At 58.0% G+C, this 65,639-nt stretch overlaps 5 protein-coding genes across 11 annotated transcripts; 2 read left to right on the forward strand and 3 right to left on the reverse strand.

Annotated features, from left to right (window-relative positions):
- On the reverse strand, window positions 10,176-14,179 carry RING1 (ring finger protein 1). Its single transcript, XM_018038587.1, has 7 exons — window positions 13,938-14,179; window positions 13,721-13,843; window positions 12,856-13,016; window positions 12,542-12,757; window positions 11,293-11,682; window positions 10,841-11,117; window positions 10,176-10,591 (listed from the first exon to the last, which is right to left on the reverse strand). Exons 2-7 carry the CDS (start codon window positions 13,796-13,798, stop codon window positions 10,490-10,492), a joined length of 1,224 nt encoding a protein of 407 aa, XP_017894076.1. The 5' UTR covers window positions 13,799-13,843; window positions 13,938-14,179; the 3' UTR covers window positions 10,176-10,489.
- On the reverse strand, window positions 15,813-17,903 carry HSD17B8 (hydroxysteroid 17-beta dehydrogenase 8). Of its 2 annotated transcripts, none has more exons than XM_018038590.1 (9): window positions 17,789-17,903; window positions 17,415-17,632; window positions 17,189-17,305; window positions 16,972-17,085; window positions 16,805-16,890; window positions 16,628-16,712; window positions 16,429-16,471; window positions 16,199-16,273; window positions 15,813-16,005 (listed from the first exon to the last, which is right to left on the reverse strand). In XM_018038590.1, the coding sequence occupies exons 1-9, from the start codon at window positions 17,832-17,834 to the stop codon at window positions 15,989-15,991; spliced, it is 801 nt and encodes a 266-aa protein (XP_017894079.1). In that variant the 5' UTR covers window positions 17,835-17,903; the 3' UTR covers window positions 15,813-15,988. The 2 variants fall into 2 exon arrangements, with proteins under 2 accessions (XP_017894079.1, XP_017894080.1); XM_018038591.1 differs by having other exon boundaries at window positions 16,993-17,085; window positions 17,789-17,902.
- SLC39A7 (solute carrier family 39 member 7) lies at window positions 18,047-22,190 on the reverse strand. Its single transcript, XM_013973920.2, has 8 exons — window positions 21,964-22,190; window positions 21,242-21,656; window positions 20,984-21,152; window positions 20,773-20,826; window positions 20,475-20,639; window positions 20,183-20,323; window positions 19,780-19,976; window positions 18,047-18,908 (listed from the first exon to the last, which is right to left on the reverse strand). Exons 2-8 carry the CDS (start codon window positions 21,650-21,652, stop codon window positions 18,636-18,638), a joined length of 1,410 nt encoding a protein of 469 aa, XP_013829374.2. The 5' UTR covers window positions 21,653-21,656; window positions 21,964-22,190; the 3' UTR covers window positions 18,047-18,635.
- RXRB (retinoid X receptor beta) lies at window positions 22,213-28,991 on the forward strand. Of its 2 annotated transcripts, none has more exons than XM_018038584.1 (10): window positions 22,213-22,662; window positions 23,321-23,568; window positions 24,066-24,222; window positions 24,561-24,740; window positions 25,844-26,016; window positions 26,549-26,678; window positions 26,886-27,018; window positions 27,122-27,225; window positions 27,544-27,649; window positions 27,754-28,991. In XM_018038584.1, exons 1-10 carry the CDS (start codon window positions 22,428-22,430, stop codon window positions 27,899-27,901), a joined length of 1,614 nt encoding a protein of 537 aa, XP_017894073.1. In that variant the 5' UTR covers window positions 22,213-22,427; the 3' UTR covers window positions 27,902-28,991. The 2 variants fall into 2 exon arrangements, with proteins under 2 accessions (XP_017894073.1, XP_017894074.1); XM_018038585.1 differs by having other exon boundaries at window positions 27,134-27,225.
- COL11A2 (collagen type XI alpha 2 chain) lies at window positions 29,736-59,101 on the forward strand. 5 transcript variants are annotated; one of them, XM_018038559.1, is made up of 67 exons: window positions 29,736-30,046; window positions 30,306-30,452; window positions 33,180-33,329; window positions 33,449-33,659; window positions 34,442-34,604; window positions 36,035-36,226; window positions 37,057-37,134; window positions 37,769-37,831; window positions 38,483-38,662; window positions 40,788-40,847; window positions 40,947-40,988; window positions 41,226-41,288; window positions 41,600-41,674; window positions 42,092-42,178; window positions 42,442-42,498; window positions 42,661-42,714; window positions 42,804-42,857; window positions 42,962-43,015; window positions 43,155-43,208; window positions 43,411-43,464; window positions 43,571-43,615; window positions 43,728-43,781; window positions 44,136-44,180; window positions 44,375-44,428; window positions 44,623-44,667; window positions 44,769-44,822; window positions 45,061-45,105; window positions 45,320-45,373; window positions 45,497-45,541; window positions 45,659-45,712; window positions 46,061-46,168; window positions 47,144-47,197; window positions 47,494-47,547; window positions 47,634-47,678; window positions 47,766-47,819; window positions 47,937-47,981; window positions 48,109-48,162; window positions 48,257-48,310; window positions 48,519-48,572; window positions 48,969-49,076; window positions 49,220-49,309; window positions 49,485-49,538; window positions 49,749-49,856; window positions 49,971-50,078; window positions 50,219-50,272; window positions 50,375-50,428; window positions 50,575-50,682; window positions 50,880-50,933; window positions 51,132-51,185; window positions 51,389-51,442; window positions 51,700-51,753; window positions 52,061-52,168; window positions 52,528-52,581; window positions 52,756-52,809; window positions 52,905-52,958; window positions 53,598-53,651; window positions 53,892-53,999; window positions 54,091-54,144; window positions 54,270-54,323; window positions 54,547-54,654; window positions 54,789-54,842; window positions 55,144-55,179; window positions 55,366-55,419; window positions 55,513-55,780; window positions 56,857-56,969; window positions 57,261-57,467; window positions 58,002-59,101. In XM_018038559.1, exons 2-67 carry the CDS (start codon window positions 30,371-30,373, stop codon window positions 58,140-58,142), a joined length of 5,211 nt encoding a protein of 1,736 aa, XP_017894048.1. In that variant the 5' UTR covers window positions 29,736-30,046; window positions 30,306-30,370; the 3' UTR covers window positions 58,143-59,101. The 5 variants fall into 5 exon arrangements, with proteins under 5 accessions (XP_017894048.1, XP_017894047.1, XP_017894051.1 ...); XM_018038558.1 differs by lacking the exon at window positions 29,736-30,046 and having other exon boundaries at window positions 30,167-30,452; XM_018038560.1 differs by lacking the exons at window positions 29,736-30,046; window positions 37,057-37,134 and having other exon boundaries at window positions 30,179-30,452.

Below are 65,639 nucleotides of genomic sequence, written 5' to 3' on the forward strand. Positions count from 1 at the left end.
AGGATGAGATGGCTGGATGGCATCACCAACTCAATGGACATGAGTTTGAGCAAGCTCTGGGAGCTGGTGATGGACAGGGAGGCCTGGTGTGCCACAGTCCATGGGGTCGCAGAGTCAGACACGACTGAGCGATTGAACTGAACATATTTAAACTTTTAAATCAAAAGCTGGGGGGAAATTCTCTTGTGCCTCATGCCCATCCTTTCCTTAACACGCTTGGGCTGGTATCTGCCCTCCCAAGTCAAGCAAGTGCATTTTCAGTGAACCTCATGTCATTAAATCCATTTTTCAGTTGTCTTCTGCTTGACCGCTCACCAGTATTCAACACTTTGGACCATTTCTTTACTGAAACACAGTCTGGTCTTTCCTTGGTGTTCAGGACTGAGAGCTCTCCCGTGCTTCTCCTCTCCCCCTGGCTGCTCCTGGCACCTTTGTGTGCTCATCCTGCCCTATCTGGCCATCCTGGAGATGCTCAAGGGTCGTGTACCCTGGACCCCTCCTCTTCTCACGCTACATTCTCCCTCCAGGGGATCCATCACAACTGATCCTTGGTTTCAGTTGCTATCAGCTGATCACTCTCAAATGTATGTCTTTCCTCTGGTCTCCAGACTTGTGGATCTGATTTCCTACCTGACATCCCTACGTGGATGTCTCAAAGGTCCCAGAAATTTAGCATGTGAAAATGTGAAAATGAATTCAAAGTGAATATGAATATGATCACAAACAGCATCATCCTCAGATCTGGACCTTAGAGGTCCTGCCCTGGTCCACAGACTTCAGAGGACCTCCTCTATCACATACAGCATTTATGAGACAAACGTGGGCACCTCTGTCACTTGGGATCCGGCTCTTAGTTCCGGCACAGCACACCCTGAAACCCCGAACATCTGCTCATAGTTAACACTCTTCTGGCCCCAGGGAAATGCTTCTGCAATCTCTTGCTCTATATCCTGGAAACAAAAGATGACTACAATCGAAGCCTGTGAAAGGCTGAGCTTGAGCCTCTGCTAGATTCCCAAGCACACACTTCTGGAGGGTGGGGAGAATTTAATCAGCAACCCAATTAAGCAAACCCTCATTTTCCCATCGTCTCTGTTCCTATCTTTTTCTTTCAAAATTATTTTTAAAAGCCTTATAGTAACAGCCAAAATACATCCCATTTCTCTCGTTCCTGGGTGGTAATTATCATTCTGAAGTCATTAGAAATTATTCCCACCCATATTCTGTACTTTAACAAATATGTTTGTTGCAAGTTTGGGGGAGAATGGACACATGTATATGCAGTGTCCCTTCACTGTCCACCTGAAACTATCACATTGTTAAACAGCTGTACTCCAATAAAATAAACAGTTAAAATGGTAAAAAAAAAAAATTTTTTTTTTTTTTAGATCTGGAAGGGAGCTTAAAAATCTCCCCTGAGTAAATCAAGTTTAGAACTCACCGATAAGAAAATAAATAAAACATTAAAAATATGCTTTTTAAAACATGTATCATTGTTGGTACATGTTATTTATTTGGCTGTGCTGGGCCTTAGTTGCAGCACTTGGGGTCTTTAGCTGTGCTATGCAAGTGCTTGGTTGCAGCATGTGGGATCTAGTTCCCTAACCAGGGATCGAACCCAGGCCCCTTACAGTCGAAGCATGGAGTCTTAGCCACTGGACCAACAGAGAAATCCCTGTTTGTGTATTTTTAAACTCATAAATGTCATACAACATCCAGTTTGTTATAAAATAAATTGTAACATCCACTTTTGCAACTTTCCTTTACTCAAATATTGGTAAACATAGCTATAATTCATTTAACTGTTGTGTAGCAGGGCATTGTAAGAATAAACTGTACTTTATTTATGCGTTCCTTTATCTTAAGGATAGATTAGATTGTTTCCACATTTTCTGGACCATCAAATGATACTGCCATGCCCATTCTTACCCTTGCTTCCTTGTGCATATGGAGCAATGTTTTCCTAAGGGATACAGCCAGAAGCCAGGTCGCTAGGTTTTAGGGTATGTGTATTTACAGCCTGAAGTGTTGCCAAATCTCCCTTCAAATCTGTTATCGTTGTTCACGCTTCGATCCAAAATGGCTGAGTTCGTATTATCCCACATTTTTGTCAACACTTGTTGTTATCAGAGTTACTTTGATGTTATTGCGGCAGTGAAGCAGTACACAGTTTGGGCTAGGGACGCTGAGCGTCTTTTCATGTTTACTGGCCATCTGGTCTTCCTCTTTGGCGATCTGCCTGGTCACAGCTTTTCTTCATTTCTCCCTGCCTTGTCCTTTTCTTGTTGATCTACAAGGGATTTTTCTTTCTCTTTTTAATTCCCCTTTCATTGACTTTGCTTGGTATGAGGGAATTCTTTCAGCTTTATTTTTTACCATATCGTGTGGCTTGCAAGGATCTTAGTTCCCCAAACCAGGGATCGAACCCAGGCCCATGGCAGACACAGTGGAGGTTCCTTACCGCTGGACTGTTAGGGAATTCCCTGCAAGAGTACTTTATAAATCCTGAATACTCATCCTGCGCTGGTCATGTAGATTGTAAATAGTCTCTATGTTTGTGGCTTGTATTTTTATTTGTTATGTTGTTTCTGGTCTCATCAAAGTTTAAAATTTTTTTAAAGTAGCTTATGTGTCCATCTTTTATTGCCTGTGCAATTTGGTCTTGAGAAATCCTGCCCTGTGCTGATATTGTCCATATATTCTCTTGTATTTTCTTCGAAGAATTTCAGGTTTTATTTTTCACATATTGTTATCTGATATTTATTTTTGGATGTGTTGTAATGCAGGAACCTATTTTGTTTTTTATTGGGACAGGCAATTAACCGCAGACAAGTTAAGAAATAGTCCATCCTTTTCCACATGTCAGTTTTGTCATGTACCAAGTCCTCATAGCTTTGAAGGTCTAATTTGTCCATATGCCAGGACGACACTGCTTTAAATCACACCAGCATTATGGGACTTCCGCCCAGGTTCGATCCCTGGTCAGGGAACTAGATCCCACATCCCACAACTGAAAGTTCCTGCATCCCACAACTAAGACCCAGTGCAGCCGAATAAATAAACAAATATATCAACAAAAGTCACTCTTGTTCTAAAGCTGTGATATATAGTGAGGCAAACACTCAAGTATTCTCCCACTTCAAACTTGGTTTGACTCTTTTTTGGCCATTTACCCTTCTACAAAAATTTTAAGAACAGCTTGTTAAATAAAATATCTATCTAGTACAGATAGAACTGTACTAGATTTACAAACCTGAGGAAAATTATCAGTTTTATATTGAAGTTTCCTCTTCACGAGCATGGCGTACTTTTCTGTTCTTTTTTGGGGGGTCTTATTTTCATGTTCTCCAAAAGAGTTTTATAATTTTATTCATAAAGATCATGCACATATCTTGTTATATTTATTTCTAAGTATAATAAATTTTGTGGCTATTACAAATGCTATTTTCTTAAAACACAATCTTCTGTTTATTACTGTTGTATAGGCATATTGGTGTTTGACTATTCATCTTGCCTCCAGAAAGCGATGTGTTAATTTTGTTTGAGGGTTCTCATAAGTTTTCTTTGTAGATAGGCAATCATCTGTGTACAGTGATGGCTTTCTTTTTTTTTCTTATTGTGTCAGTTCAGATACCCCATCTCGCCAGCATAAGTTGAGTAAAAACAGTAAAACTAATATCTGTGTATTAATGTTGGAAGTTATTTTCTATTCCTAGTTAGCTAGACTTATTTTTTAAATCACTAGTATTAAACATTTTCCCGTGCATTCTCTGTACCTATTGAGATAATCATATTTGTTCCTTTTAATAAGTCAATATTGTAAATATCATTAACAGATTTTTAAGCAGACCATCCTTGTACTCCTGGAATAAACACTGCTTAGTCACATATACACACATGCATACATACATGTACTTGCATAAACTCCACCGGACTCGGTATGCTAATATTTTATTTAGGATTTTCACTCCTATGAGTTCAGTTGGTCCTCTTTTTCCATTATCTAAGACAGTCTATGTAAATAAATACACAGTTCCTTCAAGAGTTAGCAGAATAATACTTATACAAACCATTTGGGTAGCCTGTGTGTGTGTGTGTGTGTGTGTGTATGTAAAATTTCCCATTCAATTTATTAGGATTTATAGGTTTGAGAATCCCAGGGACAGAGGAGCCTAGTGGCTGCCGTCTATGGGTTTGCACAGAGTCGGACACGACTGAAGTGACTTAGCAGCCGCAGAGGTTTGTTAGGCTTTCTATTTCTTCTTGGGTCAACTTTGGCTGCCTTTTATCTAATTTCCCTACCTCCTCAGGATCAAGATCTAATCTGTCCCTGGGGGCCTGATAAACAGCCCTTAGTTAACAGAACCAGTTCCTTCCCTGCCCCCTCCTTGGAACTGTAGCTACAGGCAGCTCATTGTCTGGTTTCGAGTTTCCTCTTTGTTTTTAGACCAAGGATTTTACTTTCCCTTTGAGAACTCAGTCATACATTTAATTTTTTTTTCTTTTTATCTAGTATTTCTAGGTGATGGTGCTTTCAGATTTTCCAGTTTCTCCATCTTGCTTGATTCTGATGTTGTTCCCATTTTACAGATAAGAAAGCTAGGGTTCAAAGTGGTTTAAAAGTCAGCTGAAGGTCACATCACTAATACTTTTACCTAGTTATTGAACCCGGATTTCTGGTTCTGAATCCTCTGCTGTTGCCACATTATACTGAAGTAAACCAGGCAAAACCAGGCAAAACCAGGAAGGGGCAGTAGAAAGTCAAAGCGGTGATGGGGTGGGAGAGAGGCTGAAGAGGGCGTGGATATATGTATACATACAGCCCATGGAATTGCAGAGTGGGCTATGACTAAGTGAGCATACACACACGCGAACACAGCTGATTCACTTTGTTGTACAGCAGAAAGTAACACAACACTAAAGCAATCATACTCCAAAAATAATTTTTTTTGTAAGTCAAAGGAGGAAGGGATCTCATGGGCAAGGTGGAGAAGGCTGGAACGGGGACACCAGGATGGAGATGGATGATGCCAGGAAACACGCAGGAAGGAACGGTGTTGGGGAAATGACCCATGAGACTTCTGGGCTGCAGCTGCTGGAGCATCACTGCCTCAGTCCGTTCTGAGATCCTGAAATATGCAAGCCCCTGCCCCAGACTCAGGCGCGCATGCATCCTTCCAACCAGCATTTCAACTCAGGATTCACGGAGTGTCCAGTTCCGGGTCCCAGGAATGCTGAGAAGGAGTAGGCGCAGTCACGGCTCCTGCCCTAAGGGACCTTACGTTCCAGGGGAGCCAGACTCCAGTCAAACAATCCCCCCAACACGTAGACCTGCGACCTCGCCCAGCTCCTTGGAGGAGGAGCGCGCCTCGGCTTGGGCGGTCGGAAGAGGGGAATTTGACCCGAAAGGAGGGTCTGGGTACCTTCCCTGAGGTTATGGTAAAGGTAAACGAGCGGAGACTTAAGAACGAACAGGAGCTAACTTAAAAGAGAAATGGAAGGAGACTTTCAGGCAGAGAGGGTCCAGGCAGCCGGAGAATGCAGGACGCGGCAGAGTGAAGCACTAAGGAGTGAAGGCGGGTTGAGCGGAGGCCGGCGGGGCGGACCTCCCAGTACCTTAGAGGCCAGGTTAATGACCTGGGTCTTTAACCTAAGGTCAGTGGGAAACCATTGTCTGTGCTTCAGCAAAGTGCCCCAAACCATCAGATTTGCATTTCAGAAAGGTCTGTCTCACACAGCCCTCAGCTTGTTTATTGAAGGCCTTTCCCAGCCTCTCCAGCGATCTCCGTGATTCAAAGAAGAGTCCAGGGGGCGGATGGATCAGGGAGGGGGAGGGATGGAGAAGAGTGAACAGATTTGAGAGATATTATAATGGCTACCCCCGATAGGACTTGATGCTAGATTCAATACCGAGACAGTCACCATGAACCCCTGAGATCAAATCTTTTGAAGGCAGGGACCACATCACACACCTGTCTGTGGTACCCAGGTCCTAGAACACGTGGTACCCAGGTTGTGACATGTGGTGGACTCAACACATAATTCCTGAAATGGCGGAACTGACCAGCAGCCTCTCAAGTGATCCTTTCACCGCTAAGGTTCTTCAATCCCTTCTTATGTGTGGCAACAACCAGCTTCTCTGATACATCACTGGGAGAAATCTGCCAAGGTCTAAAGAGTATTCTTTATAAAGGGGAAGTTAATACAAGAATGAAGGTCTACCTTATCCTAGAACATGAACAGTAACAATACATTTACTGAAGGTGCCGTCCAAGAGTCCAAGGGGTAATTCCCCCAGCAGAAACTTTTACAAGGGTCAGTGATGACGCCGCTTCCCGAGTGGTCTAGTGGTTAAGAACCCGCCTGCTAATACAGGGGACAGAGGTTCAATCCCTGGCCCGAGAAGATCCCACACACCTCGCAGTAACTAAGCCCACGTGCCGCAACTACTGACCCAGCGCTTTAGAGCCTGGGCTACTGATGCCCTCGAGCCTAGAGCCTGTGCTTAGAAATGAGAAGTTACCTCAGTGTGCGCTGCCACTAGAGCAGCCCTTGATCGCTGCAAATAGAGAAAACCCGAGGGCAGCAACGAAGACCCAGCGCAGCCAAAAATAAATAAATGAATATTTAAACAAAAACAAGTCAGTGATGATGGTGCCCTTCTCAGGGCTAGGCTGGGCCCAAGGGTGCCCATCTTGAGGGATGTTCCTGGGACTCCCTGCTGATTCTTGTTCAAAACCAGTTTCCCGGCACATGAACAAGACAGTAAGTGAGCAGTCTTGTGGAAGAAGTACAAATGCCAGGAAGTGCTTGCATTGGCCAGCGGTCTCTTGCCCGGCTTCTACTCAGCCCTGCTCTACTTTTTCCGCATCCAGAACCTCCCACTTTGTCCTCCAGTCTCGCTTGGCTCCTTCCTCCTCTGGTCTCCATCTCCTCCATTTCCCTGCTGCCTCCCTGGATATGTGCCTGTTTTCACCTTTTAATAAGAAGCCCCCGGTGCTGCTGGAAAGAGCAGCCTTCGTCTGGGCTTTATTCTTAGCAAGAAATGTGGTGAAGCTCACAGAAAACCCTGCCATGGCCTGTGGGGCCAGGAGCAGGCACAGGGAGGTGGCCTCATCCGATGGGGTGCTGGGTGGAGCAAGAAGCACCCAGCAGCCTCTGACGGGAGTGATGGGGCTGGGTGGGAGTTTTTTTGGGTGACTAGGATTTTGATGGTGGGGGTTGTCATGGAGATCTCTGGGGATTCAGTTGTTTCTATAAAGTGATGCTTTCAAAAAAACCACAGGGAATCAAATCCATCCGAGATGACAGCAGGTCCCAGGCAGCCTGGTTAAACTTCTCAGGTGGAGGACAAGGGATTGAAAGTACAGATTCCTTCCTAAGGAAAGCTTTTCCCAGGGGATTAGATTGTGAACTAGAAGTGAGGTGGACTGGGCCGCTGCAGTTCCAAGTCAGTCGCCTGATGTGGCGGCTCTGGCCAGAATGGGGTGCGTGCTCCATCATGCCTCCCACGAGGAGGCAGCCGCTCCCACTGTGGGGGGAGTCTGTCCCCAGGGCCCTCCTCTGTCCTTCCCACTGGGCATGGATGCTTGTCAAGGCAGAAGGGTGTTTGGAGGAGGCGGGCAGGGAAAGGGCCGCTCACTCACATGCACCAGGCAGTGCTGGGAGGGCTGGGGGCAAGCGAAGAGGAGGTCCGCAGGCCAGGCTGGACAGGGCCTCGTGGTGGAGCAGGGTCAGCAGGGGGGTGACAGCAGATGGGGGGCCGGGTGTTTGTCCTGCGTCCTCCTCCTCTGCCTGGGCTCCCCACATGTTGGGGAGTGGGGTGAAGGTGAGAGTAGCCGCTTGCGGGTGGTGGTGGGGGAGCCAGAGGGACAGAGGTGGTACAGGCAGGCTGAGCCCTGCCCCCCACCAAATGGGTGGCTGAGGGCCTCAGTGACTCCTGCCTTCTCCCCAGGAGCCCCGGGTTTCTGTGAGGAGTTTGCCAGGGTTTGGGTGGCAGCCAGGCAACAACAGAGGCCTCAGGGTTAGGCCTCAGCTGGGCAGGGGTCTCCTGCAGCCCTGGGCTCGGGGGCTCAGCTTATGCACGTAGACACATAATCTGCTATGGTCTGGGGATCAAGAAGCCTGGAAATGATAAAATGAGAGGAAGAAGAGGGGAGAGAGAGACTCCCCTTGTTCCTTTGTTCCCCCCAGCTCCCCTCCTTGGAGGCACCTTCTCTGTGAAGCTCTCCTTAACCACCCTGCAGTTTCCAGCGCTTCTTAATCACTCCGTACCACGTCTGGGACCCCTCCTGCAGGGACCGCTTGTCATTCATCCTCTAAGGACCAGAGCAATCTACCGCAGCAGTTCTGTACCCCGCCCCACACACCCCGTGCACATCAGACTGGACAAGGAGGGTCTCTCCTTGTACACATGCGGGCCCCACCTCACAAGGCCCTTTCTGAAGCAAGGTTGCATGGTTTGTAAGCAGCTGTCAGAGGTCTGCACCACAATGTTAATTCGCCTCCTTTCCTCTGTATCTTGTCCTTCAACAAAAGTCAAGCTCCCTTTTGTATATACTTGGTGTCTCACTCTGCCTCACCCACAGGTGCGGGCCAAACTGGGAGAGGCTGCACTTGGGGCACTAGCCTAGTGGGTGGGAGGGACGGAACTGGCGTCTCCTGTGCCCGCTTCGGCCTGTACTGGGGAAGAGAGGCGTCGGGTCCGGGCTGGGAGTCACTTTTTCTTTGTTGTGGGCAAGGAAGGTGTCCCTGGGGCGACAGCTCTGCGCGGCACTCACATGGAGTCATCAGAGAAGGGAGGCCTGTGAAGTTGTCTCAAGGGCGGGGGACGGCGAAGGAACGCGGCAGCAGGGCGGGCGAGGGGAGCGGGAGAGGCAGAGGGCGGGGGTGGGGCGGTGCGGCCTGGGGCCCGAGGAGGGAAGGGACCGGGCGGCCCGCTGCGACTCCTGGGAGAAGCAAGAGGGCGGGGAGCAGGCTGCCGGGCTGGCTGGGAGTGGTGGGGGTGGAGGGGGGGGGGCCGTCGCTCCAGGCAGCCCCTGGACCCAAAAAGAAGCCGGCTCCATTCCAGATTCTTCGGCTCCCACCTCAGTACTCCCTCGACTGCTCCCCATCGGTTTCTCTCCTTTGAAACACCGGGAGAGATGCCTACCTTCCCGTCGCCCTCATATCCCGGGGGCGTCTCTCCCCAGGATGCCTGAAGTAGGAGAGAAAGGGAGCCAGGATGGAGGCTCCAGGAGAGGGGAGAAGGGGCTCCTCCCTGGAGGGGGAAGCGGGTGTTGTCCGTTTCTGCAGGGTGAGCGGTTTCAGGGGTGGGCGCCCGGTCACCAGGGCTGCAGAGGACTCCCCGTGTCCGCCGCACAGAGGGTGGTGGGCACGAGAGGGCGTCATCGAGAAATGCTAAGTGTGCAGTGGGGTGCCCTTTGGGTCGGCAGGTCAGACCCCCAGGCTGACCCCTCCGCTAGGAGGGCCGAGGCTGAGCCAGCCGCAGGAGTTGGGGGCGCATAAGGCGACGGAAACAGGAAGTGTGAGGGGCAGAGAGGTCGAAGCGCGGCCGGGGGGCAGCTTTGGTTCCTCCTGGAGAAGGAGCCCTCCGCAGCCCGGCGCCACACTGCCCAGATGCAGCCCCTCTCGAGGTGGGCGGGCAGCGAGGGCTTCACCGAACACCCCCAAGCCCTCTGCTCTCAACCGCCTCCGGGACGGTGCGGAGCTACAATCCTGGGTAGGGAGGCGGGGTCGCAGCACGTCTGCAGGCAGTTTCTCGAAGCCCTCCCCACCTCCGCGCCTTTTCTCCCCAGCTTCTCAGGCATGGTCAAGGAATCATCCCCCTTCCAAACATCAAGGCCCGCCACGTCCACAGACACACCTTCCTCTTAAGCTACTTTTCCTGGGGTACTGACACCCCTGATCCCAGCCTGGGCGTTCAGGTCACAGGGGCAAGCTTGGGAACTGACTTCACACCTCTCCACTCTTCCAGGTTCACAGATGGTTCCTATTTTCCTACGTATTTGCTGATTTGAAGATTCAGGAAAATGGGCCCTACACACCATGAATAGCCTTTGACATCTCCTCCCCATTTCCAAGACTGACTCTACATGATTTCTAGGGTTCTCTCCCCAATCTTTGTTTCCATCTCCTTCTAGTACACCCCTGATAAAGAGACACAGAACCGCAGGTTTCAAAGAGGAAAAAAAGCAAATTTGTTGTTGTTGGTAGGAGGGCACGGAGGGGAGGGCTTTTCACTCTCCCCAGCATCTTGTGGATGGGAGGTTGAGGGCAATAGAAAAGGCAGCAGACAGGGGCCAAGCCCCACTCTGTACAATATAGAAGAATCTGATATAGATACTTTGTATAAAAGCCACTTGTCCTGTTTGTGTCTCTTGCTGGCTGGTCAGGCTGGGGGGCTCTGGGGGACAAAGAAGCCAGGCAGGGGGCGGGCCAGGACTCCAGGACACCCCATGGCCCCATTCTCTGGCTGTCCCTTGTGGGGTCACTTTGGATCCTTGGTGGGGGCATAGCAGAGCTCCAGTGGTCGGGACACCTTCCAGAACTTCTCATTCACCAGCTCCAGGGTCAGGGAGCCATTCAGCGTCTACAGAGGTGGAGGAAGGGGGAGCAGAAAAGTGAGTTGGAAAAGATGGTAAGATGAGAGGAAAAGTGACCAAACGGAGAGGAAAGACAAAGAAACAATAAACGGGGCACAGTGAGGACACGGGCGATGGGGAAGAAGGACGGACACGGAAAGGAGACAGATGCAGAGGAGAGGGCGGGTCGCTGAGGAGGTCGGGTCCGCAGCTGCGCACCCCCCTACCCTCCCGCCCCGACACTCAGGGCCGCTCACCGTGAAAGCCCCGCCCCCGGGAGCGATGTAGATGGTGTACTGCTTTTCGCTGACGCCCTCCAGACTGGGCAAGGCAGGCTCCTCAGGGCCGTCGGCTCCTCCGGCACCCCCACCCTCCCCTCCACCCCCATCAGGTCCCGCGGTGGCATCAGAGGTGCCCCCTCCAGGCCCTCCCGGCTCCCCCGCCTCCTGCTGCTGCCTCCGCTCGAGAGCAATGCGCAGGGCCAAGTACTTGGAGAGATGGTCCACTGTGGCATTCCCAGTGGTCTTCACATACCTGGGTAGGAAAGGGGGCAGACTGAGGGCACAGACGCCTCAAATGGAGCAGCCAAGTGGGAGATGGGCACAGGGCCGCTGGGCTGGGGGCTCTTTCTGGGTCTGGGCGAGGCCCACTTGTGATGCAGACCATGACCCTTGGTTTCTCAGTGGTCTGGGGAGGACGAGGCTCTCACCTAGTCTGGCAGTATTCTCCCTTCTCCACGAGCAGGGGGTGCGGCCGGAACACGAGCTCGATTTCTCCACCTGGCTCTGGGGGGCTGGGAGCCCCGGGAGGGCTTGGGGGGCCCAGGGTCCCCCCTCCCAGGGTTCCTCCCCGGTCACCCGAGTCTTCAGAGCCGGCGCCCCCACCCACCCCACCAGTGCCACCCCCCCCTGTCCCTACACTGCTGCCCCCTGCGCCCCCTCCTCGGGGTCGCTTGGGAGCAGGGCCTGGGGCAGAGTCTGGGGCCGAGTCTGAGCTCACGTCCTCTCCATCCCCCTCTCCCTCCCCGGGCTCTCCTTCGCCCCCACTCATTGTCGTGGTCTGATCTGACCCGGGCATCGGCCGCCTCACACGCTGGGCCCTGTGGGAGCAAGTGGTCGAGATTAGAAAGCACCAAGGATAAGGGCTTTAGACTTTAAACTTCAGAGAATTAAGAAACCAGGGAAATCTCAACGATGATTCCTAATATTTATTCCATACTAATTATGTGCCAAGCACGTTGCTAAGTGTTTGCACTGATTGCCTCAAATTACACAAATCCTACAGATGCAGGTAATTATACCATTTTTTTTTATGGCTGACGAAACTGAGGCTTAGAGAGGTTAAATCATTAGTCTGAGATCATAGTCGCTTTGCCTCTCAAAGTGTGGTCTAAGACCCAGTAGCACAGGCTTGAAGAAACACAGAATCTGGGCCCAACTCCTGACCTACCGAATTAGAATGTACATGTTAAACAAAACTCTCAGGTAATTCAAATACACATTGAAGACTGAGCGATGCTGCCCTAGGAGGTGATTTACTTCCCGGCAGTGTGACCCCAAAGCTTATGCTCAAAAGTCACTCTACTGCTCTAACTTCTAGAAAGTTAGAAGGCGAGGTATTCATTAAGAATAACAGTGCCAGGGACTTCTCTGGTGGTCCAGCGGCTAAGACTCTGCACTCTCACTGCAGGGGACCTGGGCTGATCCCTAGTCAGGGAACTAGATTCCACATGCTGTAACTAAGACCCTCTGCAGCCAAATAAATAAGTATTAAGAAAAAAAACCAATAGTAGTGCTAGTTACTAACTAAAAAGCTATGTTCACATCCACGACCTCCAGGCATGCAGTCAGATGGTGGTGGGCGCTCACGAGGCTGAGACCTAGCAGCAGAGACCCCCAGGTGTCTGACCCATGGCTCCATCCCATCGCCCCGCGTCCACCTCCCTGTGGCCCCCAAACCTGTGCATGGCCTGCATGCGCAGCCCCTCCTCGATGCTAGAGCTCAGCGCCTGCTGGTTGTGCAGGCGGCTGAGGCGGATGAGCACCCGGTCTTGGTGGGCCTCGTACTCCTCCCGGCTGGGGTAGATCTTAGAGATCAGAGCATCGAAGTTGGGGTCTGGCCGCAGAGACCGCTTGGATACCAGCTTCTTTCGGCAGGTAGGGCACTCCTTATTCCTGGGGTGGGAGAAAGGTCGCCCTGAGCCTTCAGTCACTGGGGACGGAGGGCCCGCTCTCTCCCCCTGCCCCCACCTCAAACACGTCCCTCCTGTTACCCGCTGCGCAGGGCCGTGACAATGCAGTCAGAGCAGAACCGGTGGAGGCACTCCTTGGTTGTCATCGTGTTCTTCAGCATGTCCAGGCAGATGGGGCACATGAGCTCTGAGTGCAGCGACCGGGGGGAAACCGCAATCTCGGTACCATCCATGATGGCTTCCTGGAGATGGTGACGAGTGGAAAGGCGGTGGTGGAAAGAGGTAAAAGGGATCTTAGAAACAAGCAGTCCATGAAACTGGAGTCTTGAGAAATGCAGTGAGATGGCAGAATCTGGGTACCCCATTTGGCCACTTGAGGAAGAGAGAAATCCTAAGAGTAGGTGCTTTGAAATAGGATGATCTGAGGTTTGGCGATAGGCCTGGAGATGGGCACGGCACAGATTTTCCTTCTGGGGAAGACTTTAGTCAACAGAATTTCTTCCAGTGCGGTCCTGGGACTGCCTATATCAGAATCCCTTATCGTGCCTGCTAAAAATGCAGAGTCTGGGGTCCCATCCCATTACTGTTAGTGTGTGTGTGGGGACGGTGTGTGTGTGAGATCCGGCCCAGAATTCCATTTTTAATGCACTCCCAAGGGGAGTCTTAAATGCACACACTTGTGATGCGGAACTGAAGACCAGGGAAGTTCATTTCAGCCTGTTTACTATCTTTCAAGCGAAGACAATAATACTTGGCTCTACCTCTCTGGCACGTCAGTTTTGAGGATTAAACGAGCTAAATGTGAAAAGTGATTCCAAAGCAGGGTAGGGAGTGAGAAGCTGGGTAGAAAGGGGCCAAAAGTGGAAAAGCGGCTGTGAGAAGGGGGGTCTGCGGATGGAGCCGTCTAGTGAAAGGCAGTAAGTTGCAGTCGGAGAGCCCCTGTCACCTGCGGGGTCCGGTGCAGCTCATACAGGCTCAGTTCCCACGTTTTGCTGGCGTTCTGGGCGTTCGCCGGCGTCGTCATGGTGACCGCACCACGGCTGCCCCGCCGCCGCGCCGGAGAGGTGGGCTGGCGGATGGGGGAAGGGTGTCAGGGGGCCCGGCCCTCGCGCGGACCCCGCCCTCCGGGGCTCCCCGCGCCGCGCCCCCGCGCGGCCCCTCACCCGGGTCCCGCCGTCGGCGCCCCAGCCGCCGCAGCGCCGCTCCCGGGACCGGGCTCTCCGGCCGAGGCCGTCCGGTCCCCAGCCGCCGCTCAGACAGCAGCTCGCACCGCCGCCGCCGCCGCCGCCATGGCCCGGGCGCTGGGCCCTGCGTCACTTCCGCCCGCCCGCGCCCCCCCCGGCGGCGGGGACGTCACCCGGAGGCGCGCGCGGGTGGCAGCGCCGTGGACGCCGGTCCCCCGCCACCGCCGCCGCCATGGCCCGGGCGCTGGGCCCTGCGTCACTTCCGCCCGCCCGCGGCCCCCTCCCCCGGCGGCGGGGACGTCACCCAGAGGCGCGCGCGGGTGGCAGCGCCGTGGACGCCGGTTCCCCGCCCCCGGGGCCCGCGCCGCGCGGGGGCCGCGCTCCTGTCCCCGGGCTGCCGCCGTCCCCTCCCCGAAGCCCCCGTGGGGTCCTCCGCTCCGCAGGGCGGGGCCCGGTGTCGCCGGACCCCGGGGAGGGGCCGCCTCCCCCCGGCCCGTGCCCCCGGCGGCTCTGGGGGCCTGCGTACCCGCTTCCCCCGCACGGCTTCTCCGCAGTCCCAGCCCGGGATCCCAGGGCGGAGGGGGGGAAAGCCGCAGAGGAGTCTCTGCCGCTGCCGTCCTCCGGCCCCGTGAACACGGCCGAGTCCCGACGTGCCCGGGATCCCCTCCCCACCCGGGGGACCTGCGCCGCCCTCCGCCTTGGCTCTCCCTACACCCTCCGACCCGCTCTCCCCCTCGAGGTTTGGGGGCGACGGCTCGGGACGTCCAGACTCAACTCTCGGCCAGAGCTAAAGACTCGAGAATTGCGTTTGGACAATCAGGAGCCGCGGCCCGGGGCGGGGGAGGGAGGCGCCCGGGAGGTACGGGGGGATGAAGGCACCACGCGGAAGCAGGGACACACACGCACCCGCACGAGGTGGGGCCCCTCTCGGGGACCGCGTGTGCGCGTGTCGTGGCGGGGGCGGGGGGGCCCGCCAGGGGCCGAATGTCCGGAGCGGGAAGCGGGCATAAGCCTCCTCCAGGACTTCCCAGTAAAGGAAGGGTCGGGGGAAGGAAGACAAGAGGAAGGGGCAGACCATCCCCATTGAGGGTAGGGGATGAGAGGGGTACGGGGGGCGGGGTGGAGGGAGAGATCCTGATGGGCGTCCTGTCTCCTCCAGCCTGAACTGGGGTGCCAGGACTTGGGTTGCAACTGCCAGGGGGTGGCCTGTCTCTGGGGCAATGCCGCAGTGGGTCCCCTCACCCCCTCCCCCGGTTCCCTCTACTTCCCTGTCCTCTCCTTCAGTCCGTGGCCAGTCCTTATGTGGGCTCCAGAGTCGATTAGCGCGGACCCCCTCCCCTTCCTCCTCCTCCCAGCCCCCTCCCTTCCTTCTGCTCTCCTCCAGCCCCTTTCATCGGCTGGCCCACTCCCCTAATCCTGGCCCCCTCCCCTAATCCCCCCATCCGACCCCTGGCCGGCTGCAGCTATTGTAAGGTGGAGAGAAAGGGGAGGGGGGACTCAGAGAAAGGAGAGGGGTGGGGGAGGGCCACCTGTTCCAAGACCCCCTCTCAAGGCTAGACTGGACACCAGGATGGGACCATGAACAAATCACCCTTGGGGACTGTAATGACCCAGGGAATTGGGGGGAAGGGACTAGGGCTACAGGATCAGTGGCAGGGGGTGAGGCAGAGACCCCTCCCTCCAAAAGACCCAGAGTGTCACGCACACACACTGACACACACTCTCGCCTCTCACACCCGGCGGCGGGGGTTGCCCTGGGAGACCAGGCAGTGAAAGGGAACAATCCTTCGCAAAAGGGAAAGGAGGGGGAGGTGGGGAAGGGTCTGAGGACTTGGACACAAGAAGAACCGGAGGTGGCAGGGAAGAGGTTTTGGAATTTATTAGGGTCACAAGCACCCCTGCCTCCCATATTCAGCATTCCTGAGCCATACACAGCCACCCCTTTTGTAGCCTGGGAACTCCGAGTCCTCATCAGCAGGAGGCCAGCAGAGCAGTGGGGGAGTGAGCAGAGTCCAGGGTCCTTGAGGCAGTTACATGAAAAGACCTCCTGGGAGGGGCAGAAACATTTGGACAGATGTGTAGGTGGAGACAAACCGGCTGCAGGGGAGGCGCCCACTTCTGTCCCTGGCCTCTGGGAACTCCTGCCCTTCCCTCGGTGGCTCCAGACTCCTCTCATTAGCTTTCTCCTATCGTCTGGGTTCGACTTCTCTGCCCTCTTCCTCCCCACGATGGCCTCATACCAGTGACTTCCACTGATGCCCCTGTGATGTATCCACTGTCTTCAGATGCCAAGAATGCGACGACATCTGCCACATCTATGGGAGTGGAGGGGAGGGAGCAGAATCCTCACTCTCACAGGCCCAAAGTAGCTGTCACCTCCCACCAGAATCCTCCCCACCCCCCACTACCAATCTTAGTGAGACCCCCCTCAGATACCATAGGCTTTAGGGTCTCTTCATTCAGTGCTCACCCTCAGGGTTCCCCATATGTGCCATTGGGATCATTCCAGTCACCTGTAAGGAAACACTCATGTGACTGAAAGTTTCTTTTGTGGGTTCCCTATGCAGTTGTTGACTGCTGTTTGCCTTGCACTGGGCCCAGCAGCCTCTCTCTGAAGCTGGGAGAGGCTGGCCTCTGAATCATTCTGCCCTCCACCCACAGTCTCCTACCTTGTCCAGCACTTTCTGTGGCACTTTCTGGGTCATGGGTGTTCTAATGAACCCTGGGAGGACACTGTTGCAGCGGATCCCGTGTCTGTGGAAAGGCGAGTGTCTGCTGACTCCAGAGAGAACTGAACACTGACCCCTTCCTCCGATTTTTCACATGCCCCCAGGCGTCTGACCAACCGTCCAAGTTCCCGGGCTGCAGACTGGGTCAGCCCAATCACTCCAGCCTTGGATGCAGCATAGTTTGTCTGTCCCATGTTCCCCACCTATGGGTGCGCCGGAGACGTGGGATGAGTCAGGGGTCACAAGGAGGGGCTCTCCTCTCTGTGCCCACTTGACTGGCTCACCTCCTCCCAGCTCAGCCTGACCTTGCCTATGATGCTACTGATGTTGATGATGGAGCCAGGACAGCCGCTGGACACCAGGGCTTGGGCTGCAGCCTGAGTGACTAGAAAGATGCCCTGTGGGTGGAGCGGGAAAGTCACAAGGCAGGAAGGATCAGTTGGGGTGACGGTCCTCCAACTCTCTCCCCAGGCTAGAGGACCCGGGTTCAGAGGTCACCACCTTGAGGTTGACAGCTATGACTTTGTCCCAGTTGTCCTCAGACATGTGGAGTAGAAATTCATCCCTGGTGATGCCCGCACAGGACACAACGACAGACGGCGGGCGAGAAAAGCAGGCCTGTGGTGGGGGGTGGGGCGGGGGTTACACACCGAGAAACCGTGCAGAGCCGAGGGCTGTGGAGGCAACATTATAGGGCTTTAAAGGGGCGAGGGCGTCTGGCTTTCACCTGCACTTGCTCCAGCAGGCGCCTGGCGGCCCCTGCCTCGGACACGTCAGCCTGGAAGGCGGCGTGGACTCCGCGGGGCGCCCCCTCCTCGCTCCCCGGCCCTCCCAGCAGCTGCACCGTCTCCCGCGCCGCTGCCCCGTCCAGGTCGCAAGCGGCTACGGCGGCACCCTCGGCGGCGAGGCGCACGCTGACGGCGCGGCCGATGCCGCCGCCCGCACCTGGGACGGGAGAGGACAAGCGGGCGCGGGGTCAGAGGTCAGCGGAGCGCAGAGGTAGTAAGACCCGGGCCGGAGATCAGGGCGACTGCGCGGCCCGACGGCGCGCCCCGGACGTCACGGTGGCACCCCAATCCGCCCGAGAGAGGAGCCCCCCACCTGTAACCAGGGCCAGCGCGGAGCGCAGTCGGAGCGGAGACGCCATGACAGCCGGCGGCCGGGCGGGGCCCCACGCTGGGCCACTCCGAGCGCAGAGGGGGCGCGGCTAGCGCGGAGCCGAGCCAATCGAAGCCCGGCCGGCGGCCACAGGCGGGGCCGGCCCCCAGCCGCGGGGGCGTGACCAGGCGCCGCTGCTGGGGGGCCTGGGGAGCCGCGGGAAGGGGGCCCCAACTCCCCGAAAAAGACAAAGACTGCGCGTAGAACGCAAGGTCCGAGGGTTTTATTTCCGGTCCCCACCCCTCCTCTATTCAAAGTAATATAAAAGAATAGAAACAAACAAAAAAATCAGGCTATGAGATTAGCAACTAGCCATTCCCGCCCCGCCCCCCAATCACTCCCAAATCAGGTCACACGATTGACGTTTATCCCCGACTTCTGCTACTCCCTTTGTGGAGGGCTCTGGTCTTCCCTGGAGCCTCCACCAACAGGCGGGAGAGAGGGAGGTGGGCCCTGGAGAAGCCTGTGCGTGGCGGCTTGGTCCTCTGTGAACAGGTAGGGTGGGGGACGTGGGGTAGGACTCCTCTCCTTCGGCCTTCCGGCTCTAGTCCTCAAACCCAGCAACATGGTCAGCACGTGCCCAACACTAGGGCCCCCCTGGACTTCATCCTCACCTCTGCAGCCCCTGCATGACTGCCCCATCTTGACAGCCCTCAAGCCAAAGTCACCATTTCCCTAGGATACAACTCTCTCCTTTGGCAGATGTCCTAGGCCAGGACCCCCAGCCTCCGCAGACCCCTGACCTGGAGGGCTTAGAGGCTAGAGGTTTGGGGCTGGTTTACCCCATCTCTCACTCGAGGTGGGCAATCAACACCATCATGACAACTCCCCCCAACAGCCCCAGCACCTCCAGAAGTGACTGCAATGGTGATGCCTCCTTCAGCAGCTCAGGCAACACCGACACCGTCGCTATGTAGATAAAGCCACCAGCAGTGAATGGCAGAATCCAGCCAGGACCTGCGCCGCCTGCCACGTCACTGCCCACTGCCCCTCCTTCAGTTAGAAGGGCACAGGCTGCGCCTGCCAGTGCCCCTACTGCCGTCAGCAGCTGCAGACGCATCGCCTGGTGGGCAGAAGAGAGAGAGGCGCTCATCAGCGTCTGGAGGTCATCGGTGGCCTAGGCATGGCTGGAATGGTCTAGGAGTGCAGAATAGGGTGCATGTCCTTGGAAACTAAAGGGTAAAGCAAAAAGAGGGGGGCTAGAATAGACACTTTCTGAAAGATCTTAGAGTTCCCTTTCCACAGACCTTCTGACTCAACAGGTCACGGTAGGGGGCACGGTGTGAAAGACCATACTATTCAGATGGTTTCTGGATTACAGCTCAAGAACTACTGACCTGCAAGACAAACATAACTTCTTCCTTTTCACTACTAGAGGATCCACTGTCACCAATACAGGCCTACCTCAGAGATACTGTGAGTTCAGTCCCAGAACATCACAATAAAGCAAGTCACATGAATTTTTTAGTTTCCCAGTGCATGTAAGTTATATTTACCCTATCCTGTAAGTGTGCAGTAGCATTATACCTGCAATGTTAAGAGCTTAATTAAAAAATACCGATTAAAAAAGGCTAACCATCACCTAAGCCTTCAGCAAGTTGCAATCTTTTTGCTATAGTAACAGCAAAGATCACAGATCAAGGTAACTATAATAAAAATGCTTGAAATGTTGCAAGAACTACCAAACGGTGACTGAGATGTGAAGTAAACAAACAGTGTTGGAAGAAAGGTATCAAAAGACTTGCTCAACAGAGTGTTGCTACAAATTTGTAAAAAATGCAGTATCTGCTAAGTGCAATACAGAAACACAATAAAACAAAGTATGCCTGTAGTACAATTTGTTTCAAACTCATGAGTGGCAGTCTGGTTTGGGGCTAGGTGAGCAGAGGGTAAAGGGCTTGAGGTAACCATGTTTGGTGTACACCATCACCAACCTGCTTTTTGCTGCAGCCAGACTGGACCAAGATGGCAAAGTCTCCTACTTCATGGGGCACCTCATGTAGCAGAACAGTCATTGTGGTCAGGATCCCCAGCCCCCGGCCCCCTCGAAATGAAGCACCAATGGCTAGACCATCCGTGAAGTTGTGTGCCAGGTCTGCAGCCAAGTTCAGGTACCCTGATACACGTAGGTCTTTTACAGGAGAAAGGGAAGATGAGACAGTTAGAGGCATTCATCACCCCTAGTCCCAACCATGATCAGCCATTATCACATCTCCCCGAGAGACCACTTCATATCCAGCCCCAGTATTTCCCAGACACCTGCCATCACCCACAGCGCTGTTTCCAGCAATTCACAACGATGTCTCTGGCCCAAGCCTATGGAACCCTGGCTCTCACCTGACCCTGCTTTCTCCTCTTCAGCGTTCTGAGGTCTCACTGGCCCATCTTTGGGCCTTGTACTCCCCCCTCTCCTCTTCCTCAAGGCCCCTGCCTCCTTTTCTTCTTCCTCTGAGCTCTGTTTCTCCTTCGAAGAACGCTCTGTACGTGAAAAAAGGAATTGGTGTAAGCGGAGAACAAAGATCTGCCAATATATCCTCACAAGGCTAGTCTCCTCCCACTTCAGAACCTTAAAATGAGGAGATCCAAAGGTAGGCAATGTGGCTTTCAGAAAAATTGTTCCTGGGCTCACCCTGTCTTCCATGTTCATGACTTTCATGTGTGTGACCATGAGCATGTCCATGTCCGTGACTGTGTCCATGTCCTCCTTTTACATGTCTCACAAATTTCTCCACCACAAGAAAGGCGACAATCCCACTGAGGACCCACAGTCCTACAGAGAGAATGGGGCCCTGGCCTGGGAATAGACGCATTGAGACATTAAGGGAGATGTGGATTCTGGACTCTTCCTCCCCAAGCATAGGAGAAGAACAGGAGAGACAGACCTTCTCCAGCACCCCAACCCGTGTCTCCACCCGCCCCTTCCTCACCACTGTGGGAATGTCCATGTCCTGGCTGCTCCAGAGGGTGGTGAGAATGAGGTTCTGGAAGAAGAGGGAGAAAAGGCCAGATGAGGGAACCAAGCAAGGGGTGTGTATTTTCAGGAACACTAGAAGGTCAGGGGTCACAAAGGGGAAAGAACAGTCTTGCCCAAAGACTAAAATTCATTAAGATTTGAGGTAGAAGCTAAAGATCACTTACCCAAAGCATGAGGAATGAGGTGCAGGAAAGCATCTCCCAAGAGCCCACCAGAAGCAAAACTCAGCAAGATCTGGAGCAAAGAGCGGTGGCGAGCGGAGTTTGACTCCACAGGGATAAGAAAGAGGACGAAAAATGGAGCTGCAGAGATCAGCACCGTGGCCCCCAGTGCCTGGTGAGGGAGAGTCAGGGGTTAAGAGGCATGGGGTTTCCCAACAATACAGCATCAGCCTCCCTCTGCCCCATCCCCAGGGGACTCACATAGGCCCAGAGAGTGACACTGTCCAGGTCCTGCTTGACGCCTAGAGCCCCAGACTCCCCATAGCCTCCATGACTGTGCTCATGGTCATGTCCGTGTCCTCGGTGGTGGAGGCTCTCATGGGAGTGGCCGTGACTATGGCCATGGTGCAAATCCTCGTGTGCATGTCCGTGGTCGTGACCGTGGGTATGCCCATGCCAGATGCTCTCGTGAGTGTGGCCGTGGCCATGGGCATGGCTGTGTCCGTGGTGGAAATCCTCATGTGAGTGCCTGTGGCTGTGGCCGTGGAAGTCCTCGTGCAGGTCTTCGTAAAGGTCTCCATGACCCCCGTGTCCGGCCACTAGCAGCCCCAAGGCCGCCCAGGTCAGCAGTCCCACGGCCACCCAGCGGGGGGCCCCCAGGCCTCTGGCCATCACGCTGACCAGAGGGACAGAGACAGTGACTCCACTTGGCCCTCACTTCTACACCCATGCGGGGTCCGCTTTACTCCGTCCGCGCCCACCGTCCACTTCTATGGGCCGCTCCCCCATTCCGTTCTGTCCCCACCCACATTGTTCCCGAGACTCTCTTTATCCCAAACCCCTTCCCTGATACAGGGCCCCCAGGACTCCGCTCTAGGCTTCGATCCTCCACTTTATGGACTCTCTGGGCTCTCGTCTCTATGACCCGCAAGGTGAGGAAAAGGGCCTGGAAAGGACAGTAGAGAAAAGCAGGGAATTCTCACCGGCTCCGGGATCCTCTCCTTTCCCGGTTTGCTCGGACGTGGCAGTCCCGCCCCTAGCTCCCGCGAGAACTTGGGAGTCCCGTTCTACCTCGGTCCCAGCACCTTTACCAATATGGCCACACTCCGGGTGGCGGGGATGCGGACCAGCCTTGGCGCGCATGCGCGGACGTGGAGGTTATTTAAGGGTACGCCGGGCGAGACTGGCTAACAGGCGGGAGAAGACCGCCTCCTCCGTTTCCAACTAGACGAGGGGGCGGGAACTAGCGCGAAGACTTCCCGTCTATACCAAGATGGCTGCCACACTGGTGCTGTCATTTTGGTACAGGGCCGGGCGAAGCGCTTAGTTTGACCCGGTTGAAGCCAGAGTCGTTTTCTCTGGGGCTTCCTCGTGCTCGGCTCGTCCCCCCGAGCGGTCCTCGGGAACCCCTGGTGCCGCTCGGCGTTCCTACACTCAGCTGGGAGTCATGTCTTGGGCTGCGCGCCCGCCCTTCCTCCCCCAGCGGCATGCCGCAGGGCAGTGTGGGCCGGTGGGGGTGCGAAAAGAAATGCATTGTGGGGTCGCGTCCCGGTGGCGGCGGCGGCGGCCCTGGCTGGATCCCGCGGCGGCGGCGGCGGCGGCGGCGGCGGCCGGAGGACAGCAGGCCCCGGAGCCGGAGCCGGGGGAGGCTGGACGGGACGGGATGGGCGACAGCGGGCGGGGTGAGTGAGCCCGCAGACGGGCCCGGGCGCCGAGACCCCGACACCGGCGGCCCCTTCCCCCTCCCGGGCGCTCTCCCGGGCGCCCCCGCCCCCTTGTTTGTAAACACGCGTCCCCTCCTCCCGGGGGCCGCAGTGCCCTGCCCCCGGGGCGGGGCGGCCAGGGGGCGCTTCCGCTCTCCCAGCGGCGGCCGCCGGAGGCCCGGCTGCCCCGCTGTCCCCGGCGCAGGGCCCCGGTCCTCGAGCCTGAGGACCCTGGACATTGGGAGGCGAGTTCCGCGCCCTCGGCGGGGTCTCTCTCCCCTGCACGTTCGGGCGGCGAGCTGGGAGTGCAGAGGCTGGCGGGTTCCCCCCACGTGCTGCCCCACCCACACGAGACGCCTCCGGTCTGGGGTGGCCAAATTCACTATTTGGAGCTTGCCTTCCCTCAGCTCTCCTCCTCTTGTTTATCAACCCCCTCCTCCCACCACGATTAGGGGTTCAGCCCTTGTTTGGCAGTAGGCTGCCTCTGGACTTGGCAAGGGGTGGAATGGGGGCGCGGTGGGGAAATCAGAGAGAAAGAATGGAAGTCTCCCGTTGGGCGATCCAAGACTCATTTTCTCTTTTTGTCTCTCCTGTCTCTGTGTGTCTGTGCCTGTGTGTGCCCTCCCTCACCCCCCAGACTCGCGGAGCCCAGACAGTTCCTCCCCAAATCCCCTTCCCCAGGGGGCCGCTCCCCCTTCTCCTCCCGGACCACCCTTGCCCCCTTCAGCAGCTGCGTCCCTTGGAGGTTCTGGGGCTCCACCCCCACCCTCGATGCCACCCCCACCACTGGGCTCCCCCTTCCCAGTTATCAGCTCTTCCATGGGGTCCCCCGGCCTGCCCCCTCCAGCTCCCCCAGGATTCTCCGGGCCTGTCAGCAGTCCCCAGGTGAGAGGTTGTGACCCACTTAACTGCCGCTCCACTTTCGTTTCCTTGTTTTCCTCCTGACTGCAGATCCTTGTATGAACTTCCCTGGTCCACTGAACTTCTAGTCTTGGCAGGCTTGTGGTCCTTGTGAAACCCCTGGCCCTTCCTGAGGTGCCACTGAACTTTCAGTGCACGCCTCCTTCCCAGTATAAAAGAACCTATTATTCTTGATGTCCCTTTTGTCTATCAGTGATTTTTTTGCCTTTTTGGTCCCATCTGCCCTTCTAAGATAAAAGCCCTTTGGGGCCACTGTGTTGCACAATTTCAGGGGACCGTTATGTCTCATCTCTTCGGGGTTGTGCTCCAGGGCTGGCCCTTCCCAGGCACTGCAGCGTAGCGTTCTTTGTAACGTGAAGTGCAGGGCCCCGCCTAGGTGGTAGAGAATGATGTCCGTCCCCTCTGAGAGATTATCCTTCCCAATGAGTCTCCCTGTGACTTCCGTATTTCCCCCATCCCAGATTAACTCAACAGTGTCGCTCCCTGGGGGTGGGTCTGGCCCCCCTGAAGATGTGAAGCCACCAGTCTTAGGGGTCCGGGGCCTGCACTGTCCACCCCCTCCAGGTGGCCCTGGGGCTGGCAAACGGCTATGTGCAATCTGCGGGGACCGAAGCTCAGGTATGGGGCTCAGAGGACTAGCAGGGAGGAAGAGAGTGTGTGTACCACGTACCGTCATCTGGGGGATTCCCAGGGGCTCGTGAGGTTTTGTTTGAGCTAGTGAACTGGGAGAGGCGTGATGAGAATTGAGGAACCTCCGGCTTAGATTTGGGGTGGGAGTTGGTCAGAGGGGGGAGGGGACTGGTCTAGGGTTTTTGAACCCTGAGAAGAATGGAACTATGTCATCCCTCACGTCCTGGTTCGCTAAGTTTGCTGGGGTCGGGTGGGCAGGAGGAGGTGGACAGGAGCCCTCGGGGCCCAGGGTGTGTGTGCGGTCTCACTGCCCTTTCGTCTCGCAGGCAAACACTACGGGGTTTACAGCTGCGAGGGCTGCAAAGGCTTCTTCAAGCGCACCATCCGTAAGGACCTGACCTACTCGTGCCGGGACAACAAGGACTGCACGGTGGACAAGCGCCAGCGGAACCGCTGTCAGTACTGCCGCTACCAGAAGTGCCTGGCTACTGGCATGAAGAGGGAGGGTAAGGGGCCTCCCCTTGTGCCCTGTGGGAGGAGGGGAGGGAGCAGTTCCGGGACCGCCCTCTCTGGAAGGCGGGGCCCCTCTCTCTCCTCCAGAGGGCGCTGTTTCATTCCTCTCTCCCATGCACATCTGCTCTCCTCCCTGGTACCCTGATCTGGTCCCTTGAGTTTCCTTCTTAATGGTTCTGCCACTCGGGCCTGAACCTCTGACCACCACCCACCCCCTCACCCCGGGCTGGTGCTAGGATCACTTTTCCTTCCCCAGGATGGTTTCTCTAGCTCCCCTTCTCTAACCGGATTAGCTTTTCTTCTCTTTGAGCCTGCCTTCCACTCTGGCCTCTTGTCTCCGTGGTATCTGTGTTGGCTCCTCCAGACTCTGGGACTGTGCTCTCTTAAACTGAAGCCTTTACTAAAAGACCCCCAAAACATCTTTCCCTCTTTTTTCTCTCTGTTTTAAGTCTGATTCTGAAATCCTGGGAGAGATGCTGCAGGGAGCTTATATGGGTCGCCTGCCTCATTTTAGAGAAGATGAGCCTGAAGCCTGGCTTTCCCAAGGGCATGCAACGAAAGAGTGGCAGGCCTGGGGTCAGAACCCATGTCCCTGAAGACCCAGGCCCAGGGCTCCTTCTCCTGCTGCTTGGTTGAGTCAGAAGAACACCAGATTTGCAGTTAGGAACACTTAGGTTTAGATGTCTGATGTGCCATGTATCGTGTGAACTTGGACAAAGTGTTTTAATGAACTGCCTCAAAATTGTTATCTTTAAAAATGGGGTCAAGAGCTCACAGGGTGGCTATAATACTGGAGTGAATGTTAAAGCACGCTTGGCATGTTTCTTCGTATGTAGTAGGCCTTCTGTTTAAATGTTAGCTTTCTAATTTCTCTGTCCACCTCTTTTACTTCTTGGAGTAGTCATCTGTTCTTTCATAACTCCTGTGTCTAGACTGCCACAAATATGCTGTGGTTTCAAGTGACTTCCCCAGTTTCTATAAATATCTTCTGAGTTAGGCCAGGAGACCCCAGTATGGCCCTAAGGACACTTTGGAATCTCCTCATGGCTGGCTGCTGACTCTCCATTTCTCTCTTCTCCTTCCCCCTCCCCCTTAGCTGTACAGGAGGAGCGTCAGCGGGGGAAGGACAAAGACGGGGATGGGGAGGGTGCCGGGGGAGCCCCCGAGGAGATGCCTGTGGACAGGATCCTGGAGGCGGAGCTTGCTGTGGAGCAGAAGAGTGACCAGGGCGTGGAGGGTCCTGGGGGGACTGGGGGCAGCGGCAGCAGCGTGAGTGCTCTCCTTCCTGCTGGGGTGGGGGCGCCACGGGCTAGGGCTGTGCTATGTCCCACCCCCGTCCCTTCCCCTCACCACCCTTCACACTGCCGGGGGCTGGAAGTGCCCCCAGACATGGTCTCACATCTGAGGTGGGCACGGTAGCGTCCTCTGTCCTCACTCCCAAAACAGCCACAGGCAAGTCCCAAATTAACAGTTGTCTTCCTGAATGCCAGAAGAGCAGGAGTGGGTTCAGATGGGGCTTGAAGAGACTGCAGATAAGGTGCTGGTCGACTTTGCGACCCCATGGGCTGTAGCCCACCAGGCTCTTCTGTCCATGGGATTTTCCAAGCAGGGGTACTGGAGTGGGTTGTCATTTCCTTCTCCAGAGGATCTTCCCCACCCAGGGACTGAACCTGGGTCTCCTGCTTTGCAGGTGGATTCTTTACTGAATGAGCCACCAGGGAACTGTCCAAAGTGTTTTATGATTGGGGGTTTCCCAGTGTGCTTCCAAACCTCCTGTAACTCTGAGCCCTCATCCCTGCAGCCAAATGACCCCGTGACCAACATCTGCCAGGCAGCTGACAAACAGCTCTTCACGCTTGTTGAGTGGGCGAAGAGGATCCCCCACTTTTCCTCCTTGCCTCTGGATGACCAGGTCATATTGCTACGGGCAGGTCAGTGACCTTGGACCCCTCGGACCTCTTGTCTTTGGACCCCTCTTGGACCTCCTGACCTTCAGGGACCCCAGTGACCTTACCTTACGTTTTCAGGGAGCCAGTCTCGTTGACCTCACCCCCTCTTCTCCCCTTCCTTCAATGTGCTCTCCACCCTGTGGCCTCGTCCCTGGCCCCTGACCCTTGTGGGCACCCCCCCCCCACCAGGCTGGAACGAGCTGCTGATCGCCTCCTTCTCTCACCGATCCATCGATGTCCGAGATGGCATCCTCCTCGCTACAGGTCTCCACGTGCACCGCAACTCGGCCCATTCCGCAGGCGTGGGAGCCATCTTTGATAGGTCAGTGGCCCTCAGCTGGGCTGGCCTGGTGGTCGAGGGGGCGGGGCTATAGGCTGGTCCGTGTCCAAGGCTGGCTGAGCTGTGACCTTTGAGTGACCTGCAGGTCCCTCTCCAGGGTGCTGACAGAGCTAGTGTCCAAAATGCGGGACATGAGGATGGACAAGACAGAACTTGGCTGCCTGCGGGCAATCATTCTGTTCAATCCAGGTAAGAGGAGGGCTGCCCCTGTTCCTCAAGACCCAGGCAGCCTTGCAGCCGCCTCTTCTTCGGAGACTCCTCAGTTACCCAGCTGCCCCCCTCAACCTAGAAATCTCCCAGCTGACCAAGAGGAACCCACATTCGTTGAAAAACATTCCCTTTCCGATCCCATCCCCCAGACCCTTTGCGCCCCGCTTCCCTGGCCAGGCATTTGGTGAAGGGTGTGTAGGTGGTGCCCAGAAGGAACATCGCGTGGGCCATGTCTCCTCATCTGTCCTGGTTTGATTGGCCCTCCTTCCTCTTCCTCCTCTCTTCCTGCCACCCCAGATGCCAAGGGCCTCTCCAGCCCCAGCGAGGTCGAGGTCCTGCGAGAGAAGGTCTACGCGTCCCTGGAGACCTACTGCAAGCAGAAGTACCCCGAGCAGCCGGGCCGGTGAGACGGCGCTGAGGGCCCGGCCGCACCGGGGCGGGCGCCGCCAGGGCGCGCTCAGGGCCCGCGTGGCCCCAGCCCTGACTCCGCGTCTCCCCCGCCCTCAGGTTTGCCAAGCTGCTGCTTCGTCTTCCCGCTCTCAGGTCCATAGGCCTTAAGTGTCTAGAGCATCTGTTTTTCTTCAAGCTCATCGGTGACACCCCCATCGACACCTTCCTCATGGAGATGCTTGAGGCTCCCCACCAGCTGGCCTGAGCCCGCATACAGACCTGCTGTTCCTCACGCTGGGGGAGGGCACAGCGGCAAGGGACTCTGGGCCTCGGGGCAGGGTGGGGAGGGACTGTGTTCCTAGAATCTTGATGGGATGGAGGAACACAGGGCAGAACTGATGCCTCCAGGGGGTGTCCCTAAACCCTGTAAGGGTTTGCTTGAGGTCCCAAGTCAGAGGGACCCAGACCACTGGTGGGCCTCTCCCTGCGGCGGCCTCGAGTCTCCGAGTTTGTCTGGCTCTGCCATGGTCTGGGGGCGCTTTCAGAACTCCAGCCTGGAGTGGCCTCTCCTCCCCCAGCACAAAGCCCCGTCCTTGCTCCCAGGTCCTTGCTGCTCGTCTTGCCTCACTCGGCATCCCCATCTGAAGAATGGAAAGAGAACTCCCGCAGAGATGGATATTGGGGGGCAGGCCCCCCAAACTGATGGACATGGGAGGAAAGCTCTGCCAGGCCTTCCTCTAACCCAGCCTGGCAGATGGGGGCTTCTCTGGAAGGAGGGGACCCTGTCACTGTCTCCTGGCCAGAGTCCCGTCTCACACTTCCCCACCTCCGGCAGTCAGACTGAGAAGGTCCCAGGCTCTGCGGGGTGAGCCTGAGGCTGCAGAGAAGGGTGGTGGTGGTGGTGGTGAAGGGGTGGTGGGAACCCATCTGCTATTTTTAATTTCCTCGAGGACAGAGACTTGCAGTTAGACTCAAAGAAGTACTGTACTTCCCCAGGTTGACTAAGAGATGCCAGTGGTGGAGGTGGTGTCTGGGAAAGGCAGGGCCTGGGGTGCTCTGGGTTCTCTGCGGCTCTTCTGTCTGTGTTGGGGAAGGGGCCTGGGCTGAGGTCAGGGCCGGGGTGGTGAGTAGTCCTCAGGCCTTTCCCGTCTCAGCTCCCCCTGCAGCCCCGGGCTCACCCCGCAGAGCCTGGGACGCTGAGTGTCCTGGCCTGATTGAGGGGAGATGGCCGGCCTGCGGAGGTGAGGTGCTGGGGCTGCATGACTTCTGCCCTGCGGCTCTTCTCTCCGGGGTTCCCTTCCCCTATCTTTCACTCACATAAAATTGCTTTCAAATTAAAATCGCTGTTTTCTGGACTGAGGTGACTGTCTTGGGGGTGGGAAGGAGCGCCGCCCCGGGCCGCGGGTGGGAGGGTATCCGGTGGGGCGCGCTCCCTGGACGCCGCGGCTGCCGCCGTAGTTCCTTGGGGCTGGGAGGCGGGCGAGGCGGGGCGGCGGGGGGGGTGGACACAAGGCGCGCTTTGTGGTGAGGGAGGGGGCCGAGGGTGCGCCGGGTCGGGGCGGGGCGGCCGTGGAGGAGGGCGGCCGGCTCTCAAAGGCGCCTTGTTCGCCGGCGCCCTCCCAGCGCCAGCGGGCGGCGGCGCCTCGGCTCGCTCCGGGCGGCCCTCCGGCCGCGCCACGGGCTCCGGGCAGACCCGGCGCCGTGCCCGCCCGTGGGGGCGCCCTGGGCGCGGAGCGCCGCGGCCTTCTCCGGCGTTGCCCGCCTGGAGGCGGCCTCGTCCCCGAGTGACCCCGATTCCCGGACTCTGCCAACCCGCGTGGCCGCCCCCCGCCGCCCCCGTCCGCGACTGGACGCCTCTCCGCCTGGGCTCCAGGGCGCCCTTACGTGGTGGCCCCCCCTCCACCCCCTGGGACCCGATCAGCCTGTGTGTGCGTCTGTCGAGTCTCTGGCCTCCCCTCCAGGGCCCCCGCCCCGCCTCAACCGCCCCCCCCCCCACGCTCCCCGTGGCCGTCGGTTGCAGGTCCCCAGTCGCTATCTATAGCGGTGCCTATAAATACCCCGCTCCGGGCCGGGCTCTGTAATTACAGCGGGCGGGCCGGGCCGAGGGGAAATAATTATGGAGATCCGATGGGGTGAGGGGAGGTAGCGACCCCCGGGCCCGCCTGTCCCCTCCCACTACATTCCGCCCTGGACTTTGCTGAAAGGGGGCTCTGGGTCTCCAAGGGGGAGGAGCAGGGGAGGGGTCTTGTGACTGGACCTCTGGGTCCTCCCAAAATAGACTGGGGAAGAGATATTGGGGTTCCCCGAAAAGAGCATCCTAAGGTACAGGCCACTGAGTCCCTGCGAGAAGCAGAGGAGAGCAGCCCGAGAGCCGCGAGGGAGGGTTCCCGTTCGCGCTCCCCCCAACCAGGTGGAGATCGGGGGTGGGGTTTCCCTTGGTGGCTGTGGGCGGGCGGTTGGAGGCGGGGGCTGGGCCGGGGGCGGGAGCGAGCTGGGGGCTCTGGGCTGCTGGGGTGGCCGGGGACACACAGGAGCGGCGGCCACCGAGGAGGGAACAGCGCCGGAGCCCCGACGGCGCCCCATTGCATGGAGCTGGGTCCCTGAGAGCCGTCGCCACCCGGCAGCCTCCGACTTCCCCAGGAGCCCGGCGTCCTCGCTCTCTCTTGCAGCCTCGGGGTGCCCAGCGCCGCCGGCGTCCCCTGGTCCCCGGGACCGGGCGTTCCGGGCGCCAGCCATGGAGCGGTGCAGCCGCTGCCATCACCTCCTGCTGCTGGTGCCGCTGTTGCTGGGGCTGAGCACCGCCCCCGCCTGGGCAGGTAAGCGGAGTTCCAACGCCTGGGTCATCGGAATCAGGCTGGAGGTCCGCATGTCCTCGGTACAGGGGACAGCGGATACCTAGGGACGGGGGGGACGCTTCTGGGTCTGAGAATGGGATTTGGGGCGGTCAAGGGTCCAGGCAGGAGGGCAGGACACCTGGGTTCCTTGGAGCCAGAATGGAGATTTGTTTTCTTCTCTGAAGTGACCAGGGGAGGGCAGGTAAGGCTGAATGGTGGAAGGTCATGTGAGTGGGGATGGATGCTGGGGTACTCCAGCAGGGCCAGTGTGGTCCAGCCAGGTGCTGGAGTCAGGGGCAGATGCCAGTGTTGATGGATGGAGGTGCATGTCTGTCTTCTTTCTGTCCACATCTTTGGGGTGAGAGGGCGAGCATCCTTGGGTCAGAACAGAGCACGGTAGGTAAGTAGAGAAAGAAGGGATGCCTGGACTGTTTGTCTCACTGGCTCCCCTGACAGGATCCCCTTCCCCCTCCGTGCCCTCGATCTTGCCACGCGGCTGGCTCTGGGGAGCCGTGGGGCTGACTGCCAACAGGACGGCCGCTGGACAGGCCAGGATCAGGTGTCTGAGGCGGGAGCCAACTCTCTGCATTCCTGCCCTGCCCCTCCCCCTCTGCCCAGCCGGGCTCCCCTGGGACCCTGGCCTCCACAATCCCAACCTTTTCCTTCTTTTCCCCAGGATACAGAAGTCCTGGCTCTGGGGAAAGGGGGTTTGATGTGGACGAGGAGGAGGCTGAGAGTACCTGGGTAGTAGGCAGGCTGGAATAAGCCCCCCCACCCCAAACCTTGGAGACTGATCTGTATATAACTTGACTATTTATTTCTTCTGGTCAGAAAAGCAGCATCAAGGATTTAGATTAGATTATGGAAGGAAGAACTTTCAAGACAGGGAGGAGCTGACGGACAGAAAATGGAAGTACGGGATGTCTGTAGACGCTAGGAGTCTTTTTTAGGGAGAAAAGGGATCCTTTAACGTGGAGGCAGGGAGGTGGCTGAGATGACTGTCTCTTATTTGGGGGCTGAGTGGGTAGAGGTGGGACTCTGGAGGGAAGTGGGTTAGTGTGGAATTCATCAGAACCAGGCAGAGTGGTGGGGGTAATGGGGTCACCAGTGGGGAGACTGGGGCAGACTGAGGCCAGAGCCAGGGGCCCCCTATGTTTCTTGAAGTAGAAAGCCGGGTGGGCAGACCTGTGGCTAGGCCGTCTATAGGGTTGAGCTGGACTCTCCTGGGGTTTGGTAGAGGGTGGGGGCCCTTGAGGTCTCCTTGGCCTGGGGTCTCTGTGAGTCTCTGTGTCAATGTCTTACTTACCCTTCGTCTCTCAAAGCGGCCCTTGTGTGTTGATGTTTGCGGAGCTGCCACACGCGGGGGCCGGGCTAGGGCAGGGAGGTGGGAGGGGGCAAGGCCGTGGTTTCCCGGCTTCTGGACTCAAAGGGCCTTTTCTCTGCCTGCCCGCCTCACCTCACCCACCCCACCCAGCTCTGCGCTCCTGATCTCTCTGGCCCCTGCCCTGCCCCACACTTCTCTGAAAGTTTTGCTGGAACTTTCTTTGGTTTTCTTCCAATCTGGAACTGATGGTGTGAGCAACGTGTGTTTGGGGGAGTGAGGGAGAAAGAGGCAACCTCTGTCTCCTGGGGAGTTTGAGCCCTCAGAAGCCAAGTTCTAGGCAGACAGGGCTGGTGGCCTGGCTCTAGAATCTGTGGGCCACGGGTGGCGGGGGTGGTGGGGCAGGGTCGAAGTTCCAGGTGCGGGGAGCTTTCCCGGGTTTTGGGCAGAGGACTCTGATGGGATCCGCAGATGTCTGGCTCCGGGCCCTGGATCTGCTCCGGCTCTGCGTGGCAGCTTCAGGCTCCCCGCGTGCCCCCGCCCCCCAGCCCATCTCCCCAGCCAGGGGCACTGGCTCCGGGGCTGGCTCCTTCTTGTATCTCCTTTCTCTGCATGGTCAGAGTGGCCCCTGCCTCCCCCAAACACGGGGCCTTCAGCAGCTTGACGCCCCCTCTCCATAGAGCTGCCTGTCTGCTCCCTCCCTGGTGGCCCCCATCCCCTCCTGTGCCCAAGATGATGGCTTGCCCAGATGTTGTTTATGCTGGAGACACTGGACAGAGGCCAGAGACCCAGAGACCAAGAGGAAGGAAGAGCTGGAGAAAGGAAAAGACGGGTAGAGGGCGAGGGAAGCGGAGGAAGACGGAAGAGCCAGGGAGAGAGAGACCGACAGAGTCAGAGAGACAGCACGTGAAGGGGAGGCAGGTGGAGAGTTGGAAGAGAGAGATGAACAGAGAGATTTCCCTGGTGATCCCATGGTTAAGGGGCAGAGTTTGATCCCCGCTGGGCAAATAGGGTCCTACATGCCAAGCAGCACAGCCAGAAAGTAAATAATAAACTGATTAAAATAGTTACTCGGACTTTCTTTTAAAAAAAAAGAAAGAATAGAGATTCATAGGCTGAGAGATGGAGACAGGGAGGGCGTGACAGAGGCCGAGGCTGGGAGGAGGGGTGGTGGTGGGCATGGAGCTGAGTACAGGCCCAACGATGCCTTTTTCCAGGTGACTTTGTTTCCCATCCGTGCATGCTCTGTTCAGAAGCGTGGAAGGGCGAGGTGACATATCCTGCAGGGAGTTTGAGCCCCAGGAACCTGATCTCTAGATTCCCAAAGTCCCCTGTGCATGCCCCCCTGGGAGTGCGTGCCTTCCCCTGACCCTCGCAAACTCTCCCAGGTGCAGCCCCCGTGGATGTGCTTCGGGCCCTGAGGTTCCCCGCCCTCCCTGATGGTGTCCGGAGGGCGAGAGGCATCTGTCCAGCTGATGTGGCCTACCGAGTGTCCCGACCTGCCCAGCTCAGTGCACCCACCCGCCAGCTCTTTCCAGGTATGGGTGACCTGCCAGAGCAGGGAGAGCCGAGGGCAAGGCCATGGGGGGTGGGATCAGGGGGGAAGGGGTTGATGGCTCACCTTGCCTCTTCCTCCCACTGTGTGTCTGTGTCCCAGGAGGCTTTCCCAAAGATTTCTCTCTGCTGACTGTGGTCCGGACCCGCCCGGGCCTCCAGGCGCCCCTCCTGACCCTCTACAGTGCCCAGGGCGTCCGGCAGCTGGGCCTGGAGCTCGGCCGACCGGTCCGCTTCCTGTACGAGGACCAGACTGGGCGGCCGCAACCGCCGGCTCAGCCTGTCTTCAGAGGCCTCAGCCTGGCGGATGGCAAGTAAGTCAGTGTGCTCCTCTGTCCTGTCCGGCCTGTCTCTTAGGAGCTCCCCTCTGGTTCCTGCCCCCAGAACGCCCACCCCTAATCCTTGTTGTTGTTGTTCAGTTGCTAAGTTGTGTCTGACTCTTTGTGACCCCTTGACTGCAGCACGCCAGGCTTCCCTGTCACCATCCCCTGGAGTTTGCTCAAACTCATGTCCATTGAGTCGGTGATGCCATCCAACCATCTCATCCTCTGTCACCCCCTTCTCATCCTGCCTTCAATTTCCCCCCCTAATCTAGAAAATCCCTTTGGGCTACCACTTGCTTACCCACTGCCCAAACTTTAGTCAAGTCTCTTCTAGCCCAGAGTTTGGGCTTCAGAGATTAAATCCTTGTGTATAGGACTACCTTGTACCTTGGGCAAGTTACTTGAGTGTTTTTTTTTCTTTTATTTATTTTTATTACTAAAAAAAACTTTTGGTTTTATATTGGAGTATAGCCAAATAACAATGTTGTGATAGTTTCAGGTGGACAGCAAAGGGACTCAGCCATACCTATCTGCTTGACTCTTTTGAGACTTGGTTTCCATGTCTGAAAAGTAGGGATACTAGAATCAGGAGAATCAAACGGGAAAGTGATTGCGTGGTGCCTGGGGTACTGTGAGCACTCAGTGAATGGCAGCTGCTGTGACTGCTCCTGTGTTACCGTTCGCTTGTCAGCCTGTTGGTCAACGGCTCCCCGGCCCTCGTGACTTTCCTCCCTTCAGTTGGTCACTGGACCCTCTCCTGCTCCCACGACCAGGTGGCACCGTGTGGCTGTGGCTGTGAAGGGCCAGTCTGTCACCCTGATAATTGACTGTAAGAAGCGAGTCACTCGGCCCCTCCCCCGGAGTGCCCGTCCAGTTCTGGACACCCGGGGCGTGATCATCTTCGGTGCTCGGATCCTGGATGAGGAAGTCTTTGAGGTAACCGCAGCAACTAGAGAGAGGGTGCTGGTCCTGCATCTGTTCGCTCCCCTCCTGACCTCAGTACTCCATCTTCCTGTGTCTTGACCCTTCACTTTTCCTTTCATAAATGTCTATTTCTACTTCCCATCTTCAGGACTACATTTTTTTTTATTTTGTAGAAAAATTAAATGCCCGTTTATACGGCAGGAGTGTCCATAGTCATTTATTCTGTCAGTCAGTTTTCATTAGTCCACCCATCCACCCATCCATCCACCCCTCTGTTCATTTACACACTCACCCACCTACTCAAGCATTTGGGCTTGTATTCTCCCACCTGCCTATTCTTCCCCTGCTTAGCCATTCCTTCCTTGAGACCACCCATCTGTTCACCTGTCCTTCCATCCATCCATCCATCCATCCATCCATCCTCTCTAAGTCATCCATCCGTCTACCCACCCATCCAGCTGCTCCTCCACCCTGTCTGCATGTGCATGGAAGGGTACGTGCATCCCATTTACCCACCCATCTCTTCACCCCCCGACTCTCCATCCAGCCATTTCTCCACTTCTTCCATCTACTTCCATTTCTGTCTACGCTGTGCCTCTCATTTTCCTCTGTATCAGTCCACCCACAAATACACTCACTCACTCATCATCCATCCACCCTCTCCTTCAGTCAAGCGTCTGAGCCCCCATTCACCCACCCAGCCATCTATCCATCTACCCGTCCATCCGTCCATGCACCCACCCAGCCAGCCAATGTTTTCTGAATACCTGCTGGCTTAGAGCCAAGGGGAACGCCGGAGAACATCATCAGATCTCTATCATCCCAAGTTCTGCTCTGGAGTTGAGACAGTATTCCCAAGCTATAACCCACCCCCATACAGGGCTTTGCTCAGTACCACACGTGGGTGCAAGTATATGCCATTGGAAATCAGAATTGGCTTCGTCCCGTTTCCAGAGGTCCAGAGAATTCTTATCAACACTGCATTGGAAGGTCAAAGCAACTAAGGTTGGGTCTCCAACCTTAGGTCTCCAGAAGCCCCTGTAAACAGGCTCATGCACGACCACATGGGCAGGGTGTAGGCCAAGAGCTGAACTTGGGGTGGAAGGCTTGAATTCTAGTCCTGATTCTACCACTTGGCATGACCTTGGGCCAGTCATTGTCTCTTGGAACTTTTATGAATGCACTGTGCTTGGAAAATGAGCATGAAGACCCTTGTCCTGCTGACTCTGATCCTTGTCCAGCTGTCTAGTTGTTGGGAAGGTTCAAGGGGGTTATGAAAAAGAAGGTCCTTTGAAACCTGCAAAGAAACTGCGCGTGTGGACGGGCTGGTGCTGGCCGTCTCCATCATGTAGTCTAACCTCTGACCCATGTCCCAGACTCTATGCTGCATCTCTCTGAAGCCCTCTCCGCCTGCCTCCATTCCTGTCCCTTCCTTTTTGCAGGGTGATATTCAGGAGCTCTCCATCATCCCGGGAGTGCAAGCTGCCTACGAATCCTGTGACCAGAAGGAGCTGGAGTGTGAGGGGGGTTGGAGGGAGAGACCCCAGAGACAGCCATCTCACAGGACGCAGAGATCTCCAAAGCAGCAACCACCAAGACTTCACAGGCCACAAAACCAGGAACCCCAGGCACAGGTGAGGGAGCTGGGCGTACCCCAAACTGCAGCACGCCCCGGGGAGGGAAGCCGCCACCACAGTGCCCCAGGGGAATTCCCCCAGTGGCCCGTCCAATGCCGGGCTCCTGCTCTGCCCCCAGTACCCCCTCCCCAACCATCCCCTCTAGTCCCGTCACCCCGCCCTTCTCCCAGTCCTCATTCATCAACCTTTTTATTTTCATGTAAAAATAAAAAGTCGTTATGAAGAATTCATGGCTGGGAACTGTGTCCCTGGCTTGTGTCTCCTCTGCTAGTCTTCCTGGAACTGTCCTTGGGTTTTCCGTCTCTTCCTTGAATTAAGAGATTGGGAGGCCGTGGAGGGTGAGGGTGAGAACTGAGGGGTGTGGGCAGAGGTTGGGAGAGCTGAGGAGGGAGAGACAGAGACAGGAGAAGTTGAACTGGGGAGACCCAGGAAGAGATGTGGGGAAGGAGTAGGAGGTAGAGGCCTGTGCAGGTGAGCATGCAGGGCCGTCTCTGGCCCCTGCTTGCCCCGGGAGGGGCAGGATCGGGGGGCTGTTGGTGGGGGTGGGGAGAAGGGCGGGGAGGCCCTGAGTGGGGTGGAGTCCTGACAGCTAGAGTGACAAGTGTGATCTGGGGTCAGTGATCTGAAGGTTGGAGGCTCAATCTCTTAATCATGTCTGCTTCTGTCCCATGTTCGGGACTCACCCCCCTCCCCCACCCCCCTTCCCACCCCACCTCTCTCCTGACTCCTATCCCTCCATCATCCCCAACTCCCATCCACCTCCTCTTCCCCCTCCCCCTCCCCCACCCCCTTCCCACCTGTTCCCACCGTCCCTCCCGCAACCCCAGTCCACTGAGTCTCTCTACTATGACTACGAGCCCCCCTATTATGATGTGATGACTACGGGCACCACCCCTGATTATCAGGTAAACTTGAGGGACCCCTTCCCTTCCCCTGTTCTCCCCACCAACCCCTTGCAAACGTCTAAGACACTGTCCTCCCCTTCCCACTTTGGGGAGAGCCACGCTGTATCTAGATTAAGGGCATGTGCTCACTGCCCCTCCGGTGTCTCTCCACTGCAGCGACCTCCAAGCCCCAACCACAGGGCTCCCCCTCCCCCCAGGGGGCGTCGGACCCCTCCCCGAAAGCCTGCCCCTCCTGCCAAGAGGTCAGCAGCCCGGCAGGCGTCCCCCTCACCAGACCAGAGGCCCTCTCGAAGTGAAGGTTCCAGCCCAGCCCGGGGCCAGCCTCCCCTCTCCCGGCACCTGGCTCAGCAGGCAGCTCCCCCCACTGCCCGGGGCCCCCCCAGGACCAGAGGCAGCGGTTACCGGCAGGTAGAGCCGGGGCATCCAGATCTCTGCCCCCGAACCTCTCTGACCTCAGAGATTCACTCTCCCTGAACTGTACCCCCTCCAAAGGGGCTGCAAGATCTGAGACTGCCCCCACCCCCAGCACAGACAGATGCTGCCCTCGGGAGGGGCTGCTGCTTGGCCTCCTTTGCCGCTAACCTCTCTCCTTCCCGCCCTCTGCTCCTCTCCCCTCCGTTCCCCTTGGGGGTAGGAGCCCACCCCAGGTGAAGAGGAAGGAATCCTGGAGTCAAGCCCTTTGCCGCCCCCTGCGGAGGTAACTCCATCCCCACCCTCGCCCCAGCTTGGGCTGGTGGGCGTCTGTGGCCTGCCCCCCTTGCCCTAGGGCGTCTTGATGAGCCAGCCCCTCTTCTGGCCGGAGGCTCTTTGCCTCTGGTCCGCGATGCTGTCTCCTGGCTGCTCCGGATCTCTGGGTCTGCTGTCTCTCGGGACAGCCGTTCTTCCGCAGCGTCCGTGTCCCTGCCTTTATTCTTTGGCTCTGGGGTCGTCCCCTTCCACGTTGTCAACAGTTGTACTTCTCTCACATTTCCGTTCCCAGGAGCCATTTTCTGTGCAACCCTGTCACTGTCTGTCTTTCCACCAATTTCTTTGGTCGTTCCTTGGACCCCTTCTTCCATCATTATGTCCATGGACTGTCCACTCTGTGTCCAGCCCTCTGGCCACCCTTCTCATTACCCCTTACTTCTTCCAGCCACGCCCACTTTCTGGACCTCTCTCCTCGCTGGGGGCCTTTGGTGGCCGTCCCCCTTCTCTTCAATGGCTCCCCTTGCTCTTCTTGGGAGGAAAATGGCCCCCATCACCCTCAGTACCCTTTGGGCTGGAAGTTGTCACACCCTGGGGTGCAGGGGAGACCTCCTCTTAGCCCTAATGCCCCCATCTACCCCTCTCCCTCCCCACCCCCGGGAAGGAGCAGACAGATCTCCAGGTCCCCCCCACAGCCGACAGGTTCCTGACAGAGGAGTATGGGGAGGGTGGCGCAGAGCCCCCAGCAGGGCCCTACGATTACACCTATGCCTATGGGGACGATTACCGCGAGGAGACGGAGCTTGGCCCTGCCCTGTCTGCGGAGACAGCCCACTCGGGAGCCGTAAGTCCAAGAAGCTCCTCTTCCACTCTTGACCTCCAGCGGGAATCACTTCCTGTTGTCTTTGGTTGTTGTCTGTCGTCTGAGAGCTACTTCCCACCGGTGGTGATTTGCCATTTTTTGTTCAAGTGGATTGTATCTGTTGCTTGAAAAGATTACTTCCTGCCTTCCCTTGTCAAATGTCTTACTCTGTGACTCCTTATGGTTCCTTCTGTCTGAAGCATTTGGTTTTTTTTCAATCCTCTGGCCACTTGCTGTCTTTCTCGGTCCCTTCCTATCTCCATCAAGCTGGATTTCATAGGCTTTCGGTCATAAGCCCCTGTCATATGTCCGTTTTCAGTCTGTCTCCATCATTTCTTCTTGATCAAAACCATTTTTTATCCATGTTGCTGCCCAAACAATCTGACTTTCTCTGTCACGTTTTCTAACCTACAGGCCACTTCCTGTCTGTCCCCTCTGGTCCCAGTCATGACATCCATTCAGGTGACTGTGGCAGATTGGACTGGAGGGGACTAATTCTTTGTGTTTCTGCTCTAGTTTTTCATGCCGTCTTATTCTTTGGTAATAAGCCACTTCGTATGTGTCTCCAGTCATCCAAATCACAACGTTTCCATTGTGGGTCTAAATATTTATCATGGCCACTTGCTGTGTATCTGTTTTCTGAAAGATGTGTGTTTTCTGGGAGAATTGCCTTTCTTTGTCGTAATCCATTTCCCAGAGTCACTTTCTCACTTTCTGTCTTGTTTTGTGAATCTCTTTTCTTTCTCGGCTGTGGCAGCCATATTGTTATTGAAGGTCCACTTCCTGGATCCTCTTTCCTTGGCTGCTTCCTGTCTTTCCCACCACTTCCTGTTTTATCTGGTTCATTTTCTAACCGTCTTGGCCATGTTTGATTTTTTTTGGCCCTGGTATCATTCTTGCTTCCAAGAGTTTGTCCCTTTGTTCTGTCTCCCTTAATTGTGTCCTGTGTCTTCAGCCACTCCCTGTCAGTGGGGTATTTCCTGTGCTCACTTCATCTTCTGCCTGCCTTGCCGTCAGAGCTCTCTCCCCAACCCTGCTGCCTCATTCCACCCTCCGTGCTCTAATATTGCCACCTTTGACCCTCTGCTGCCTTTCCCTTATGCCGGAAACTTAGGATTGATCTGGGATATGGGAGAGTTTGGAAAATGATCGTTATTGTTCGGTCAGGATGGAGGTAGAGGGGGCATTTTGAAGATCTTTGTTGAGAGAGTCGGGGGACGTGGTAAATAAATATCCCCCATTCTCCCTGTCCTTATCTTGGTTGTGGCCCCAGAGCTAGGGGTGGGCATTTGACTGGAAGTGTGGAAGAGAGGCTACTGGTAGGCTTGAAGTTTAAATGAGGGTTAGAGGAAGGGTCTAGCTTCCATGCTGGGAGCGGCGCTGGAAGGAGCTGAGGGGCTCTGTGCCGGGGCTTGAGTAACTGAGCCCAAGTTGTATTTTTTCAAAATCCAGTTATAAGCTCCAAGTTGGAAGTATCAGTGGGGACTGCTCTCCAAATATACTTAGAGTATGAATGTCTAATCTCTGGGGAGTTTTAAACTTGTGAGCCCCTTGAAATTCTAAGTGAAATTATGGGCATAAGGGCATACCCTTTTTCTTTTCTGGAGAAAGACACTGTAGATTATGTCAGATTCTCATATGGATGCATGACCTTCCCCAAACCCAAGTAAAACTCTATCAAAATCTTAGAATCTTACTTAGCGAGTTGAGTTAAAGGTGAGGAAGTTGATGGTTTCTTAAGGTCCTAAGGAAGTGTGGGGGATAAGGTGCAGTCCTCCAGGAGAGGGTCTGGGAAGATTGGGGGTCTGGTGTCCCAGGAACTGTCTGGGGACCTTCCTGAGAGAGGTTCTCAGGGAGACGGGGAGGGTGTGTTTGCTGAGGTGGGGCAGGGAATTGGGGGGTGGGGAACCCCGAGATCTCCCTTGGCAGACCTGGGAGGTCTGTGAAGAGGGAGTCTTGGAGGAGGACCAGGGAGTTTGGGGGGTTAGGTCAGGGAGGTCTCCAGAGGACCTGTGACTGCACCAGGTTGAGGGCAGTCCTGGTGGGGGCAGTCCCAGTCGGGGCTGCTCACGGGCCCCACTGGGGGTTACATGTGTGTCTCCCTCAGGCTGCCCGTGGCCCCCGGGGGCTGAAGGGAGAGAAGGGGGAGCCTGCGGTGCTGGAACCTGTAAGTCACTCTGGTCACTGAGCAGAGGGCAGTGGGAAGAAGGGAAGGAGGTGGGGTGCTAGCCCTATAGCCTTTGACTTTTAACCTTTGGCTCCGCAGGGCATGCTAGTGGAGGGGCCCCCTGGTCCAGAAGGCCCTGCGGTGAGTTCTAGCTGTGACCCCGCCCCCCCCAGCCTCCATTCTTTTTGCAGAAATGCTTCCTACCTGCTCACCTGTGCCTTCCCAGCATTGGCCCAGGCCTCCTCCTTAGAACTTGGAGCATCCTTCCAATCAGAGCTTCCCAGATCCCCAGATTTCTTCTGCGGAGACCACCCCCAGCCACATACCCCTCTTCCATCTGACCGCCCACATCTGACCCCCTCTTCTTGTGTTCTTCAGGGATTTCCTGGTCCCCCTGGTATCCAAGGCAACCCAGGCCCAGTTGGAGACCCAGGCGAGAGGGTATGAGAGCATCCTGTGGGGCAGGGAGGGCTGCAAAGGAGCCGCTGGTATCCAGGGATGTACCATTCTCGGTGATTTCTCATCAGCTGGTTGATTACTGATGGAGGGGCTGCTGTGCCCTCAGCACCCAGAAAAGAAGGCAGCGTGTGGTTGGCGGGGGAGCAGTCTGGTGTCTCACTGTTGATTTTCTCCATGACGTGTTTCTCCATGGGGTGTGGGGAGATCTAGGGAAGTCTGCATCTATTCCATTGAGGAGGGTTTCAAGATGATGCCGGGGCCTAACAACATGCTGTCACTCCGTCTTTCTCCAGGGCCCCCCAGGCAGAGCCGGGCTCCCTGGATCAGATGGCGCCCCTGGCCCTCCCGGAACATCCCTCATGCTCCCTGTGAGTGGTCTTCTGGGCTTTGTGGAACAGGCTGAGGAGAGGGCAGGGAACCAAAAGGGGAGGAAAACCTAAGAGGAGTCTCTCGGGACAATCCACCCAAAGAATGTGATCATCGGGGTGGAGGGTTTCAGGCCTCATTGATGACCTAGAACCAAACATGGAGCATCTAGAATCGGGCAGAAAATCCTAGATTTCAGGGAATCTAGGAGGATGAGGCTGAGAGTGAGGGAGGGAGACAGGAGCTACATTTCTGGAAACCTCTGAGTGATGACCCGGAGCCCAGGGGAGACACTGGAGGAGGGCTTAGGGTATCTGGAACCTGGGAGATGGAGGCCCACATGCTGGGTGATGCCTCTGGTTTCGGGGCTCTCGTGGACTTCCTGGAAGAATCTAGACTTTTTTCTCCTTGCCCCACAGTTCCGGTTCGGCAGTGGTGGGGGTGACAAGGGCCCTGTGGTGGCGGCCCAGGAGGCCCAGGCCCAGGCCATTCTGCAGCAGGCGCGGGTGAGTAGGGCCGGGGGTCCTGCGAGGGGGGCAGGAGGGGTGTGGTAGGCAGAGGAAGGCACTAGGAGGGGTTGGAAAGGTAGGTCGGTGTGACTGTAGGGCAGGGAGAGGTCTGGGTTGGCTTGGGGGCTGACAGCGAGGTTGACGACGATCAGGGCAGCGGAATGAAGGTCAGGGAAGAAGGGTGAATCTGGGAGGTGACCCGGGGTCTGGGGTGCTCCTGCTGCCTGTGCTCAGCTCTGCCGTCTGCTTTGCCCCCCTAGATGGCCCTCCGAGGACCCCCCGGCCCCATGGGATACACAGGCCGCCCTGGCCCCCTGGTGAGTGCGTGGGGTGTTGTGATAGGCGGTCCTTTATCCATGTGTAGGGGTATGGACAGTCCTGGAAAAGGACCAAGTTGAGAGTTACTTTGCTGCATTGGGGGAAGACTCTGCAGCCACCGACAGGCAGGTCCTTCAGCAAGCCCCCCTCTCTCCTCACAGGGACAACCCGGGAGCCCTGGCATGAAAGGAGAGTCTGGAGACCTGGGACCTCAGGTGGCAGCCTCCCCCGACCTGGTCCCCAGCTCAGTGCTGCCCCCCGCCAACCTGTGCCCACTAACCCTGCCCCTATCTCTCCCTCCTAGGGCCCCAGGGGACCTCAGGGCCTCATGGGCCCTCCTGGCAAGGCGGGGCGAAGGGTGAGTGACTGGGGTGGGATGGGAGGGGGTGGGGGATGGAGACAGGGTGCAGGGGGTGGAGGGCTGGGCCCCTGCTTGCTCTGACACCTCCCCTGCACCCCCAGGGCCGAGCGGGTGCTGATGGAGCCCGAGGGATGCCTGGGGAACCTGGAGTGAAGGTAACAGGCCTGGGCCCCTCTCTGATGCCCACCCAAAACTCCCGAGCTCATCTGTTTCCTGGGGATACAGCCCCACCCCACTCAGGACTTGATGGGAAAGGGGCTGGCACCTCACCTGGGCTGCCCCTCTCCTCCTTAGGGTGACCGAGGATTTGACGGCCTCCCAGGGCTGCCTGGAGAGAAGGGACACAGAGTGAGTATCGGGTCCATAGGGTGTTGTGATGGGGGCAGATCTTCCCTGGAGGGGAAGGGAGGGAGGGATCTTGAGGCCAGAGAAGGAGGCTGATGATCCCAGCAGGAGCTGAGAGAAGGAACTTCCTTGGACCCTGAAAACGGTCTGTGTCTGTCTGTGTTGGGGACTCTGTACCCCTCTTACCTGGTGGCCCATTTTTCAGGGTGATACTGGTGCTCAGGGCCTTCCTGGGCCCCCTGGTGAGGATGGAGAGAGGGTAAGTGTTGCAGCCTGCGTGGGCAGGCGGGGTGGGGGCCGGGGGGTGCTGGGGCTGGGGGTGGGGGGTTCTGGAAGGTGAGGCTGCTTCACATGTCCTCCTCCAGGGAGACGATGGAGAGATCGGGCCTCGGGGGCTGCCTGGGGAGTCGGTGAGTGTCGGGGGGCGGGGAGTGTGGTTCAGACCCCAGAGGAGGGGCGTGGGCATGAAAGGGACGCGCTCTCTCACCCACGTGGTCCTGTTTTCCCCTCACCTGAACGCAGGGACCTCGAGGTCTCCTTGGCCCCAAAGGCCCTCCTGGGATTCCTGGACCCCCGGTGAGTGACTGTCCCTGACTCTGACCCTGCCCTCTCTACCTTCCCTGAATGCCTCCCCGCCCCGCCCCCACTGCCCCTTGAGCCTGCACCCGAAGGTGCCCACGTGGGCCCATATCCTGTAGTGCATCAAACACTTTGGGCATAGCAAAAAAAAAAAAGGTCTCAAGAGAAACAAAACAAAGCCCCAGAAACCCACAGACCAGAGCCCCATGCCCCGTGGATCCGGGCGGCCGTGTTTGCTTAGGTTTGGGATGAACTGGAGGGCAGCTGCCACGCGCCTGCCCTGTCCTGTGGGATGGCCTGGCTTCGGAAACCACAGGTCTGTCCCGGACTCACGCCCCTCTCATGTTTCAGGGAGTCCGAGGCATGGATGGCCCCCACGGTCCCAAAGGTAGCTTGGTAAGTGACGGGCATGGAGACCCCCCCCGACCCTCCGCCCCCCGCAACTCTGCCAAGGCCCTCGTCCCTTTGCCCCTTCGCCCCCTCCTGCTCCCGGCGCTGGCCCCTCGCCGTCCCTCCTGGGACTCAGCTCCTCTGCCCCGTTTGTTCTGTCACCATTCCCTTCTGACCCCTGCCTGGCTGCCTGTTTCCAGGGACCCCAGGGAGAGCCAGGACCTCCCGGACAGCAGGGGACCCCCGGGACCCAGGTGAGTGGTCCTGTCTGCCCCCCCAACCTGAGGGGCTCCCCCTGCGCTCCCACAGTGGGTCAGACGCTGCCTGGGGACTGGAAATGAAGGGCCTCAAGTCTTTGCCGCTTGTGCTGTGAACTAGGGCTGCTGGCTGGGGGAGAAAGTGGGGCCCACCCCTGGGGGCCCCTGTGACGTCTCTCTCCGGTGTCTAGGGTCTCCCCGGGCCCCAGGGTGCCATCGGCCCTCATGGAGAGAAGGTAAGTGATTAAGGGATCTGGGGGACGGTGGGTGTGCTGAGGCGGGTTGCAAGGAGCCCCCAAATGTCTGGCTGGGACTGAGTGTCCTCGTCTCCCTGCAGGGTCCTCGAGGGAAACCAGGGCTGCCTGGCATGCCTGGCTCAGATGGACCCCCGGTGAGTGCCCCCACCTCTTCATACAAATCCCCCCTGAACCTCCACCCCAGGGAGTGACTTGCAGGCACCTCAGTGAGTATCCTTACGGAGTGTCCCTTGCCCTGGGAGGTCACTGGTGATGCTGCCAATGGTCAGTCAGCTTCATTAGGTCCCGGGGGCATTTGGGTCCAAGAAGTGTAGAGAGGGATGCAGGAAGTGTCAGGGACCAGTGGTCACGCTCTCCTTCCCCTACCCCCAGGGTCACCCGGGCAAGGAAGGCCCTCCTGGAACCAAAGGAAACCAGGTAAGCTCTTCCATGCCCCTTTCATCCCCTGGCGGGGTTGCCACCCAGACCTGGGCGTCCAAGTCCTTGGGATCTCCTCGTATCTTCACGTGGCTCTGACAGTCCACCCCCTGCAACCCTCTCCAGACTCCGATTGCTCACTTCCCTTTCTCCCACCCTGGGGCGCCCTCAGTGACCCCAAGACCCTTTATCGACCCTCTCTGTCCTCGTGCAGGGGCCATCCGGACCTCAGGGTCCTCTGGGGTACCCAGGACCTCGGGGCATCAAGGTAAGAGACCAGCCGGCTGGGAGAGGAAGGCTGAGGTCGGGGCGGCCAGCCGGGCCCAGAGCTTGGTCCTGCCAGCCCCACCGCCCCTCCTGACCACTCCATCTGTCCCCCCTCCAATTCCAGGGCGTGGATGGAATTCGGGGTCTGAAGGGTCACAAGGGTGAAAAGGTGAGCAATGCTTCTCAGCCCCAGCTCCCCTCTGCCTTCCGCCCCCTCTCCTGCCCGCCTCTGCCCACCCCTCCTTCCATCATCCGTGATGTCCTCTCACTCATTCATATTTCTCAGGGCGAGGATGGCTTTCCTGGCTTCAAAGGGGACATGGGTGTGAAAGGCGACAGGGTGAGTAGAGACCTCCTCGTTGCCCCCCAACTCCAAGCGCTGGTGACCCTCCTCTTTGAGCCCCCAGTTACCAGCCTCACTCCAACACCCCTGGACTGCCCATCTCCAGGCTCCCTTGAGGATCTGACCTCCCTTTAGAGCCCGATCCAAGCAGGACCCAGCCCTGCGCTCTGTGACCCACTGGCTGGCTGATCACCACCCTCTCCCTGCCCCTTGGGGCTCCTCGTCTTGCAGGAACTCCAGGGACCCCCACCGACCCCACCAGCCTCACGGGGGCCTGTCCCCCATCTCGGAGCTCAGCTCCCACCCCGAGTCCCGATCTCTCACCTCTCTGTTCCTCTCCCCCAGGGCGAGGTTGGAGTCCCCGGCTCCAGGGGTGAGGATGGTCCTGAGGGGCCGAAGGGGCGCACTGGACCCACGGGGGACCCTGGGCCCCCGGGGCTCATGGGCGAGAAGGTGACGGGGCGAGGGGGTCAATGTCTACGTGCTCTGGGACATGGAGGGGGTGAGGCCTGGGGTGCTGGGGTCAGAGCGGGTGCAGGGACACCAATGGCTGAAGCCGGAAAGTCAGTCAAAGATGAGCGTGCGTTAATCACGCTCCTGTCTGTGTCTGGCACCCCCTAGACACTGACGGGTTGAGAGGGGCTACATAAGAAGCCTAGGAAAGTCCCCGTCATAAAGAGTTCACAACAGATTTGTGGGGACACGCAGAGAGGCCGTCACAGGGTTCCTGGGGGTGCCAGGCAGAGGGAAAGTGTGTGCAGACTCAGACCAGTAGGTACTCTGAGAAGGAACAGAGCTGGCGAGGCGGTGAGCTCTGCCATCTTCACGGCTAACCTGGCTACCGTGTCCTGTCAGCCCCACGGGGTGGGCACTACTACGGTCCTGAAGCACCAGGAGGTTTGGGGGCTTGCTCGTCACAAAGCCAGTGCAGGGTAGAACCAGGGTTGGAGCCCCTGGAGTCAGGCGACCGGATCCCTGCTCCCCACATCCACTCTTCGGCAAGACAGGTCCTGAGGCCTCAGGGGGAAGGGCATGGGGGGCTGGCGGTGGGGGCTGCAGAGCTGAGCCTGCAGCAAGGCAGAGTGGGGGCTGCAAGGGGGCTGGTCTTGGAGGAGCGGTTGTGTGTGCCGGGGAGGAGGGAGCAGATGTGCCGGGCAGGCAGGGGATCTCAGCGCCTGCAGGGCGTGAGCTGCTGATTTTAAGATACAGAGGAGATGAGATTCCAGCCCTGGAGTCTGGGTAAAATCCACTCTCAGGAAGGAGAGTCCCCTTTTGTAAATGCCAGGCAGCCTGGGGTGGGGTTGGTTGGGGATGAGGGCGGTGGGGGTTGGGGGCACGCTAGATGTTTGCTGTTTGGGGGCTGGGTCTCCAGGATGGAGTGGGATCCGTGGTCCCACTTGCTCCTGATGGCCCCCTGTCTGTCCACAGGGCAAGCTGGGTGTTCCTGGTCTGCCTGGCTACCCCGGACGCCAGGGCCCCAAGGTGATTTGATGCCCCACTGAACCCCTCCTCCCTCTCCCTTCCCTGACCTCTAATTGCAGGAAGCACAGACGGACAGAGCAGGGAGGGGACCCTAGACAGAATTTAGTCCACGCCCATTCTACAGATGGGGAAACGGAGTCCCAGAGAGTACCAGGGCTTGTCTAAGGCCACTAAGCTATTGGCAGAGCCCGAGTCTCCACCCGCTGCTTCCATCACCTCTCCTGACCCACCTTGGCCTTTCCCCAGCCTGCCCTCTTCTTGACTTCTCGGTTTTCCCCCTTTTCCATCCTCACCAGGGGTCGCTGGGATTTCCGGGTTTTCCTGGAGCCAGTGGAGAGAAGGGAGCCCGGGTAAGCTGGGGAAGGGGGGCTGTGGGGGGAGGGGTGGCTCTGGGGGGCTCAGGGCTGATGCGTTGTCTTCACTTTGCCCCCACCAGGGCCTGTCAGGGAAATCAGGGCCTCGGGGAGAGCGCGGCCCCACGGTGAGTGCAGTGGAAGAGGCTTGTGGCTCGGGAGCCCAAGGGGGTGCTTTGGGGGTCTTTCTGATAACTCCCCTGTCCTCTCTCTAGGGTCCGCGTGGTCAGCGGGGACCTCGAGGCGCCACCGGGAAGTCTGGAGCCAAGGTTGGTGGTCTCAGCGGGGCTCCGTCTACCCTCCGGCCTGGCGCCCAGCTGCATCCCCTTCTCTGACTTTCGAGTTGGCTAGAAGTCAGCCTCTCTTCCTCTCTATCTCCCCCACAGGGAACCTCAGGTGGAGACGGCCCCCACGGGCCTCCCGGAGAGAGGGTGAGTGTGGTCGAGTCCCCTGCGCCCTGGCGCTGTCCAGGGGCCAGTGGTGCCGGCTCCCTCTCCATGGGGCAGGTCCCCTGCCCAGCCCGCTCCCCGTTCTCCTGACAACCAGCTCCGTCTCTAGGGTCTCCCTGGGCCTCAGGGCCCCAACGGATTTCCTGGCCCCAAAGGACCTCCGGTAAGCTGCCCTCTGACCTGCCTTGGCTCTGAGTGCCCCTCCTCCTCACCCCCTGCCCAGTCTAGAGCTCACCTGACCTCTGAACCCCTTCCAGGGCCCCCCTGGGAAGGACGGGCTGCCGGGACACCCAGGCCAGAGAGGAGAAGTGGTGAGTGGCACCCCGGCGCCCACAGAGCGCCCCCACCCCGCCGTCCTGTCTGGAAGGCCCCCAAGGAAGGGTCTCCTGGGAGTGACCCCCATCCCAATGCTGTTCAGACCGCAGCCAAGGACTCGGTGGTGACCCGGGAGCCTGGGGACTGTGCTGTGTCCAGGCCAGACTGTGTGCTCTGACCCCCTCTCCTCTCTTTCTCTCTCAGGGCTTCCAAGGGAAGACCGGGCCCCCTGGCCCCCCAGGAGTGGTGGGACCCCAGGTACGCTTGCCCCCCACCCCCTGCAGAGACAAAGCATCCCAGACCCTGGGGGTTGGAACGTCTGCCTCTCTTCTCCCTTCTCCTGATCCCAGGCCCCTGACCCTGCTTTGCCTGCGGGGCCCCTGGGACTGGGGTGCGTGGTGGGGGCTGGGTTTGGAGCAGGGATCCCAGAGCTCCATCTGTTTCCGGGACCAGTTCTCCTCTTTGTGCATCTTGGAGCAGAGGAAGGGCCCCGACAGGGACACCGGGCGGTGTGGGCACCCCACACCGGGGAAGGGGGGCCAGCATGGAGGCCTAGGGGAACCCTAGGGCAGACAGGAAGGGGTACTGGGGGCACCGCGAGGTGACCAGAGTGAGGCGGGGGCTGAGACTGGAGTCTGTCTGCCTCCGTCCCAGGGAGCCGCAGGGGAAACCGGGCCCATGGGGGAGCGAGGCCACCCAGGTCCCCCCGGCCCCCCTGGAGAGCAGGGACTGACTGGAACAGCTGGAAAAGAAGGCACGAAGGTCAGCAGAGGGCCCGGGAAGGGGCGCTTGGGAGAACGGGGTTCGGGTGCCTAAGGGGGCAGCCCGTTGGGGGTTTGAAGGGGCAGAGGTCTCTGCCCAACTGGGGAGCCTGGCAGTGGTTCATCACCTTCGTTTCCTTTTAGGGTGATCCCGGACCCCCTGGGGCCCCGGGGAAGGATGGTCCCGCTGGTCTGAGGGGCTTTCCAGGAGAGAGAGGCCTCCCTGGCACTGCTGTGAGTGTGACCCCAACCCGGATGCCCGTAACGAGGCCCCGCACCTCCTGGCACCCAGCGTCACCCCACACCCACGTCCCAGCCCCCAGCCTTCTCCATGTGTCTCCTAAGCTCCCAGCCTGTGAGGTCCCCCTCTCCCGTCTCACGTCTGTTGTCCCCAATCTCTGGCTCACAGGGTGGGCCTGGTCTGAAGGGGAATGAAGGCCCGGCTGGTCCCCCTGGCCCTGCGGTGAGTCTGGGGCCCTTGGAGGGTGGTGGGAGGAAGGGTGCGGGGCAGCATCTGGATTCCGGTGGGGCTGCGGGACCTGGCAGAGGGAGGCTGGGGTCGCATGAGGCCTCCGATGCTGGGCTTTTCTCCTGGGAACCGTGGCTGGGTGCGCTCTGGTGTCAGGGGCTGTGGTGTCCCCTTTAGCGGGTCTGACGCTTGCTCCTGTCGCAGGGATCCCCTGGTGAGCGAGGTTCGGCAGGATCCGGGGGACCCATTGGCCCCCCAGGGCGCCCAGGACCACAGGGTCCGCCTGGAGCAGCGGGAGAGAAAGGGGTCCCGGTGAGTTCGGGGTCCCTGGGAAGCACTGCGGGGGGTCTGGGAGCTGCTGGGCCTCGAGGGGCCTCCAGGGTAACAGCATCTGTGGGTCACGACGCCTGCCTTCCTCTCCCACAGGGCGAGAAGGGCCCCATCGGTCCGACCGGCCGCGATGGGGTGCAGGGTCCCGTGGGGCTTCCTGGCCCCGCCGGGCCCCCAGGTGGGGCAGGAGAGGACGGAGACAAGGTGAGAGAGCCCCAGGCCCCGGGCTCAGCTTCTGCGCGAGAGCTCGCTGGGCTGGGGGTGGCCCCCGGGCCCGCGGCTCCTCCTGCCCTCCTGCCCTCCTGCCCTCTGCTTCCTCTAACGTTCCCCCTGCCCTCCCCCAGGGCGAGGTGGGAGACCCTGGACAGAAGGGCGCCAAAGGCAACAAGGGGGAGCACGTGAGTGTTCATCCCTCTGACTTCTCCCCTCTGCCCCTGAACCTCAGCCCCTCCCGGCCCCGCCCCTTGTCTTGGCGTCTCTGACTCTGCTTTCTCCCCCAGGGTCCCCCTGGGCCCCCCGGACCCATCGGGCCTGTGGGGCAGCCTGGCGCTGCGGTGAGTGACCGGTGCCCCGATTCTGCCCTTGGAGTTGGGGGTGGGGATGGGGGGCTCTGGGCCTGCTGCCCAGTTCTGGGCAGGGCTAGAAAACCCCGGACCCAGGACCATCTCTGAGTCCTCGTCCCTGCCCTCCCCGACCTCAGGGGGCAGATGGGGAGCCTGGAGCTCGGGGTCCCCAGGGACATTTCGGAGCCAAAGGTGACGAAGGAACAAGAGGATTCAATGGACCCCCGGGACCCATTGGTCTGCAGGTGAGCTGGGGGGAGGAGGCAGGGGCTGAGAGGTGGGGGGGTCACAGCGGGGCTGGTGTCTGCCCCAGACCCTCACCAGCCCCTGCTTGGGAAGAAGGGCTGGGGGGTGGGGGTCTGGGGTCTGGGGGGAGGGGCCGGGGGAGGGCATGCTCCAGGTGGGTTGGTCACCTGGGTCTGTGTTGTGTACACCTGCGCAGGGTCTACCAGGCCCCTCGGGGGAGAAGGGAGAAACAGGAGACGTGGGCCCGATGGTGAGTGTGGCCCCCTTGACGGGGTGGGCCCCTCCTGACCCCAGCCTCACCTGCTAGTCCCCCCGGCTTCCAGCGCCCACCCTGCCCTGGCCCGGCCGCCTCCCTCCGTGCCCGCTTCCCTGGCCCCGCCGCTCCGGGAATCCTTGGCTCGCCTTCTCTCACCTCCTGGCCCATCTCCGGGCGTCTGCTTCTCTCCAGGGACCACCTGGCCCCCCAGGACCTCGAGGCCCAGCTGGACCCAATGGAGCGGATGTGAGTCCTCCGGCCCTGGTGTAGCCAGTGCCCTGCCTCCCTTCCCCTAGGCTGTAACCTCTGGTCTCATCTCAGATGCCGAGAGACGCCGCTGGCCCCAGGAAGGCCTCCCACGACGGCGACTCGCGGTGGTGACCTCAGGCCTCGTCCAGCCTCTGAGCCCACGGGGCAACCCCTCCCCTTTATTTCTGGTTCTCTTTCAGGGTCCACAAGGCCCCCCAGGAGGTGTTGGGAACTTGGGTCCCCCTGGAGAGAAGGTACTGGGAAAGGGTACAGGGAGGGCCTTGGGGGGTGAGTTTCCACCATTTCCGGTGGGGGCCTCAAAGGAGAGCGATGGGGACGGGGACACCGGTGGTCCCATGCCAGGAGTCAGTGCTTTCACTGCCGCGGCCTGTGCTCAGTCGTCAGAGGAACTGCGCAGTGTGACCGAGAGAGAGACAGAGAGAAAGACGGGGAGTATCAGGATTTTGGAGGCGCGGGGGAATGAAGGCTCTTGACCCCCATCTCCTTGCAGGGGGAGCCAGGAGAGTCAGGATCTCTGGGAGTCCAGGGCGAGCCAGGGGTCAAGGTGAGCGGTGGGTCTGGAGCTGGCTCCCCAAGCCCCTCCACCCCCTCATTCCCACCCCCACCTTTTCTGTGACCTCCTGGAGCTGCAGCTCCCAGCCGTTCTCAGGGGGCCTGGTCCCTGAATCCGAGGGGGCTCCACCCCCCTTTCCTCGAAAGGAAGAGGGGCCCAGACTCCCTCCATGGGCTCGACTTCTGTGTGCACCCTGATGTCAGTGGGGGCGGGGGGATGAGGGGGAGGCTGAAGACGTCTTGGAAGCGGGGGCTGAATCCTCCTTTGGGACCGTCTGTAACCTCCACCCATCCTTCAGGGTCCGCGTGGGGAGCGCGGGGAGAAAGGAGAGACTGGGCAGGCGGGAGAGGCGGGACCGCCAGGGCCTAAGGGCCCCACCGGCGACGACGGTCCCAAAGGGAACCCTGTGAGTTTGGGGAGGGGGCTTGGAGGAGGGCCCTGTGCGTGGAGACCTAGGGATGCGTGTGAGGATCTTGGAGTGGGGGGGGGGCAAGAGTGTGGGGGACTTGTGGGGGGGAACAGGGTCTCCTGGGAGGGATTATGGAGTTTGGGATCCAGAGAGAAAATGAAACTTAACCTGAAAGCCTTGGAGGGCAGGCCGTGCATGAGGTGGGGAGAAGGGCTACTGGAGGCCCTCTTCCTAGGGCAGTGCGGGTGGGCATTGCCTGTAGAGAGAGAGCGTGCGCCCTGTGCCAATGGGGGTCGTGTTGGCGCTGGGTGGGCTTAGGAGCTGTGACCCTGACCCTTGGATTCCCTCCGGATCAGGGTCCTGTTGGTTTTCCTGGTGACCCTGGCCCTCCTGGAGAAGTTGGCCCTCGGGTGAGTCTTACCCAGGGAGGGTGGGAGAGGAGGGTGGTCTGCTCTGGAGGCACTCTGCGTGGCAGGTGGGAACTGGGGGTATGGGGGGCAGATGGAAGAATGGGAGGATCGGCGGGTTTGGGGGTGAGGTCAGCCAGGCCAGGGGCCCCCTCTGACAGTGCTGCGTCTCTGCAGGGCCAGGATGGTGCCAAGGGTGACCGTGGAGAGGACGGGGAGCCAGGACAGCCTGTGAGTACCTGTGACCCCCCACCCGCAGGCCCAGTGCCCTCCGCTATGCCCACATCCGAGGGGCTCCCTCACCACCACTCTCCCTCCCTCCACAGGGGTCCCCCGGTCCCACGGGGGAGAATGGACCTCCTGGACCGCTTGGAAAGAGGGTAAGTGAGGTGGACCTTGCGGGCAGTCCTGGGGGAGGCTGGATGGCCGTTGGGGCGATGGGGGGCAGGATGGGGAGAGGCCTGGTGTCCCAGCCGTCCTTGGGGGAGGTGTGTGTGATCACGTGTGTTTGCGAGTGTGCTGTGCAGATTTGGGTATCTTTGCTCCTGTATATCCTGTCTGATCTTGCCAGGGGTGGTGGTGTGTGTACCAACCAATCAGAATAGATGTGGGGGGGGGGATTTCCTGGTGGCCCAGTGGTTGCGGCTCTTTGATCCCACTGCGGAGGGCAGGCACAAGTTTGATCCTTGGTCTAGGGGTTAGGAGGAAAAGGGCTGGCAGGGGATGAACCCTTTGTTTACTGGTGGTATGTGGGCAAGAGGCTTTTCACCTAATGCACAGTATTTTGACAACTGGTACCGTTGTAGCAGCTCTCACATCAGTGAGTGAGCCTCTGTGATTGTGTCTATGTGTGTACCAGGAGGACTGCTTTGGGAGGGAGATGAGTCAGCCTCTGACTGTGTGTGTGAAGGTGTGTGCGCACACAGGTGTGTGTGTGTGTACCAGGAGGATGCTCGGGGGTGGGAGGTGAGCCTGGCTGCTCATGGCCGCCTACACCCCCTCCCCCCCTCCACCTGCAGGGACCTGCAGGCACATCTGGTCCTGAAGGGCGACAAGGAGAGAAGGGCGCCAAGGTGGGGAGAGCCTCCTGGATGCTGGGAAGCCCATTGCACCGCCCTGCCCCTCCCCGTCCTCACCCTCCGGCCCCCAGACGCCTCCCCCACGCCCCCTCCTCCAGGCGGCGTTCCCTGTCCTCCCTACCCCAGGGGTCTCGGGTTCGACCCCTCCCCTCTGTCTCACCCCACCCACCTTGGATCCGCTGCCCCTACCACACCGTCCTCTGCCATTCGGGACACTTCTTTGGTGTGTTTCAGGGGGACCCTGGCGCTGTGGGCGCCCCAGGGAAGACAGGCCCTGTGGGTCCTGCAGGCCCAGCAGGAAAGCCTGGTCCTGATGGCCTGAGAGGTCTCCCTGGCTCAGTGGTAAGTCGTGATGCAGAGGCTCGGCCGGGCTGGGAGGGGTGTGGTGCCGGGGACATGGCTCCTGATCCCTGCGGTCCCCTCAAATCTGCAGGGTCAGCAAGGCCGTCCCGGGGCCACAGGCCAGGCTGGGCCTCCAGGCCCTGTGGTGAGTGACTGTGGATGGGGTGGGGTGGGGTGGGGCCCCCGGGGCAGTGGGCATCCAGCCTTGGAGGAAGTTGGAGTGGTGGTCCCACCTCCCGCAGGAGAGAGTGACTTCCTGTCTCCCCACAGGGACCCCCAGGGCTACCTGGCCTCCGGGGCGACACTGGGGCCAAGGGCGAGAAGGTGAGTGACCACGTGCAACCAGGAATCTCAGCCTCCTCCCTGAAGCCTGTGGGGACCCCACGTTCTCGGGGGTCCCTTCTCAGTCAGGGCTGTGGCAGCCCTGGGCTTCCCGCAGCCCGGCCTGAGTCCCTCCTGCCTTCTGTGCTCCGACCCCTGTGGTCCTCCTTCTCCCCATCTCGGGTCTCTTCTGTGGCTCCCCCTCACCACCTGTCCGCTTTTCCAGGGTCACCCAGGTCTCATTGGACTCATCGGCCCCCCTGGGGAGCAGGGGGAGAAGGGTGATCGCGGGCTTCCTGGTCCTCAGGGCTCCACAGGGCAAAAGGGAGAGACGGTGAGTGCGGGGCGTGGTGCTGGGAGGTCTGGGCAGATGGAGATTGGGGATTCAGGGGGCGTGCTGTGGGCGGGGTGGCAGTGGGCAGTGGGGCGCTGAGGAGGACGCAGCTGAACCAGGGCCCCCCTTCCTAGGGCATTCCGGGAGCATCTGGCCCCATTGGTCCTGGAGGGCCCCCCGGCCTCCCTGTGAGTATCCCATCTGTTCCTCCCCTCAATCCTCTAAACCCCGCGGCCCCCATAATCCCCCCTGGTTTCCACGGCAACCACCAGCCTAACACGCAGAGGCCCCCATGTTCCCCATATGTGCCTGCACCTGCAGAGTTTCCAACCTGTCCTTCCAGCGCCTCCCCAGTGTCCCCTTGTCTCCCCCGCCTGCCTCTCCTGGGTGGCCCCAGGGTCCTGTGGACTCGTGACCTCGCCTCTGCGGTTCTCCATGTCCCGACCCTCCCTTGTGGTGACCGCCTCTTTCTCGATCCTCATTTCACAGGGACCTGCTGGGCCCAAAGGAGCCAAAGGAGCCACAGTGAGTGACCCCAGCAGCTCTGACGGCCCCCTCCGCGCGCACACAGCTGAACTTGACACTGTCTCTCCAGGACGGACATCCCACCCATCCCCCCATCCCCAGGCCCTGACCGATTTCATCCTCTGCAACCTTAATCGCCTACTTGACCTCTTGACCCCTCCATGACCTCATTGCCTCCTTTTTCAGGGCCCTGCCGGACCTAAGGGAGAGAAGGGCGTCCAGGGCCCTCCGGGACACCCGGTGAGTCACGAGGCAGGGCCCGCGTCTCTGTTGGCCTGCTCTGTCTGGGTGTTTCTCTGCATCTCCCTCACCCTGACCTCGTCTCTCACCCAGGGGCCCCCGGGAGAGGTGATCCAGCCCCTGCCCATCCAGATGCCCAAGAAGACGCGGCGCTCGGTGGATGGGAGCCGCCTGATGCAGGAAGATGAAGCTGTGCCGACTGGGGGTGCCCCGGGCAGTCCTGGGGGCCTGGAGGAGATCTTTGGCTCCCTGGACTCCCTGAGGGAGGAGATCGAGCAAATGAGGCGGCCCACGGGGACCCAGGACAGCCCTGCTCGCACCTGCCAGGACCTGAAGCTCTGCCACCCGGAGCTGCCCGATGGTCAGTGCCAGCCTCAGGAGCTCAGCTTGTGAACCACAGCGCCGATGTGAACAAGCAGGATGGATGTCGAGGAGGCCTGGGGAAGCTGTCAGGGTGGGGATGAGGCCGGCGGGGGGCAGCTTGGGGTGGCAGCTCTTACCAACAAGATCAGAAGCATTTCCGTATTAGCAACTGGTGTGATGGCTCAGTGGGTAAAGAATCTGCCTGCAAGGCAGGCGATACGAGAGACACAGGTTTGATCCCTGGGTCAGGAAGATCCCCTGGAGGAAGAAATGGCAGCCCACTCCAGTATTCTTGCCTGAAGAATCCCATGGACAGAGGAGCCTGGCAGGCTGCAGTCCTCAGGAAGGGAAAGAGTAGGACAGGACTGAGTGACTGATCACAGGCACGTGGACTAGCTCATTCAGTCGTGGGCTACTGTTAGAAACGGGTTTTAAAGAGCTTCCCAGGTGGTAGTGATAGAGAATCAGCCTGCCAAGTCAGGAGACGCAGCAGATGCAGGTTCAATCCCTGGGTTGGGAGGATCCCTTGTAGTGGGAAATGGCAGCCCACTCCAGTATTCTCGCCTGGAAGATTCCACAGACAAAGGAACCTGGCAGGCTACAGTCCATGGGGTCAGAGTCAGACACGACTGAGTGCACGCGCGCGCGCGCGCACACACACACACACACACACACACACACTCTCTCTCTCTCTCCCCCCTCCCCCACCGGGGTCATCAGCTCACCATCTCCCCAATGTCTACAGGAATAAACATATACCTGTGGAACATGCTGGCATTCACACACACAGACACGTGTGCAAGCCTGTGGCCACACATGGTGCCAGAGTGCGGATGTCAGCGCCCCTGCCGACCCCAGCCGCCAGCCTGGGGTGCTGCCCGGGGGAGGGGTGGCAGCAGCGGGAAGGGGCATAAAGTGAGGAGGGAGACTGAAGTGGGGCCGGCTATGCTCTGGGGGCCTGGGGGTGGAACAGAGGCCTGGGGGCGGCCGGTGGGAGCCGCAGGGGGACCTGTGGGGCAGAGCCCTCTTGGGTACAAGGCCCAGGCGCCCTGACCGCCCCTCCTCGCTTGACAGGAGAGTACTGGGTCGACCCCAACCAGGGCTGTGCTCGGGATGCCTTCCGGGTTTTCTGCAACTTTACGGCTGGAGGGGAAACCTGTGTGACGCCCAGGGACGATGTCACGCAGGTGAGAGCTGGCCCCTGGCCGCCCTGACCCTGTGCAGTCCCCCTCTGGGCCTAGAGGCTCCCGGGTTTCTGACGTCCCCTGGCCTTTGACCTTGTGGAGCCGGCTGATGCTTCTGTTCTTTCTCAGCAGTCTCCTGCTGCTAACTTGTCTCCTGCTCCTGACCACCTGCGCAAACGTTTGCCCTGTTTGATCCCTGCTCCCCATGTCTCTCCCGGCCCTTCCCTGTTCACTCCGCTTTCGTGACCCTGGCCCCGGCCCTGCCTGTGACTGTAGCCCCCGGCTCTCCCCCAGTTCTCCTACGTGGACTCCGAGGGCGCCCCGGTGGGCGTGGTGCAGCTCACCTTCCTGCGGCTGCTCAGCGTCTCAGCCCGCCAGAACGTCTCCTACCCGTGCTCTGAGGAGGCCCAGGACGGCCCCCTGAAGCTCCGTGGGGCCAATGAGGACGAGCTGAGCCCGGAGACCAGCCCCTACGTCAAGCAGATCCGGGATGGCTGCCAGGTGGGCACCAGGGAGAGCTGGGTGGGGGCAGGCCCTGGACTCAGGCTGGAGGAGGCAGGAAGACCCCCGGGCAGGGGCGCTGGGCTGAGCAGGAGGAAGCCTGCTTCTGGTGTCGGGAAGGGCAGGAAGGCCAGGAAGGCTGGACGGTGGAGGACGGGTCCACTCAAAGCCCGGCATGCAGGCTCATAAGCATATTTACATGGGTTCCCCTTTGCACACACGGGGCTGTTAACACTGCTCGCTCCCCAGGGAGGACACCCACCCACACCCACCCACACACCCACACACACCCACACACACCCACACACCCACACACACACACACACGCACACAGCTTTCCCAGTCCTGGCTCTCTGGAAGAAATTTTAGATAGGAAATTTAGCACAGTTTGAACTTGTGACGTAGATGAGGGGATCAGCGTCTCACGGTGCTCAAAGGCGCGGGGACCTGGGCCTGCGGTTGGGTGGCCCAAGGCTCCCGCGTGCCTTTCCCACACTCACTCCTCTTGCTCTTGTGTCTCTCCCCCTCCTCAAGACCCAGCAAGGCCGGACGGTGCTGGAGGTTCGCACGCCTGTGCTGGAGCAGCTGCCGGTGCTGGACGCCTCCTTCTCAGACCTGGGGGCCCCTCCGAGGCGGGGCGGGGTGCTGCTGGGGCCTGTCTGCTTCATGGGCTAGGACCTTCTCCTCCATCTGACCCTGTCCGCCGACGCCAGGCCCACCTGGAGTCCCACAGTGTCGGCTCTGTGCCACCTCAAAGGAGGGCTTCTCGCCATCTATGGGGCCTCCGGCCAGGGCACTGAGAGTCCCCCGTCAGGGGCAAAGCAGGGGAGGGGGGCCCGCGGCGCCCCTCCCCCTGGGCCCGCCCCCTCCCCCTGGGCCCTGCTCAACAGCCGAGACCCTTATTTAAAATTTACCTCCCAGTGACCCCAAACACGTGGAAGAGAAGAGAAAGGACACTGTGTATTTTGTATTTAAAAGTAATTATATTAATTATTTAAAGCATGGAAAGCAAAATGACAAAAAAGATAAAGAGAGAAATCCCAACAAAAATCAGTGGACTTTGGAGACGGGCTCTCCAGGGGCGAGCCCCAGCACCCTCCTCCTCGCCTCAGGGCTTTCCTCAGTGACTGTGCGGGGCTGGGGGCCGACCCCTGCCTCCCTCACACCCACCCGCAGCACCCACTGTGAACGCTGGAATACACGGTCTCCTTTGTCTCAGGGCTCTGCCTCTCTCTGCCCAGGTGGGGCTCGCTCATCTCTACCTACTGGGTGTTTGGCTCCCTGACCTGCCTGCCTGCTGTCTTTCACTCGGTCTGGGGTCTTGCAGGAACGCCCGTTACTTGGGGACCTGGCTACTCCCCCAGGGGAGACGTGGAATAGTGAGGGGCGTGTGCAGGGCCAGTGGTCAGCAGACGGTTGAAATATTGAGATTCTTCCACATTAGTTGGGAAACCACGGTGGCCCTGAGTCCCTTGAGTATCCCACGGACATCCTGGCCAACCCCATCCTTGCCCTGGATGCCCCACCCTCCCTGACCCTTCAGCTATCGTGTGATCTGGATGGAAGGGACTCCCAGGACCTCGTCCAGCACTATGACCTGCGTCCACTCTGACTGGTGGTTAAAAAATGTGATTGTCTCCTCCTGGGGTGTGTGTGCCTGCTGCTTGTGTTGTTATTTCAATCCTCACCGGACCCCCCTCCCACCACCCCCCTTACTCCTGGCTGAGCTGTTACCAGAAATGGATGGCTTAATCCGTTTCCTGGAGGACTTGTCCTGTTGAGGTACTAGGGTGCAGAGAGAGTTCATAACAGACCCTGAGCGGTTCAGGGTGAGGGCGCCTGACCCACCCTGGTTTTAACTGACACCCCTTCCAGACCTTTAGGGCCCTTGAGGCTGGAAGGGGCCTTAGATGCCTGGTCTGAGCTCCTTGCGAAAGAGGAGACCGAGGCTGACTTTCACGACGGCGTTTACTGCCCCTGCCTTTGGTGCAGGCTTGCCTGCCCCGTCATCATAGCCAGGGCTGCGGCAGGGGCTCCCCAGGCTCTTGGGTATCAGCGTCCACACTCCTCCAAGCTTCCTGACGCGGCAAGATGCACAGGGCTCTGCCGGAGTCTCCTCCGACTCCGGGCCGTCCCCCAGCGCCCTCCCCCCTATCCCGGGGCTTGTTCAGCAGCTCCGAGCCTTCCGGGCCAGGTGGCCCCTCTGCTCAGGGCTGGCCGCACCTCTGGACATCCCTGGCGGCTCCCGGGATGCGCATCCCGCCTCCCGCCCCTCTGGGCAGGAGAGACGAATGCTTCTTCTGGGGCCTCCGGGTCGCGAGGCCGCTTTCCTCGCCGGACGCCCGGCTGCGGGCGCGGGAGGGGCACGCGTGTACGAGCGTCTGCACATGTGTGTGCACGTGTGTGCGCGTCCTGGCTTCCGGTCCGCAGACCCCAGGGAGCCAGCGGGAGAGGGGCCGCCTTGCACCCCCGAGCCGGAGTCCCAGGAGGTAGCGCCCTCGCCCCTCCTTCCGGGGATCCCCGACACGGCCCGGATCCCTGAATCCCTGCAGTGCCGGAGCTGACTCTGTCTCAGCCCCAGGGCGCCCCTCATGCGGAAGCCCAGCCTCGCCGCGGAGGCGGGCGCGCGGGAAAACCGTGCGCAGGTGTAGACCCCTTTCGGCGCGGGCGCCCGGGAGGCGCGCGTCTCTGCTTCCGCTGCCCCCTGGTGCCGGCGCCCAGGGCGCCCCCGGTTAACGCGCAAGCGCAGCCCCGAAAAGATCCCTGCCCGCCGCCCCTCCGGAGTCACCAGGGGAGCCCTCACTCCCACAGCACAAGGGCGGAAGCCCTTGAACGTCGTCTGTTTGGGGTCAGGCGATGGATGTGGTTTCTGGGATCACCCACGCCCTCGTCTCCATCTCAACGGCTTCAGACACCCTTCTTCCCCCGCCCCCCCCACCCCGAACCCCAGGCTGAAGAGGCGATCAGATTAAATAGACACTCCCCACGCTACCCGCCCGCACCCACTCCCAGCCAAGCCGGGGCCAGAGCCGAGGTTTCTCCAGAGCTTTCTCTGCAGCTGGAGCCAAACCGCAGAGGTCGCCCTCGGAGCACAAAGGGGAGTGTCCCCAAAGGTCACTTTTGGTCAGATGCTCTGAGCTCAGAGGGCTTTTCTCCGAGGAAATAAAGCTATGCATTTACTCCAATAACATTTATACACGGCGGTTAGGTCCCAGGCCAATCGACAAAAGCCTATTTTCACTAGTATGCCAAGCAACCCTGTATAACAGTTTTATGAGCGATTCTGTGCCAAGCTGCAGGCGAGGACGCCAGGACCACAGCCCTCTGCTCACGGTGGGGCTTCTCCTGCCCCTGCAGAAAGCTGGGGCCTGGCTCTAAGGAAGGATGAGGGGAGTTCAAGGGCAGGGCTCAGAGGTGGAAGTTTCGGGGTGGGGCTGGGCGTGGGTGGGGCAAGTGTCCCAGCATCTGGACGTGTGGGAGCTGGCGGCACCTGCAGTGGCTTGTGGGCAGTGGAGGCTTCTAGATGGGGTGGTGAGGTGATATATGGAGGGAAACAGAAACCTGGGGAGTGAATTTGGGTTTGGTTGAGTCAGAACGTAAATTCTTGTAGGAGGGCCTGGGTTCTGAAATGTCTTGGCTGCCTCTCAAAAGGGTTTAACTTGAACCTAACAAGGAAGAGGAAGTCACTGATGGCGTTTGGAACAGTACGTGCTTTGATGGAGTTGTCTGCAGGCAACTCCCCTCATCCCCCAGGTTGGAGGAGGGTGTGAGGGGTCCAGACACAGGCACACAGCCAACAACAGGTTGGCAGGCTTAGGAGGGGGGCTTGGAGTAGGGAAGCCAGTAAGACTGCAGTATGAATGCTGGGGGGGTCCTCTAGTCTCCCGCACTATGGACTGCTTCTTAGCCTTAAGCTGATATTTGTGGCGTCTGTGAAAGTGAAAGTCGCTCAGTCCTGTCCAACTCTGTGACCCCATGGACTATACAGTCCATGGAATTCTCCAGGCCAGAATACTGGAGTGGGCAGCCTTCCCCTTCTCCAGGGGATCTTCCCAACCCAGGGATTGAACCCAGGTCTCCCACATTGCAGGCAGATTCTTTACTACCAGCTGATCCACAGGGAAGCCCAAGAACAGTGGAGTGGGTAGCCTATCCCTTCTCCAGGGGATCTTCCCAACCCAGGAATTGAACTGGGGTCTCCTGCATTGCAGGCAGATTCTTTACCAACTGAGCTACCAGGGGCTTATGGTCTAAAAACAATCTGTAAAATTTGGACCACTTAGATAACTGTACTTGGGAGCATACCTATCCCAGAAGGCTGTGGGCTCCTTATCTCTGCTTTGCTTGGTCATCAAGTCAACGAGAGGTGGCGTCACTGGGCGAGTTTCTTTGGCGAGTATAACACATGTTTTGGTGATAGCTGTTGTGCTTTTGTTAATATCACTGTCAAACATGACATTAGGCGAAAAAAGCTGCATTAGCACTTCCCTGGTGGTCCAGAGGTTAAGAATCTACCTTCCAATGCAAGGGATACCCGTTCAATCTCTGGCCCAGGAAGATCCCACATGCTGTGGAGCAACTAAGCCCATGCGCCACAACTACTCAGTGCTGCCACTACTGAGCCCAGTGCTGCCACTACTGAGCCGAGTGCTGCCACTACTGAGCCCAGTGCTGCCACTACTGAAGCCCTGCACTGAGGGCTGGTGCTCCGCAACAAGAGAAACCCCCTAGCTGCAAGGAGAGGAAGCCCATGGGCAGCAACAAAGACCCCCCACAGCCAAAACAAACAGCTGAATGAAAGAAAAGCTGCCTTAGACATGCCTGACACCACTTAGCAGTAGAAATAACCAGTTCCACCTGTTAGGTTTTTAACGATTGATTTTATGCTTTGAAGATACTAAGTCTCCTATTTGGCAGATGAGGATGCAACATGGAATACTGGAAAGCCTAACAGTTCTGAATGGTCTTATTGATTTATTACCACAAAGAAATCTACACTGGGTCCTTTCTGAAATCCTTTGAGTTGGCACCAAGCTCAGTAGATGCGCACAGACCCACACAACAGCATCTGAGATTCATTCCCCATCCGGCCAGCCGCAGTTTCAGGGCTCACAGACCCTCCCTTGCTCTTTACTGACAGGCACCGTGGAGGGTGTCATGCTGACAAGGCACCAAGTGAGGTGTGATTACCGCGCAGATAAGCTGCTGAGACAGACGTTCGTTGGGGTTCTGCCTTGGGACTGTATCTGATTATTGGGGGTAATACATACATCGAGAGCTCCGTTTTATATTGCCATGAGTTATTCTTGTTATGTTTTCATTGTGAACCAGAGATGCTGGATATATTGGTTCAGATTGACTGAGCTGAGAGGAGCAGGAAACTCAGAACAATTGCGGTTTCACTAAGACAAACTTTTATTTCTCTTTTGCATTGAAACCCAGAGCTGATATGGTGTTTAACTGTGTCAGAGATTCAGACTTTTCCCATCTTGTTGCAGTAGCCTCAACATGGTTCTTACCTCTCAGGTCCAATAGGACTGCTGGAGTTCCAGCTTTCATGGTTGCCTTCCATCAATAGGAAAGAGGAAGCAGAAAGAAGGATCCAAGACCACCTTCTAGAAGCTGCACACAGCAGTTCTGCTTACAATGCGTTGGCCAGAACTCACACATGGCCACAGGTCATGGGAAGGAGGATGGAAAACTAGGACTCATTCTTGAAGTCTATGAGCCCAAATAAAATGGCAATTTCTATCAGGGAATTGTGGTTTAAAGATACGGGGGCAGCACAACTCTCTGCATGCCGTGTCTCTAAATAATTTCTCGAGAAAATCTAGAAAGGGAGAACGGTGAGGTGGCTGCTTTTACCAGTGAAGCAGTCCCACAATTAACACATCTATGTACAATCTAGAAAAATGGTACAGGTGATCTTATTTGCAAAAGAGAAATAGAGACACAGACATAGAGAACAAACATACAGATGCTAAGGGGGCAAAGGGAGGGGTGGGATGACCCGGGAGACTGGGATGGACATACGCATATACTATTGATACTAGGGATAAAATAGGTGAGTATTGAGGACCTCCTGTGGAGCACGGGGAACTCTACTCTGTGCTCTGCGGTGATCTAAATGGGAAGGAAATCCAAAATATAGCTGTTTCACCTTGTTGTAGCGACTAGCACAACACTGTAAAACAACTATACGCTCATAAAATTTAATTCAAAAAAAAAGAATTTTTAAAAAGCAGTCCTGCGGAGCCCCGGCGGCCGGGGGCGCCCGTGCGCGGGCCGAGCAGGGCCGGGCGGATCCCCACCCCGGGGCCGGAGCAGCCGCGGCGAGCCCCATGGCACCGCCGGGGGGAGCGGAGGGCCGCGCCCGGGTGGGGAGGCTTCGGGGCGGCGCGGAAATCCGGATTAAATTCTGGTTACTCATACCCAGCCAGAATACTCCAAAAGTGATATAACCTTCTCAGGGAATCATCTTTAGAGAGTACATCATGAGAAACGCTGGACTGGAAGAAACACAAGCTGGAATCAAGATTGCCAGGAGAAATATCAATAACCTCAGATACGCAGATGACACCACCCTTATGGCAGAAAGTGAAGAGGAACTAAAAAGCCTCTTTATGAAAGTGAAAGAGGAGAGTGAAAAAGTTGGCTTAAAGCTCAACATTCAGAAAACGAAGATCATGGCATCTGGTCCCATCACTTCACAGGAAATAGATGGGGAAACAGTGGAAACAGTGTCAGACTATTATTTTGGGGGGCTCCAAAATCACTGCAGATGGTGACTGCAGCCATGAAATTAAAAGACGCTTACTCCTTGGAAGAAAAGTTAGGACCAACCTAGATAGCATATTCAAAAGCAGAGACATTACTTTGTTGACTAAGGTCCGTCTAGTCAAGGCTATGGTTTTTCCAGTGGTCATGTATGAATGTGAGAGTTGGACTGTGAAGAAGGCTGAGCACCGAAGAATTGATGCTTTTGAACTGTAGTGCTGGAGAAGACTCTTGAGAGTCCCTTGGACTGCAAGGAGATCCAACCAGTCCATTCTGAAGGAGATCAGCCCTGGGAGTTCTTTGGAAGGAATGATGCTAAAGCTGAAACTTCAGTACTTTGGCCACCTCATGCAAAGAGTTGACTCATTGGAAAAGACTCTGATGCTGGGAGGGATTGGGGGCAGGAGGAGAAGGGGATGACAGAGGATGAGATGGCTGGATGGCATCACTGACTCAGTGGATGTGATTCTGAGTGAACTCCCGGAATTGGTGATAGACAGAGAGGCCTGGTGTGCTGCGATTCACGGGGTTGCAAAGAGTCGGACACAACTGAGCGACTGAACTGAACTGATCTGTGAACATGGAAGGTCTTTCCATTTATGAGATTTCATTAAATATCTTTCAACAATGAAAAAAAAAAAAAAGCAGTCCTGCAACTTCCTTAAAAATCAACTGTTTAATAGTTAACTTTTGACTCCTTGGGAGGGGGTTCCAATGTAACCTACGCAAGAGTGGTGGCCTAAAAACCAACAGCTTTAGGTGATGCATTAAGCAGAAATTTAAATATAAATAGGCTATTCATCCTGTTTTGCTGGCAAACCTCCCTCTAGGGATTGCTCACAGTTCTGCAGGCGCGTGTCACGCTTTCTCTGCGACTCCACCACGAGTTATCTCTACTGGTGTGCTTGCCTCTGAGTGTCCGAGAAGGTCATTGACTTTGTTGGAGTACCAGTGGAATAGCTATATATGTATCATCTCAAGATGATTGATTTTTAATTTATGTTTATTTCTGGCTGTGCTGGGCCTTTGCTGCCCTAGGGCACAGGCTCCGTAGTGGTGGTGCATGGGCGCAGTCGCCCCGTGGCGTGTGGGATCTTCCCGGAGTAGGGAAGATCAAACCCGTGTCCCCTCCATTGGTAGGCTGACAATGTGCCACCAGGGAACTCCTCAAGATGACTTCAATCAGAAATGCCAGCCAAACCGAATTTTCAGAGACCGGGGCCACACAGCTACGTATTCAGCACCCAGTCCTTAAACTCCAGTGGTCTGTACACCTGTTTGGCGACCCGCTAGATCCTTCTGTGATGACAGATACATTCTACATCTCTGCAATCCAGTACGGTGGCCACTAGCCACCTGTGGCTATCAGGCACTTGAAAGAACAGGTTAGTGCAC

The sequence above is a fragment of the Capra hircus genome, chromosome 23 (genome assembly GCF_001704415.2).
Source record: "Capra hircus breed San Clemente chromosome 23, ASM170441v1, whole genome shotgun sequence".
Taxonomy (NCBI): Eukaryota; Metazoa; Chordata; class Mammalia; order Artiodactyla; family Bovidae; genus Capra; species Capra hircus.

Coding starts and splice junctions, on each gene's coding strand:
- RING1 (XM_018038587.1), bottom strand. CDS start 13,798: ATGACGACGCCGGCGAACGCCCAGAACGCCAGCAAAACGTGGGAACTG. Junction 13,017..13,720: donor AGCTGCACCGGACCCCGCAG/GTGACAGGGGCT, acceptor CACCATCTCCAG/GAAGCCATCATGGATGGTAC. Junction 10,592..10,840: donor CCGGGGGCGGGGCTTTCACG/GTGAGCGGCCCT, acceptor CCACCTCTGTAG/ACGCTGAATGGCTCCCTGAC.
- HSD17B8 (XM_018038590.1), bottom strand. CDS start 17,834: ATGGCGTCTCCGCTCCGACTGCGCTCCGCGCTGGCCCTGGTTACAG. Junction 17,633..17,788: donor CGCGCTGGCCCTGGTTACAG/GTGGGGGGCTCC, acceptor CTCCCGTCCCAG/GTGCGGGCGGCGGCATCGGC. Junction 16,713..16,804: donor GCAGCCCGGGAACTTGGACG/GTTGGTCAGACG, acceptor GCCTTTCCACAG/ACACGGGATCCGCTGCAACA.
- SLC39A7 (XM_013973920.2), bottom strand. CDS start 21,652: ATGGCCAGAGGCCTGGGGGCCCCCCGCTGGGTGGCCGTGGGACTGCTG. Junction 20,324..20,474: donor TCATGAACATGGAAGACAGG/GTGAGCCCAGGA, acceptor TTTCACGTACAG/AGCGTTCTTCGAAGGAGAAA. Junction 19,977..20,182: donor AGAGGAGAAAGCAGGGTCAG/GTGAGAGCCAGG, acceptor CTCCTGTAAAAG/ACCTACGTGTATCAGGGTAC.
- RXRB (XM_018038584.1), top strand. CDS start 22,428: ATGTCTTGGGCTGCGCGCCCGCCCTTCCTCCCCCAGCGGCATGCCGCA. Junction 24,223..24,560: donor CTGCGGGGACCGAAGCTCAG/GTATGGGGCTCA, acceptor TTCGTCTCGCAG/GCAAACACTACGGGGTTTAC. Junction 24,741..25,843: donor TACTGGCATGAAGAGGGAGG/GTAAGGGGCCTC, acceptor CCTCCCCCTTAG/CTGTACAGGAGGAGCGTCAG.
- COL11A2 (XM_018038559.1), top strand. CDS start 30,371: ATGGAGCGGTGCAGCCGCTGCCATCACCTCCTGCTGCTGGTGCCGCTG. Junction 49,310..49,484: donor GAGGCCTCCCTGGCACTGCT/GTGAGTGTGACC, acceptor TCTGGCTCACAG/GGTGGGCCTGGTCTGAAGGG. Junction 50,079..50,218: donor CAGGAGAGGACGGAGACAAG/GTGAGAGAGCCC, acceptor GCCCTCCCCCAG/GGCGAGGTGGGAGACCCTGG.